Here is a 72,089-nt window from a genome sequence, read left to right as displayed (position 1 = left end):
AATATTAATCTCCCACTGATTTGTTTTTTTTTTTTTTTTTTCAGGGAGACTTTAGGAAACAAAAATAATAGAATAAAATGATTTTTTCAGGAAGAATTTAGAAACCAAATAAAATAAAATGATTTTTTCAGGGAGAATTTAGAAAACAAATAAAACAAAAAAAGGCTTTCTATGGCCCACTGAGTGAGAGATGACGCACACAGGAGTCAGGAGTGGCACACAAGCCCAGAGGCCAATATTTATCTCCCACTGATTGATGTAGTGATTTTTTCAGGTAGATTTTGGAACCCAAATCAAGCTAAAAAAATAATAGGCTTTCTATGGCCCACAATTGGAGAGAGAGAGAGAGATGGCACACCCAGGAGTCAAGACTGGCACACAAGCAGAAAGGGCAATATTAATCTCCCACTGATTTTATTTTTATTTTTTTTCAGGGAGACTTTAGGAAAAAAAAATAATAGAATAAAATGATTTTTTCAGGAGGAATTTAGAAACCAAATAAAATAAAATTATTTTTTCAGGGAGAATTTAGAAAACAAATAAAAGAAAAAATAGGCTTTCTATGGCCCACGGAGTGAGAGATGACGCACACAGGAGTCAGGAGTGGCACACAAGCCCAGAGGCCAATATTGTTCTCCCAATGATTGATGTAGTGATTTTTTCAGGTAGATTTTGGAACCCAAATCAAGCTAAAAAAATAATAGGCTTTCTATGGCCCACAATTGGAGAGAGAGAGAGAGATGGCACACCCAGGAGTCAAGACTGGCACACAAGCAGAAAGGGCAATATTAATCTCCCACTGATTTGATTTTTTTTTTTTTCCAGGGAGACTTTATAAAAAAAAAATAATAAAAAAAAAAAGATTTTTTCAGGAAGAATTTAGAAACCAAATAAAATAAAAATGATTTTTTCAGGGAGAATTTATAAAACAAATAAAACAAAAAATAGGCTTTCTATGGCCCACTGAGTGAGAGATGACGCACACAGGAGTCAGGAGTGGCACACAAGCCCAGAGGCCAATATTTATCTCCCACTGATTGATTTATTGATTTTTTCAGGTAGAATTTAGAACCCAAATCAACCAAAAACATAAATAGGCTTTCTATGGCCCACTATTTGTGAGAGAGATGGCACGCTCAGGACTGGCACACAAGCCCAGAGGCCAATATTAATCTCCCACTTTTTATTTTTTTGAGGGAAAATTTATAAACCCAATAAAAAAAATAATAAATAGGCTTTCTATGGCCCACTATCTGAGAGAGAGATGGCACGCTTAGGACTGGCACACAAGCCCAAAGGCCAATATTAATCTCCCTTTTTTTTTTTCAGGGAGAATTTATAAAACCAAAAAAAAAATAATAAATAGGCTTTCTATGGCCCACTATTTGTGAGAGAGATGGCACGCTCAGGACTGGCACACAAGCCCAGAGGCCAATATTAATCTCCCACTTTTTTTTTTTGTTCCAGGGAAAATTTATAAACCCAATAAAAAAATAATAAATAGGCTTTCTATGGCCCACTATCTGAGAGAGAGAGATGGCACGCTTAGGACTGGCACACAAGCCCAAAGGCCAATATTAATCTCCCACTGATTGATTTATTGATTTTTTCAGGTAGAATTTAGAACCCAAATAAAGCAAAAAAAAAAAAAAGGGCTTTCTATGGCCCACTGAGTGAGTGATGATGCACACAGGAGTCAGGAGTGGCACACAAGCCCTGAGGCCAATATTTTTCTCCCACTGATTGATGTAGTGATTTTTTCAGGTAGATTTTAGAACCCAAATCAAGCAAAAAAATAAATAGGCTTTCTATGACCCACTGACTGAGAGATGGCACACACAGGAGTCAAGAGTGGCACACAAGCCCTGAGGCCAATATTTTTCTCCCACTGATTGATGTAGTGATTTTTTCAGGTAGATTTTATAACCCAAATCAAGCAACAAAATAAATAGGCTTTCTATGGCCCACTGAGTGAGAGATGGCACACACAGGGATGGCACTCTAGCAGAAATGTCAATCTTAATCTCCCACAAAAAAAAACAAAAAAAAAAACAGGGAGTGTCCAACAATTACTATCTCCCTGCAGTAATCTCAGCCAGGTATGGCAGGCAGCAATAAGGAGTGGACTGATGCACAAATTAAATAAAAAGTGTGGACAAACAAAAAAGATAGCTGTGCAGAAAGTAAGGAACAAGAGGATTTGTGCTTTGAAAAAAGCAGTTGGTTTGCACAGCGGCGTACACACAGCAATGCAGCTATCAGGGAGCCTTCTAGGGCAGCCCAATGAGCTACAGCGCTGAGGGGAAAAAAAAAAAATGTAGCTTCCACTGTCCCTGCACACCGAAGGTGGTGTTGGGCAGTGGAAATCGCTACAGCACAAGCGGTTTGGTGGTTAATGGACCCTGCCTAACGCTATCCCTGCTTCTGACGAAGCGGCAGCAACCTCTCCCTAAGCTCAGATCAGCAGCAGTAACATGGCGGTCGGCGGGAACGCCCATTTATAGCCCCTGTGACGCCGCAGACAGCAAGCCAATCACTGCAATGCCCTTCTCTAAGATGGTGGGGACCAGGACCTATGTCATCACGCTGCCCACACTCTGCGTTTACCTTCATTGGCTGAGAAATGGCGCTTTTCGCGTCATTGAAACGCGACTTTGGCGCGAAAGTCGCGTACCGCATGGCCGACCACGCACAGGGGTCGGATCGGGTTTCATGAAACCCGACTTTGCCAAAAGTCGGCGACTTTTGAAAATGAACGACCCGTTTCGCTCAACCCTATCCACAAGTGAAGGGTCTCCATTTGACGGCATGGTTTTTGAGAGGTCATTGTTAAAAAGCAGAGGTTTTTCTCCAAACCTAATTGATACCCTTATGAAGAGTAGGAAAAACATAACAACTAAGATCTACTCTAGAACTTGGAGGAAGTTTCTGGCCTCTTCAAATTTTAATATTGAAGAGGGTATACCAATCAACCAGATTCTAGAATTCCTGCAGAGGGGGCTAGAGCTAAATCTATCCACAAGTACACTAAAAGTACAAGTATCAGCCCTGGGGGCTCTATTTTCTTGTAACATTGCGGGTAATTATTGGGTATCAAGGTTTATCAAAGCATCTAGTAGATCCAGACCTATACACAGGAATAGGTCAATGCCTTGGGATCTCAATCTAGTCCTTTCAGCCTTGACTAAGGAACCATTTTTCGGAGGCCCATGACAGCACCCTTAGTTCCCTCCCTATTCACGTGGGGGTTGCACTTCCTATAGTATATATAATGAGATAGATAGATCTCACGTGTGGTATATAGTTCAATATGATGGATTATTTTTGTACATAAACTGTATATAATGTATATTTGTGTGCTACTAACCGCGGTAGTCCTCTCAGGCTCTGAAATACAACTGATGCATAGGGAGAGGTGCCGCCCTTTTGTATCTGTACATTTCCTGTTCCTGAAGGGCGGATCCCCTCTCTCGTAGTGCTGTCATGGGCCTCCGAAAAATGCCGCTACCAGTAAGTAGCTTAATGCTTTTATCATATCTCCTACTGTGTAATGCTGCCTTCTAACTGTAATGTTATTGCTGGTATTTTGTAATAATGTTTGCCTTGCTTTTATTCACAGATTCCTTGCAACTGGAGAATCCCTTTCATCACTCCATTTCCAGCTTAGAATTGGGATTTCCACTATCTCTGCAAGTGTGTCAGTTTCAAAAATTGCGTGGGCGCAGTGGACAGGAAACATATCCGCATCGTGAAAGCGGCTGGTTCTGGCTCGGAATATTTCAACTATAAAAAATACTTCTGCGTTGTGCTGATGGCCATCGCCGATGCGGAGTACAAATTTATAGCAGTGGATATTGAGGCGTATGGCCGCTCAAATGATTCCCAAGCTTTCAAACTGTCTGCAATGGGGTGTCATCTGTATGGAAACACCTTCCAATTCCCCCCCCAAGACCACTGCCTCAAACCTCTGAGCCCCCAATGCCTTTTGTTTGTGTTGTGATGAAGCTTTCCAGCTGTCAAAACACCTGCTGAAACCCTACTCCAGTAGTGGATTAACCCAAACTAAAAGAATTTTTAACTACCGCCTCACACAAGCACGGAGAATGGTGGAGTGCGCTTTTGGGATTTTGACTGCCAAATGGCGAGTTTTATTGACAGCTTGAAGACTTGAAGACTGACACTGTTGACGAGGTGGTGAAAGCATGTGTTGTCCTGCCCAATTATGTGATATGCAAGGAACATACAGTTAGGTCCATATATATTTGGACAGAGACAACATTTTTCTAATTTTGGTTATTGCCCACACCTGTCCATGAAATAGCCTTGGAGTCAATTGTCCAATTACTTTTGATCCCTTTAAAAACAGGGTGGCACATGTTAAGGAGTTCAAACTCCTAAACACTTCATCCAATTTTAATGTGGATACCCTCAAATGAAAGCTGAAAGTCTGAACTTCAACTGCATCTGAATTGTTTTGTTTAAAATTCATTGTGGTAATGCCTATAACCAAAATTAGAAAAATTTTGTCTCTGTCCAAATATATATGGACCTAACTGTATTTCCATTGAAGACGACTCTGAAGAAACCACCTCGGCTGATTATAATAATATTACGCATAGAAGTTCTATGGCAGTTTCCCGAATGAGGGACCAATTCGCAGAATACTTTATCTCACCTGAAGGAAGAGTAGACTGGCAGGATGAGAGAGTTTGAACAATTTTTCTCGGACCTTGTTAACCTTATTTAACATTATTGTACCCAAGTTGTGTACCTGTTTGTGTTGCCCCCAAAGTATTTAACCTTTAACCTTATATTACCAAAGTTGTGTACCTGTTTGGGTTTTAACCAAAGTATTTTATCTTCTTTTACCCAAGTTATGTATCTGTTTGGTTTGTACCCAAAGTATTTTACCTTCTTTTACCTAAGTTATGTATTTAACCTCTAACCACATTCTTAAATGTATTACTATACCTTATAAATAAAATACAAATTTTGTTTAAACCCTATCCAGTTTTATGAAACAATTTTTTAAACCAAAATAACTTTTATAAGTTAGTATAATTTGCGGTGGAGATATTGCTGGAGGGGCTGTCAGATTGGGACACTTCGACAGTGGGAATGTTGGGAGAGGAATGAGGTGGTGAAGGATCAGTGGGTAGCGGTGAAGGGATGGAGAAAGAAAGTGGACGGGTGGACAGGAAACTGGGAGTTGGATTTGGGATTTGAAATGATGGAGGGGTGTTGTTGATGGATTGAGAGGCAGAAGAGGTGATGGGTGGAGAAGAGGGTTGGGATATTGACATGATGGGTGAAGGAGACTGGTGGTAGTGGGCAGGGAGAGGAGGCACGGAAGATGTTGTTGGGAACTGGTATGTGGCAGGATGTTGGTACGAGGCTGGGACGGGGCATGGGCAAGATGCTCGTACGGGGCATAACTGAACTGTGTATACTTACGTGCTTGATTCTGTGCCCGAACATCGAGGTCCTCCCAGATGTCTGCCAGCTGTTCGCAGACTTGCTCCCAGAGCCGAGGGGTCACAATGACATCAGCATGGCGGCGGTCACCCATGTTCCACAGCGGTTCCCTCTCTCAGATCAGATCAATGAGGAGGTCAATATTTAGCCCAACCCCAGGAGCACGCTGTGAAGCCTGTTGAAAAAAGAAGAAAAAAAAACCATTACATTCAAAACAACATTAAGTTCAAATTTAAAAAAAAATAAAAAAAATAAGTAGATGCTTACACGATGACGGCCGCCCGCACTCTCACGCCGACGACCCTGGGAGCCTCTCTGAGGACCTCTGGATCAAGCACCAGAATCAGAAGACTATAAGAAAAAAATGATGTGCTTGAGTATTGGCTTTTTATGTGTTGTATGCAGTGTTCTTTCAGTAAGGATCTTCTGTTTATATGTGTTGAGTGTAGTGTGAGGTTGTGGTTCCATGATGCATGCAAGACACTTACCAATTGCAATCCCACTCCAGGTCTCTCTCCACCCCTTCGGTCTTCTTCTGGAAGCACCTCTTCTGCTGCAGCTTCCTACAAAAATTAGAGATTGATAAATACATTAATTAATAAAATATATATACATATAAAAAAAAATAAAATATGACAGATAGATAGATATGGGACAGATAGATATAGGACAGATAGATAGATAGATACCCAAAACCGAAAAAACACCTTCACAGAAAGACCAGATAGTAAAAAGAGAATATAATCTTTATTGAAAAAACACATAAAAACATACAACTACTGGGACAGTAACCACTGGGGCAGGAAAGAAACACAGTGGGACCCACATATGGACCAACCTCACAAAAACAGTATAACAGTGACTGCAGTAGGCTGATTATAAATAATACATATATACGCCTCAATAGTATACAGATAAAAAGTGATAGCTCTATTACAAAGTGTAAATAAATATACATGGAGACAAGCACCTAAGAAATAGCATTATAAAGTACAAGACATAAATATAGAGCAGCCTAACAGTGCAAATAAACAGTACTGCAAAAATAACGGTATACAGTTAGGGCCAGAAATATTTGGACAGTGACACAAGTTTTGTTATTTTAGCTGTTTACAAAAACATGTTCAGAAATACAATTATATATATAATATGGGCTGAAAGTGCACACTCCCAGCTGCAATATGATAGTTTCCACATCCAAATCGGAGAAAGGGTTTAGGAATCATAGCTCTGTAATGCATAGCGTCCTCTTTTTCAAGGGACCAAAAGTAATTGGACAATGACTCTAAGCGCTGTAATTAACTCTGAAGGCGTCTCCCTCGTTAACCTGTAATCAATGAAGTAGTTAAAAGGTCAGGGGTGGATTCCAGGTGTGTGGTTTTGCATTTGGAAGCTGTTGCTGTGAGCAGACAACATGCGGTCAAAGGAACTCTCAATTGAGGTGAAGCAGAACATCCTGAGGCTGAAAAAAAAGAAAAAATCCATCAGAGAGATAGCAGACATGCTTGGAGTAGCAAAATCAACAGTTGGGTACATTCTGAGAAAAAAGGAATTGACTGGTGAGCTTGGGAACTCAAAAAGGCCTGGGCGTCCACGGATGACAACAGTAGTGGATGATCGCCGCATACTTAATTTGGTGAAGAAGAACCCGTTCACAACATCAACTGAAGTCCAGAACACTCTCAGTGAAGTAGGTGTATCTGTCTCTAAGTCAACAGTAAAGAGAAGACTCCATGACAGTAAATACAAAGGGTTCACATCTAGATGCAAACCATTCATCAATACCAAAAATAGACAGGCCAGAGTTAAATTTGCAGAAAAACACCTCAAGAAGCCAGCTCAGTTCTGGAAAAGTATTCTATGGACAGATGAGACAAAGATCAACCTGTACCAGAATGATGGGAAGAAAAAAGTTTGGAGAAGAAAGGGAACGGCACATGATCCAAGGCACACCACATCCTCTGTAAAACATGGTGGAGGCAACGTGATGGCATGGGCATGCATGGCTTTCAATGGCACTGGGTCACTTGTGTTTATTGATGACATAAGAGCAGACAAGAGTAGCCGGATGAATTCTGAAGTGTACCGGGATATACTTTCAGCCCAGATTCAGCCAAATGCTGCAAAGTTGATTGGACGGCGCTTCATAGTACAGATGGACAATGACCCCAAGCATACATCCAAAGCTACCCAGGAGTTCATGAGTGCCAAAAAGTGGAACATTCTGCAATGGCCAAGTCAATCTCCAGATCTATGATATAGAAGATGCTAAGCACAGCCTAAATAGGGGAGGTGCACAGTCATAGGTGCCCAAACCTGAACGTATACAATATAAAGTGACTAGCACACTCCAGGGTGTTGTGATGCAAAAAAGTGGGGATTTATTACATACAGTAAATCACAAACGTTTCGGTCGATACTGGACCTTCATCAGTGTGCTAGGTATAATTGTATACTTGTATGGCCCCAAAAACAATAGACTACTCGGATTTGCATCAATCAGACATGCTGGAAAAAAAGCAACAAGCCGGGAAGAAACAGAACCAGGCTGGTCAACTGACGGTGAGTCAGAATAATGGGTGGCGCTGAGGCTCAAAAGAGCTGTCAGTACGCCAGGACACTAGGGATAAATGCGGTATCCACCGCTAATAGAGTGTGACACACTCTATTAGCGGTGGATACCGCATTTATCCCTAGTGTCCTGGCGTACTGACAGCTCTTTTGAGCCTCAGCGCCACCCATTATTCTGACTCACCGTCAGTTGACCAGCCTGGTTCTGTTTCTTCCCGGCTTGTTGCTTTTTTTCCAGCATGTCTGATTGATGCAAATCCGAGTAGTCTATTGTTTTTGGGGCCATACAACTATACAATTATACCTAGCACACTGATGAAGGTCCAGTATCGACCGAAACGTTTGTGATTTACTGTATGTAATAAATCCCCACTTTTGTGACACACTCTATTAGCGGTGGATACCGCATTTATCCCTAGTGTCCTGGCGTACTGACAGCTCTTTTGAGCCTCAGCGCCACCCATTATTCTGACTCACCGTCAGTTGACCAGCCTGGTTCTGTTTCTTCCCGGCTTGTTGCTTTTTTTCCAGCATGTCTGATTGATGCAAATCCGAGTAGTCTATTGTTTTTGGGGCCATACAAGTATACAATTATACCTAGCACACTGATGAAGGTCCAGTATCGACCGAAACGTTTGTGATTTACTGTATGTAATAAATCCCCACTTTTTTGCATCACAACACCCTGGAGTGTGCTAGTCACTTTATATTGTATAATCTCCAGATCTAAACCCAATTGAGCATGCATTTCACTTGCTCAAATCCAGACTTAAGACGGAAAGACCCACAAACAAGCAAGACCTGAAGGCTGCGGCTGTAAAGGCCTGGCAAAGCATTAAGAAGGAGGAAACCCAGCGTTTGGTGATGTCCATGGGTTCCAGACTTAAGGCAGTGATTGCCTCCAAAGGATTTGCAACAAAATATTGAAAATAAAAATATTTTGTTTGGGTTATGTTTATTTGTCCAATTACTTTTGACCTCCTAAAATGTGGAGTGTTTGTTAAGAAATGTGTACAATTCCTACATTTTCTATCAGATATTTTTGTTCAACCCTTCAAATTAAACGTTACAATCTGCACTTGAATTCTGTTGTAGAGGTTTCATTTCAAATCCAATGTGGTGGCATGCAGAGCCCAACTCGCGAAAATTGTGTCACTGTCCAAATATTTCTGGCCCTAACTATAATTACCAGGAGGAGGAACCTGGGGACCCACCACACCCGACGCGCGTTTCGCAATGAAATGCTTCGTCCAGGGGTGGTTGGGTACTGGCCAGAATGGGGTTAAGTAGTGGTCATGACCAATCAGATACAGGGAACAAGGAACACAAAATAGCATCACCTGTGATGGAATCCTAGGAAGACCAGATATAGCTAGAAACGGTGGTGCAGAGGTGAAAGTGAAAGTAAAAACTGGCCGGAAATGACGTAACTTACCCATGCACACTGCGGCTAAACAACCGTTACCATGGCGAAGATGTCACAAATAGAAAATAATGAAGACAAGGAAAAACCAGAAAAAGAACATAATAGCATAGTCACAAGGGCGATGGAGGGTGAATAACAACTAGGCGCCGATGTGAAGCAAGTGGCCGAAAACAGGAGACAGGCACGTGCGCAGCAGTACCATGGTAACCAAGACGCCATAAAGCCCAATGGTACAAAGAGAGCATAAACGGCGCATGCGCGCAAGGGTAAGTGATATACTTAGTAATAGCGCCGTTGTTGGGAGTGTATACCCCGACATAAGACACCTATCCATTACTAGTCCTATGTGCACTTAATAATCCCTTTTGCAGATTTACTTGAGCGAGGAAAAAGAAAAAAGCCATTTTGAAAATGACGCCTGTGCAGTGGCAGCTATCAGTTTGTATACACCGTATTCCAAATTATTATGCAAATTACATTTTTCTCGGATTTTCCTAAATGGTCGGTGCAAATGACAGTCAGTCTAATAAAACTCGTCACCACCCGTTAGAGTATACATCTAATTTTACTGAAGAAACCTCCCAATAATAACAGTATAATCTCCAAAATGAATAAAAACTCAAAATACACTGTTCCAAATTATTAGGCACAGTAGAATTTCTAAATATTTGATATGTTTTAAAGAACTGAAAATGCTCATTTGTGGAATTTGCAGCATTAGGAGGTCACAGTCACTGAACAAAAAAGCTATTTAACTCCAAAACATCCTAACAGGCCAAGTTACATGTTGTTTGATATCACCTTCACAATTCTTGCATCCAATGAACTTGTTAGTATTTGGAGAGTTTCTGCTTGTATTTCTTTGCATGAAGTCAGAACACCCTCCCAGAGCTGCTGTTTTGATGTGAACTGCCTCCCACCCTCATAGATCTTTTGCTTGATGATACTCCAAAGGATCTCTATAGGGCTGAGGTCAGGGGAAGATGGTGGCCACACCATGAGTTTATCTCCTTTTATGCCCATAGCAGCCAATGACTGAATTTGGTTTCAAAGTTAGAAAACATAAATGTAGCGCAATGTATGACTAGCCCCTGTATATCAGTTTGTGATGCTTATAGCAAGCGATGAGTTTACCAGCAGTTAGCAAGTGTAGGTTTAACCAACATGTCTGAGGCTTTATACAAATCACAGGTGTTTACAAAGATGATAGCAAGAGAAGATACTGGATGGTGGTAACGAAACACATTAATGTTTGAACGCCAGACAGACGCAGTGGACTGTAACAGATACTAGTGGTGTGTCCAGGTGTTCCTTATAAACCCTTAGATGATTGTCAGTGAATATTACCGATCCACTTGAAAAACATGATGTGGAGCACAACAAAAGGTGGTGGCTATAGGGGAAGGTAGGGGAGCTTGGCCCAGGAGATGAAACAGGTGAGTAATAGTGATGAGCGAGTATACTCGGTATTTGAGATTTCCCGAGCATACTCGGATGGTCTCTGAGTATTTTGGTTTGCTTGGAGATTTCGTTTTTGTGACGCAGCTGCATGATTTGTGACTGCTATACAGCTTGAATACATGTGGGGATTCCCTAACAACCAGGAAACCCCCACATGTATTCAAGCTATCTAGCAGTCACAAATCACGCAGCTGCATCGACACAAACTAAATCTCCGAGCACGCCAAAATACTCGGAGACCACCTGAGCATCCTCGGGAACTCTCGAGTAACGAGTATATTCGCTCATCACTAGTGAGTAACACTCTGGAAGATGTCAAACATAATTTGGTTTTAATTATTAAAATATTATTTGTTCATAAAGGATAAGTCAAACCAACTAGTGGCTTCACCTAATTTATTATCTATAATTTTGTAGGATTCGATATACCTTTTTTAAAGTATAGTTTGGTGGAAAATGTCAGAGGCGGAGGAAGTAACTAGCTTCTCCTCCTATGTGGTCTTTGCAATAGAAAGCAATATAGTTGGCAGCGTGAAACAAAACTGCATGAATAAAAATAATTAGACCTTTTAAAAAACAAACAAAAAGGTATTCAATAGTACAAGAACATAAATGTAAGACGGGGGACCTTACCAAATAAATATAGTTCTTAATGTACATCCTGGGGCACATATCAAGAACAGCTTTTGTTAAGTTCTTTGGAAATACACTTTATTCCCTTTGTGTTGCAGAAGAACATATTAGCAATATACAGACACGCATGGTAACGAATAAAAAGCAAACTGGCAGGCTCAAGAAAACTGAAGTTTGAGAATGTGTATATTGGTGTTCCTTGCAAAATGAACACAACACTATAAGAGCGCATAGATGAAAGGTATGCAGTATTTCTTCTATAATTTACACCACATGGGGTTTTGTACCTACCCAGAGCTACACAAGAAGCAACAAGAAAGGATATTTATAAGTCTGAACTGCAGAGGTAATTAGAGTGATCCCAAGTATTTAGAAAGAGACTTTATGTTCCAAAATAGATTTTCTGAGCCTGTCATACATTTACTGTATAAAATCAAATCAGTCTCTCGGTGATCATTGCTTATTATGAAAGGGGTTAGCAAGGATTTTAAAAAATGTGTTTAACTAATAAATTACTCACTACTCACCAATTCAATCCTCTGCCACTCCGGTGCTCCGCACTGATCCGTCAGTGATAATGTCATATCCATCATTCATGTGATCACTGCAGTCAACCATTCGGCTCAGTTGTCACTTGCTGTACTTGCACTAAGTATGGAAATGATGTCAATGCTGCAGGACTGGCGAGGATTAATTAAATGAATAGTGGTTATTATTTTATACTGTTTACTCGTTTTTAAAAAATCCTACACAAAATGTTAACAGGGCGACCACTGAAGAATAGACTTCTGAGTGGCTGCATTGCTAATGCTATTTAGGGGCACACATCAGAGGAACAGAGCCAACTTGGGAGGTAAGTCTTCAATTTTTTTAACTTATGCTGCACAGAGGTGCAGTTAATAAGGAGTTTTCCAGTAGTGGACAACCTCTTTAGGAAATGTGACTTAGGCTACTTTCACACTAGTGTCGGTACGGGCCCATCGCAGTGCGTCGGGCCGACGTACCGACGCATGCTGTGAAGTAAAAGCACAACGGGGGCAGCGGATGCAGTTTTTCAACGCATCCGCTACCCCATTGTAAGGTCCGGGGAGGAGGGGGCGGAGTTCCGGCCGCACATGCGTGGTTGGAAATGGCGGACACGACGCACAAAAAAAGTTACATGTAGCTTTTTTTGTGCCGACGGTCCGCCAAAATACGATGCATCCGTCGCACGTCGGATGCGACATGTGGCAATCCGTCGCAATGCGTAGCTAATGAAAGTCTATGGAGAAAAAACGCATCCTGCGGGCAACTTTGCAGGATGCGTTTTTTCTCCAAAATGACGCATTGCGGCGGAGGCCAAACGACGCTAGTGTGAAAGTAGCCTAAACCTGCAAGTCCAACCATAGCTAGAGTGATAGAAAAATAAAGAAGTAATGAATCTTAGAGTACAGCAAAATAAATCCTTTTTTTATTCTATGAAATGTACTATTATTGTACAATAGTAGTAGAATATAAAAAAAAACTCTATACATATTTGGTATTGCCACTATTGCACCAACCGATAAATTAAAAAGATGACATTTGTGCTGCATGATGGATATCATCAATTTGAAACACAAAAAGACAAATTGCTGTTTTTTCTATTTCCTTTAAAAAAAAAAAAAGTAATACAAGTAAATTAATAACTATACGTTAAAATAGGGTCAACGAGATATAATTGTTATTCCACAAAATAAAGACCCCAAAATCCAAATTAGGCCTGGTGATTGAAATGGGGTAAGCTATCTGGTTATAGAACTTAGGAATTTTTAAAGTGACATCGTTTAAAGATTTTTTAATCTTTATGTTCAAACTGCTCTCCGGCCTCCCAATTTCCTTCTTGCTTGGGGGTGTGCGGTTATGATTGCTAGTTCTGGCCAGTAACATGTCTAAGATACTGGCCTGAACTGTGCGTTCTCCTTTTCTGCTAGATTAGGTAGCCTTGCCTCTGCATCACAAGACATGCATGAGGCCACTGAGGCTAGCCGGATTCTGGCCAGCTTCAGAACAGCACTTGCCTGCTGTATACAAAAGCTCTTGCAAGGGCGTGCTCCTTGCCTAGGAGACTATTAAAAATTAGACACGAGCGAGAACTAAAATGCTCGAGTTCTCATTGCTCAAACCGAGCAATTCCTTGAATGCTCGTTTCAAGTAACAATTATAATGGGAGTCAATGGGAAAGTCAAGCTTTTTTCCAGCAGACCCTACAAAGAGGTCTGGAGGGCAGTAAAACTATTCAAATGGATGGGAAAAGTGCTGAATGGAAAGAGAACAGTATGGGGAAGCATCTCTGACTCCCAGATCGCTGCTGAGAACAATGGTGTCACACTGTTACTCCACTTTAAGGAGTGACAATAAAGCATTCCAAACCAACGAGAAATTACATTTTACAGGAAAAAAATGTTCAGAAACATTCTTTCCTGTATAATAACTTGTATATAAGGAAAATTTTGTATATTGTATATATATATATATATAATTCAAGCAAACAGAAAAAAATGTTTTTGTATTTGAAAAAGCCGGCACGCATAGCCTGTCTGTGTCTGACGCTGGCCGGCCTGCACCAGCGTCAGAAAAGCCTGCTCACCAATGCCTGGGATCCTCTTCACCGCCGACGCTGGACAGGACCCGATCCACCTCAGCTCTTCATCCTCCCGACCTCCCCCCCAATCTCAGGGACCTGGGTGAGTCCCAAGATGATTTTCTTTAATGTATATACAGCAGTATTGCCTATATAATGTGTATAGACTGCTATATATACATTATATAGGTGGTACTGCTGTATATAATCACTATACCACTATAATGTACCGTATGTATAGCAGTCTATATCTTATATAGGTGACACTGCTACTGATGCGTATATACCTTTTATAGGTGACACTGCGGTGTGTGTGTATGTATATGTATGTATGTATATATATATACACACATATGTACATGTATACACAGCAGTATAAGATATAGACTGCTATACATACATTATATAGGTGGTATAGTGATTATATACAGCAGTATCACCTATATAATGTGTATATAGCAGTCTATACACATTATATAGGCAATACTGCTACTGATGTGTATATAGGTGATACTTCTGCGTATATATGTCGTTATGTAGGTGATACTGGTGTGTGTGTGTGTGTATATATACACACACGTACATATATACACAGCAGTAATACCTATATATAACGTATATACACATCAGTAGCAGAATTGCCTATATAATGAATATAGACTGCTGTATATATGATATATAGGTGATACTATCATTATATACAGCAGTAGCAGTATCGCCTATATAACGTGTATCCAACATTTGCAGTATCACCTGTATAATGTACAGACTAATGTATATACGTTATATAGGTGACACTGCTGTGTATAGTCGCACTATCTATCTGTATTTAATCTATATATAATTGCCCAATGGGTACTTACGTCTTTCTGTCCTCAACTTCCGTAACGGAAATCCCGCGTCGCTGATTGGTCTTGCCAGCTGCCTGTCATGGCTGCCATGACCAATCAGCGACGGGCACAGTCCAATTAGTCCCTCCCCTGCAGTCACAGTGCCCGCCGCCCGCTCCATACTTCCCGCAGTCAGTGTCCCCGGCACCCTGTGTGACCAAGTTTTTACTATTGATTCTCTGATTATGCCTATGCAGCATCAATAGTAAAAAGATGTAATGTTAAAAATAATAATTAAAAAAACCTGCTATACTCACCTTCCGTTATTAGACGATGTGCTCCAGCCGGCCGCTATCTTCCGTTCCCAGAGATGCATTGCGAACTTACCCAGAAGGCTTGGCGGTCTCACGAGACCGCTAAGTCATCTGGGTAATTTCGCAATGCATCCTGGGAATGGAAGATGGCGGCCGCATCACACAGCTTCGCTGGATCCCAGGGGTGAGTATATAACCATTTTTTATTTTAATTATTTTTTTTAACAAGGATATGGTGCACACACTGCTAAATACTGTGTGGGCAGTGTTATATACCTACGTGACTGGCCAATATACTACATGACTGGCCAATATACTACGTGACTGGGCAATATACTACGTGGCTGGGCAATATACTACGTGGCTGGGCAATAAACTACGTGGCTGGGCAATATACTACGTGGCTGGGCAATAAACTACGTCGCTGGGCAATATACTACGTAACTGGGCAATATACTACGTGGCTGGGCAATATACTACGTGGCTGGGCAATATACTACGTGACAGGGCAATATACTACGTGGCTGGGCAATATACTACGTGGCTGGGCAATAAACTACGTGGCTGGGCAATATACTACGTGGCTGGGCAATAAACTACGTCGCTGGGCAATATACTACGTAACTGGGCAATATACTACGTGGCTGGGCAATATACTACGTGGCTGGGCAATATACTACGTGACTGGGCAATATACTACGTGGCTGGGCAATATACTACGTGGCTGGGCAATAAACTACGTGGCTGGGCAATATACTACGTGGCTGGGCAATAAACTACGTCGCTGGGCAATATACTACGTAACTGGGCAATATACTACGTGGCTGGGCAATATACTACGTGGCTGGGCAATATACTACGTGACAGGGCAATATACTACGTGGACATGCATATTCTAGAATACCAAATGCGTTAGAATCGGGCCACCATCTAGTATATATATATATATATATTATATATATATATTAATCTGTTTCATCTATATAATGTGTGTACAGCAGTCACAGTATCACATACAATATATAGGTGATACTACAACTATACACATCAGTCGCAGTATCGACTATGTATTGTATATACAGTAGTTTCAATGTGATATATGTTCAGCAGTCGCAGTGTCTCCTATGTGATGTATGCATCATAACATAGTATAATGCTGTCTTAATTACCGTATATTGTAGAGATGTTTATATAGTATGGCGCCATGTATATATTGTGGAATTCACACTATATATACACTGCTGCCACATCTCTACACTATATAATATATGCACCGCTCTATTTTCCTTAACACGGTATATAATATGCCGCTGTGTATGTAATATATTGTAGTATACCATATATACTCGTATATAAGCCGAGTTTTTCAGCATATTTTTTTTGTGCTGAAAACACCCCCTTGGCTTATACACAAATCATTCGCCCAGAAAGACGGAGGGGGAGCAGCGGGTCACAGAGGCAGGAGCCGGGGGCTGTGGCTAAAGCCTGTGCCGCTGCTAAAGAGAAATGAATATTCACTGCACTGGGAGTGAATATTCATTTCTCTTACAGCGTTGACAGCCACAGCCGCCGGCCTCCAGCACACATCCTACTTACCTTCCCTGCGCACCCTCGCTGTATCTCGTTCCGGCGCTAGCAGTTCTTCAGGATGACCGATCACGTGTCTTCCGCTCATTAAGGTAATGAGTATTCACCCCTCTCCACTCCCATAGGTGTGGGTAAATATTCATTACCTTAATGAGCGAGGGACATGTGATCGCCCGGCCACAGGAGCTGCTGGCACCGGAACGAGATGCTGCGAGGCCATGCAAGGAAGGTAAGTAGGATGTGGTTTTTTATTTTTTTTTAGGAACCATGCATACATGAACAGGGATAAGGAGCCATGCATACAAGGACGGGGATAAGGAGCCATGCAGACAAAGACGGGGATAAGGTGCCATGCAGACAACGATGGGGATGAGGAGCCATGCATACAGGGACAGGGGAGCCATGCATACAAGGACGGGGATGTGGGGACAATGCATACCCGGTTTATACTCGACTCAATACGTTTTCACAGTTTTTTGTGGCAAAATTAGGTGCCTCGTCATATACTTGGGTCGACTTATACTCAAGTATATACGGTATATTGTGGAGCTGTGTATACTTGTAATGTCCTGCATAAATGGTGTAATTCTCAGTATCTATTCTTATGTATGTGTGTATCTGTCTATCTATCACTCCGATTAATTGTGAGAAAAGTAGCGGACTCTTTATTGGCCCATGTGGCAACGTTTCAGATCCATAACTGAACATTCCTCTGATATGGAAGTGAAATGTTGCCACATTGACTAATAAAGAGTATAAAAAAAATCGGTTCCATTTTCTTCCACAAAAGTGGTACAATCTTCTTCTCACTTGCTGTCCGTGTGCAGTCATGTTTTTTTCTTTCTCAGCAGTCTGATACACGGCGAGTCAGACCATTGAGGAGATGGAGAAATTAATTTGTCCATCTCCTCCACACCTGTGCTGTGAGAGCATTGGAGCACGGACACTCTCATCACGCTCACAGCAGAGCAAGAGCCGAGTATCATTGGCATATCACATCCGATACCATATTCTAGTGTGATTCCACCCTAATGAGTACCTGTATTAAGCCCACGTTCACACGGTCAGTATTTGTTCAGTATTTTACATCAGTATTTGTAAGCCAAATCCAGGAGTGGAACAAATAGAGGAAAAGTATAATAGAAACATATGTACCACTTCTGTATTTATCACCCACTCCTGGTTTTGGCTACAAATGGACAAAAGGCAGGGAGCCAGCACACCGAGGAAATACAGGAAGCACGGATCTCCGTCCTGACGTGACGTGAAGAATATCCAAAAAACGAAAAGATGATCCAGCTTCCAATTAAAATATAAAAGTTTAATCCAACATATTAAAATAAGGAGACAACTCCTGGGACGGCATCATACACATAGTAAGGCGAGCGACGCGTTTCGACCAAGCGGTATTTATCACAGCTGTGATAAAGACCGCTTGGTCGAAACGCGTCGCTCGCCTTACTATGTGTATGATGCCGTCCCAGGAGTTGTCTCCTTATTTTAATATGTTGGATTAAACTTTTATATTTTAATTGGAAGCTGGATCATCTTTTCGTTTTTTGGCTACAAATACTGAGGTCAAATACTGACCAAATATTGACCGTGTGAATGTGGCCTTATTCTGTATCTATACATTGCACAGTACCACTCCTCATTATATTAATGAGTGGGGCTGTGTGTGTGTCACTATACAGTGGGGCTGTGTGTGTGTGTGTGTGTGTGTGTGCGCCTGTCATTATACAGTGGGACTGTGTGTGTCAAAATATATATATATTATATTTATATATATATATATACAGTATATATATATATGTATATATATACACACATACATATATATATATATCTCTATCTATCGCATGCTTGCGGTCACCAGACCACCTGTTCCCGGCGCCGGCACCAGAGAATCCTCATAGCGCACAGTGCGCACGATATGAGGATTCACACATAGTGACTGTAGACATGTAGCTTAAGATCCGACAACCTCTTTAAGGATGGGCCGCTACTCATGGGCCACTGCTTGTGCTTGCCCCCCAGGCTAAAATTTGCCAGCCAGCCCCTGGATATGCAATATAATAATGATAACATCCTGAACAAGTTTTTTGAGGGTTATATATCAACAAAATGTACTCCAAACCACAGAATAGTCTTTGGATGAGCAATATAATATAAATTAATTTTTTAACAATTTTTTGGACGGTTAGATACCACCAACATCTACCCAAGAACATATACTCCTCTATGGATATACAATATAATACTAACAAAAAATTTCAACCATTTTTTGGAGAGTTCGATACCAACAAAATGCACCCAAGAAAACTTTATACCCTATGAATGAGCAATATAATGCTGTAGTGAAGCGGAAGCACACTTATGCAGTGAGGAGGCAGTGACCCACAAAGTTCAAACACAAAACTCCTTTAATGTGTTTCTTCACAGCATTAAATCTCCCAATTCTCAAAATTGCATATAATCTCAGTGCAGAGTATTACTGTCCATTTCGCCACACTACATACTACACAGCATCCTTTCGTTTAGTCCAGAGTCAGATGCAACGTATGAACAATCGGTCCGATTCTCTTGCCCGAGAATGGCAGCAAAGTTCTCCTTATGGTGATCCATATGTAATCCGTTTGCAATGCGATGATGAGATTTCCTCGCATCTAAGTATCTGTGTGACATCCGTATGGCATGCGTATGCCGGGATTTTCTTGCACACTTGCAAGATGAACATATTATGGATCCACGGCCTGAAATGAATTCTAAACTGATCAGGAACCCTATTTATTGGCCCCACAACAATGCCACTCATCCTAGCTTTGCATTACAGTCTTTGCTGGTGTTTTGCTATTGCTGCTTTTTTTTTGTAACATGTGATATCGGCTTATCTTCCACAATACTGAGCATATTCTTTAACACTGGGTTTTGTCCCAGCGATTTGGGGAGCCTTACCCAGGGATTGTGGATCCTAGAAGGCAGGAGATATGGGTACATCCGCTTATGAGGCGATGGGTGACTAAGGGGCATTTCCACCATCTGTATGCTTCACTATTCAGCCATCCTGACAAGTTCTACCAGTATGGTCAGATGAGTGTGGCCACATTTGACATTCTTCTGAAGACTGTGCACCCTGGGATCACCTACAAGGACACCATGATGCGTAAGTCTATTTCCGCTGAAGAGCGCCTTTTACTTACTTTACAGTATGTAAAAAAACCTCTATGTTGCGTATATGTTTTTTATGTGGTTATTTGCTAAATACACTGTTCCCTTCCTTTTGTGTTAATGATTTGGTCCCTTTTTTAAAAAATTATGCTTGTCAAACATTTTGCCTTTCACATTCCCTGCTGTTTGGAATTTAAATATGTTCCCCAGGCATTGCATACTGATGTCACTTGTTGAGCCTGGGCTTAGTTTGCACTGTCCCATAATTTTAGGGTGTCCTAAACTCATACGATGATGCATAGATATGTCCTATTCTAATTTAATTTTTTTGTTTGTTTCTTCTAGATTCCTATCCCCTGGCTCTCCTATGTGGCACTGCATCTTGAGTTCTTAATAGGCAAATCCACCATCTCAGGCATTGTCCATTCTACATGTTCTGAAATTTGGTCCGGACTGCATCAATCAGTAATGCCCGAGCCGAAAAAACAAGACAGGCTGCGAACAGCCCGTGGCTTTGAGGAGACGTGCCAGTTTCCAAACTGCATTGCATCCCTGGATGGGAAGCACATCCGTGTACGTAAGCCGTCGAACTCAGGCTCCCAATATTATAATTACAAACAATATTTTTCTGTAGTGCTGCTGGTCCTGGTCGACAGCGCATACAAGTTTATAATTGTTGATATTGGGGCCTATGGAAGAACTGGAGACTCCAGAGTCTTCATTTCTTCCCTAATTGGTCGGCGGCTGCTGCGCAATAATCAGTTGGACCTCCCACCCCCACGTCAGCTACCAGGGTCTACTCTTGAAGCAGTGCCTTATGTGATGGTTGCAGATGAGGCCTTTCCGTTAAACCACAATGTCATGAGGCCCTATCCATGCAGAACCCTGGACCACCAGCACAGAATATATAATTTCCGCCTATCCCGCGCACAACGCTTCTCTGTGTCAAATGGCGGGTTCTGCAGTCAGTCATTCAACTAAGTGAAGAAAATGTGAATGTTGTAAAAGCGTATGTAGTACTTCACAACGTCTCCAGAATTCATGACTGTACTGCAAATGATGGTGATGATGTTGTGCATGGAAATAATGTCATGGCTACTACACATATACAGTACAGACCAAAAGTTTGGACACAGCTTCTCATTCAACCTCTTTCTGACATATGACGTACTATCCCGTCGAGGTGGTATAGGCCCGTATGACCACCGATGGGATAGTACGTCATCACTGATCAGCCACGCTCACGGGGGAGTGCAGCCGAACAGGGCCTGGTGTCAGCTGACTATCGCAGCTGACATCCGGCACTATGTGCCAGGATTGGTCACGGACTGCTCCTGGAATATTAACCCCCGGAACACTGCGATCAAACATGATCGCAGCGTTCCGGCGGCATAAGGAAGCATCGCGCAGAGAGGGGGCTCCTTGCGTGCTTCCCTGAGACCCTCGGAGCAACGCGATGTGATCGCGTTGCTCCGAGGGTCTCCTACCTCCTCCTCCCTGCAGGCCCCAGATCCAAAATGGCCACGGGGGGCTTTCCGGGTCCTGCCTCAGAGCAGGCGCCAGCAAGCCTCCTGCAGTGCCTGTCAGATCGCCGATCTGACACAATGCACTGCAAAGTGTCAGATAAGCGATCTGACACTATAAAGTCATGCCCCCCCCCCCTGGGGCAATGTAAGCAAGTAAAAAAAAAATATTTACACGTGTAAAAATAAAAAACCTAAATAAAGAAAAAAAATATTGCTCCAATAAACACATTTCTTTGATTAAAAAAAAAAAAAAATAAAAGTACACATACTTAATATCGCCGCGCCCGTAACGACCCGACCTATAAAACTGTCCCACTAGTTAACCCCTTCAGTGATCACCATAAAAAAAAAAAAGCGAGGCAAAAAGCAATGCTTTATTATCAAACCGCCAAAGAAAAAGTAGAATAACACGCGATCAAAAAGAGAGATATAAACATGGTAACGTTTAAAACGTCATCTTGTCCCGCAAAAAACGAGCTGCCATACAGCATCATCAGCAAAAAAATAAAAAAGTTATAGTCCTCAGAATAAAGCGATGCAAAAATAATTATTTTTTTATATAAAATAGATTTTATCGTATAAAAGCACCAAAACATAAAAAAATTATGTAAATGAGGCATCGCTGTAATCGTACTGACCCGAAGAATAAAACTGCATTATCAATTTTATCAAACGTGGAACGGTATAAATGCCCCCCCAAAAGAAATTCACGAATTGCTGGATTTTGTTCATTCTTCCTCACAAAAATCGGAATAAAAAGCGATCCAAAAATGTCATGTTCCCGAAAATGGTACCAATACATATGTGAACTCGTCCCGCAAAAAACAAAACCTCACATGACTCTATGGACCAAAATATGGAAAAATTATAGCTCTCAAAATGTGGAGACGCAAAAACAATTTTTTGCAATAAAAAGCGTCTTTTAGTGTGTGAGAGCTGCCAATCATAAAAATCCGCTAAAAAACTGCTATAAAAGGAAAATAAACCCCCCTTCATTACCCCCTTATATAGGGAAATATAATAAAATTTAAAAAATGTATTTATTTCTATTTTGCTATTAGATAAACATATACCATACGGGAACACATAAAAGAAGGGGTGCCACAGAGACCAAAACCCATGTGGACGTCTCAAAGATACACCACACGGACACTCCCAAACATGATATGAAACATATGAAAAAATGGAGTAAAAAAGTCCAAGAGTAATACAAAAATCAATTTATTACGAAAATAATAATATACAACAGGTAAATAGACTAGGATCAGGTAGTAACAGGACACACATATCCTGATCAAAGATGTTGAATATAAAACATGGGTAAGGTTCCCAAGTGCCACAAAGAGAGAGACCGAAAAGTCCAGAATACACTGGTAACCAGATGACCAAGTAAGTCTGCGCGCTATACCATTCCAAAGACTGGGTCCCAAACTAAATTAGTTGCTTACCCATGATCTCAGTGTGTCAGGATCAGTGTCCACGCCGCCACCGACACGCGTTTCGCTTCTTTCTCAAGGTGCGGTCACATCTAGATATGTTCCTTGGGGTGTCTAGTTTCCAATATGTGGTCACTTGTAAGGGGTTTCTATTGTTTAGGTACATCAGGGGGTCTGGAAACCCAATGGGATGCCTGCAGACCATTTCATCTAAGTCTGCATTCCAAACGGCGCTCCTTCTCTTCCAAGCTCTGCCATGCGCCCAAACAGTAGTTTTCTGCCACATATGGGGTATCAGCGTACTCAGGACAAATTGGAAAACAACTTTTGGGGTCAAATTTCTCCTGTTACCCTTGGGAAAATAAAAAATTGGGGTCGAGAAGATCATTTTTGTGAAAAAATATGATTTTTTATTTTTACAGCTCTACATTATCAACTTCTGTGAAGCACTTGGTGGGTCAAAGTACTCACCACACATCTAGATACGTTCCGTAGGGAGTCTCCTTTACAAAATGGTGTCACTTGTGAGGGGTTTCAATGTTTAGGCACATCAGGGGCTCTCCAAATGCGACATGGCTTTCTATCTCAATTCCAGTCAATTTTGCATCGAAAAGTCAAATGGCGCTCCTTCCCTTCTTAGCTCTGCCATGCGCCCAAACAGTGGTTTACCCCCACATATGGGGTATCGGCATACTCAGAACAAATTGTACAACAACTTTTGGTGTCTAATTTCTCCTGTTATCCTTGGTAAAATAAAACAAATTGGAGCTAAAGTAAATTTTTTGTGAAAAATGTTAAATGTTCATTTTCTTTTAAACATTCCAAAAATTCATGTGAAACATCTGAAAGGTTAATAAACTTCTTGAATGTGGTTTTGAGCACTTTGAGGGGTGCAGTTTTTAGAATGGTGTCACACTTGGGTATTTTCTATCATATAGACCCCTCAAAGTGACTTCAAATGTGATGTAGTCCCTAAAAAAATGGTGTTGCAAAAATGAGAAATTGCTGGTCAACTTTTAACCCTTATAACTCCCTAACAAAAAAAAATATTGGTTCCAAAATTGTGCTGATGTAAAGTAGACATGTGGGAAATGTTACTTATTAAGTATTTTGTGTGACATAACTGTGATTTAAGGGCATAAAAATTCAAAGTTGGAAAATTGTGAAATTTTCAAAATTTTCACCATATTTCTGTTTTTTTCACAAATAATATCAAAGAAATTTTACTACTATCATGAAGTACAATATGTCCTGAGAAAACAGTGTCAAAATCACTGGGATCTGTTGAAGCATTCCAGAGTTATAACCTCATAAAGGGACAGTGGTCAGAATTTCCCGGTCATTAACGTGCAAACCACCCTTGGGGGTAAAGGGGTTAAAGATTTTTCTGTATTTGTGAGAAATATAATCCAGCTAAATGTTTTTAACACTTTTAGGGAGTGTTGTATGTCATAGAAATGTACCCAAGACCACATAATATTCTATAGCTGTGAAATTTAACCAAGTAAAATTTGTTAATGCCTTTTTTCCGAGTGTTATATATGACAAAAATATAACCCAGACCACAGAATATTGTATGAGTAAGAAATGTAACCCAGCAAAATGTTTAAAATTAATCCTTTTTTGAAGTGTTATATATCCAAGAAATGTAAGCCAGGCCACATAATAGAGTATGGGTAAGAAATGTAACCAAGCCAAATTTTTAAAGGTTATTTGTACTGTTATAAACCACCAAAATGTGACAGAAAGCACATAATAATCTATGGATGAGTAATCTAGTCCAGAAATATTTTCTAAGATTTGTGACGAAACAAGCTAAATTTTCAAACACGTTTTTCCAGGCTCTCTCATCAGCATAGCTCCCCTGCTACCTGCACTCCACACTATAATATGGTTTGATGTCACATTTTACCAAGGAATAAAATTGCACATCAAGAAGGATCTGGATGAGTGCTCCAATTCTTTCAATTTCTTATGATTTACTATGATGTTACCTATGTGAGTGCACCACCCTACACAGATCCTAAAGAGGCATATTGAGGTATGAACCAGTAAACATTGCTTGATTTTAGCAACTGGTGCCTAATTCTCTTTTTACAAAAGTGCTTTTCTGCTATGACACCCGGCGGCATTAAAAACCCGCTCAGACAAGACGCTAGCGGCAGGGCAGCACAACACCACCAAGGCATAAATGGACAGTTCATGCCAGGTGTACAGCTTTGAGTCCCAATAGTTGAAAGTTGCAGAGGAATCAGAGCATACGCTGGTTTGGTCAGCTAGGTATTGCTTGACCATCTTTAAAAACTTTTCCCTCCTTGTCAAAAATACTCGGTCATCAGGCTTTGGGCGCTGGGTTGATGTCATGAAATTGGCACACGCCTTTGTCAGTGTACCCCTGCCTCTCCTTTGTATCTCTCTGGCCTCTCCTCTGTGGTTGAGCAAGAAAGTGTGCCCCCTGCCACTAGCGTTGTCTGATGGGAATTTTTTTCAACACATTTTCCACAATGGCCTTCTTGTGTAGCATTATTTTAGAAGACCACTCCACCTGAGGAAGAAGAGATGTAAAGTTCTCCTTGTAGTGTGGGTCTAGCAGAGTGAACAGCCAGTACTCCTTTTTGGCCAAGATGAATGTAACACGAGAGTCGCAGGAAAGGCAGTGGTACAGAAAGTCAGCCATATGCACGAAGCTCCATACAGCCAACACTTCCATGTCTCCAACATGATGCAACTCTCCATCTCCTGCTCTTCCTCCTTCTCTTCCTCATTTTATTGTCAGCCCATCCACCTAGGAGAGATGGGATGATGGTTGTGTGGCTAGTAGCCTCTGTTGCGCTAGCCATCAGCCCTTGTTCCTCCTCTTCCTCAGAGTCCACCTCCATATTGATACCCAATCCGCTCTGAGCAGGTGAGTTGAGGCTGGTCTCGCAAGAATCTCTCTGTATTTTGTCTTCTTCCATCCCTACCTGGTCCACATGCAAAGCTTCATGTTTAATTGTGAACAGTGACTGTTTAAGTAGGTACAGAAGCAGGATTGATGGGCTGACTATGGCGTGGAGTCCTCAAAGACTAGGAGAACCGCACAAATGCCAGACGTCCATGCCAACCTTTCAGTTGTTATGTGCGGAGGCTGACAGAATACCGACAGGCATTTTGGGGCAGGTACTCAACCACTGGCCTCTGCTGCTCACAAAGCCTTGCCACCATGTGCAGTGTGGAGTTCCAGCATGTAGTGACGTTGCACACCAGTCTGTGAATTGGCACTTGTTAGCGCTGCTGCAGCATTGTGAAAGTGGCGACAGCTGTAGCCGTCTTGCAGAAATGGGTGCTGATGTGGTGTACATTGACCAGAAGCTCTGCAAATCTGGGTAGGTTATCAGAAACCACTGAACTACTATGATGAGCACATGTGCCAAATAAGATAGGTGTGAGCCTGCCAAGCTTCACAGCTGCCACCAGGTTATGTCCATTATCACACACAACCATGTTTGGTTGGAGGTTCAGCTGCAAAAGCTTCTGATTTGTCTGGTCTGTTATTCCTTTAAATACCTCTGCTGCATTGTGCGGTTTGTCTTCTAGACAAATTAGCTTCAGCAGAGCCTGTTGCTGCTTTACTGAGACAATGTTGCAGAACTTCCAGCTTCGGGCTAATGTGGACAATGTGAATGAACAGTATAAGGAAAAAGTGTAGCACTCACCAGCATGAAGATAAATCCAAAAGTCCTTTATTTACATACATGCCATGGATAAAGGATAGATGTGCAGGACATGTGAGACATGCGGGGGGAAGGAGGGGACGACGGCCGTTTCACGATTACTTGCTTCTACTGGTCCAGGTGAAATAATCAAACAAAGGTCATGTTAGGGGTCGAGTTCCCGCCTCTGCACAGGGGGAATCTCGAGCCATCTCCACTGCGGTCTCCCATTCTTCTCCAGCCGCAGTGGAGCCTGCTCAGCGGAGACGTCAGTCCCAGCATCTGGCTCTGCCTTATACGGTGCAGATGAATACTGCTGTCTTTCCAGGTTCAGCTATTGTAACCAGTACTGGTCAGCGGTGAGCAGACATCTCTGGGACTAAGTCCTGCTTTTCCCCTTCTGAGCATGCCCAGGGTAAGACTTCTCATTGGAGGTTCAGGGTCACATGCTCAGGTACTGCAGCAGCTCCCATTGGTCCTCTACAAAGGTCCTGAAGTTGCTCAGGTACTGCAGCAGCTCCCATTGGTCTTCTAGGAAGGTCCTGAAGTTGCTGCAGCTATAGAAGTTTTGCATGGCCGCACGGCCATGCACTAGTGTTAACTAACTTATGTGTTCTGCGCCAGTGTGGTAATGTGTATGTGGTTTCAGGGTTAGGCTGAAATAAGCCCCTAGAATACCGTCACCTCCAGTGAGAAGTTTTGTGTGAGTGGATTCAGGGCACGGCTGAAATAAGCCCCAAGAATACCGGCACCTCCGGTGAGGAGTTTTGCGTGTGCTATTCTGACTGCATGACCACTGTTCGCTCTATTTGGTAGCTGTGTTCCTCTGTGAGGTTAGCAGGGCACAGCTTTCTCTTGTCTTTAGTGACTCTGTGAAGTTACAGAGTTCACTTATACCGCCATATAGTACTGTTAGTTACTAGCAGAGGGTTTTACTCCTGCACGGTGGACCCCGGGTTGCAAACGCACTAATTACTCCACAAATATATATTTGGTGCGTTCCGCCAAACCCTAACAGGTCATTTCCTTTAAAGGAGTCAAGACCTTAGAAATTAACACGTGCTGTGCAGGGTTACTCTTAAAATTACATAAATACAACATTTCATGGTTGTAAACATATGCAGAGTATAATTATTAACAGAATATATAACATTAGAATAAATATATTTAAACATGTCATTATATCATATTCATAGTAAAACTGAGAGATTAATTCTGTCATTCAAACCAAGTTGACTTTGTGCATTAGCTCTTAAAATCCAGGGTGCTTCTTGTCTCAAGAAAATTTTATTACCTCCTTGTGGTAGATGCTCTACTTTATCAATGCCTGCAAACCTTAAAGTTTCAGGATTCGCATTATGTTTTTCCTGAATATGTTTTATAAGCCATAGCGATCCCTTGCCTGTAGCTACGGAGCGATAATGCTTACCAATATGGACAACGTGCTCTGAGATAGCACATCGGAGATGTGTGGCGGATGAGGAGTAGCAGAAGGGGGTGCTGGAACTGCATTAGGAGCTAGAGGAGACCCTGATCGAAGTAGGGGCTGCAATCCTTGGTGTCAGGAGCACATGTGCCATGCCATGGTTTGACTTGGCCCCAGCCTCCACAATGTTCACTCAGTGTGCCTTCAGTGAAATGTAGCTTCCCTGGCCACAAATAGTTATCCAAGTGTCGGTCGTTAAGTGGACAATCCCAGTAAGTGCGTTGGTAAAGGCACGGGTGATGTTACTGGACACATACTGGTACAAGGCGGGGATGCCACACAGGGAGAAGAAGTGGCGGCTGGGGACCAAGTACCGAGGGATGGCTGATTTGGCGGAAATCCACCATGTTAACAAGCCGAAACGGCAACATTTCCATGGCAAGCAGCCTGGAAATGTGTCTATTAAGCCTTTGGGCCTCTGGATGGTAGGCAGCAAACTTTCTCTTTCGTTCCAACGCCAGGGGTAGGGACAGCTGAACACTGTGCTGGGATGAGGATTTGGAATTGCCTGATGATAGTATGTCAAAATGTGCTAGGGTAGGTGTTGGGCAGGAGGCATCTACGCCAGTGCTTTGGACAGGGGATTGGGAAGCACCTAGCACAGGGGAAGAGGAAGTGGTGACACCCGATGGCGTTCGGCCCATCGAGTCGAGTGCTTAGATGACATGTGCATGATCATGCTTTTGGCGCTTAGGTTCTTAGTTTTCAGGCTCCTGTTGATCTTGGCATGGCTTTGCTTGCAAATGGCCATTTTGTTTGTCTTAGAACGCTCTTTAAAACAGGCCTCAACTCTTTGCATGCCTTCTCTCTCTGGTCACCCTTCTGCCTCTTCCTTTGTGTTTTAGTGGGCTGATGTCTCCCCCTCAGTGCTGCTGGCTATGCTCTGCACGCCAGCTTTCCAGGTTGGATCAGTAACTTTGTCATGTACCACCTCATCTTCCACCTCCACACTCTGGTCCTCTTGACTTGACAACAACAAGACTTAGCTTCATCTGTGTCTCATCTTCCTCCTTAGCCAACATTTTCCATTCCCCACCACTATCTTCTTGCTATTATCTGCTTTCCAACTGACCACCTGTTCACACTGTTCTGGCTTCAGAAGTGGTGCACTGTACCTCCCTACAAAGTGGGACAGGAACCTATGTGTTGTGGATGGGAGTGTTTCTTGTGCTCCAGCAACACATGTAGTTGCACCTGCACCATTCCCTTGACATCTGCAGGCACCATCATCAGCAGTTCTATTTTCGGATCCCTTATCGCACACTGTACGCATTTTGTAATTGCTATGTCTCTTGAAACTAAGTTTATTTTTAATTTAAAAAATGGTCAACTGCAGCAGTCAGAGTGTTTCTGGGAGTTTAAGACCACCGTAATGTAACAGAAAGAATGCAAAAGTGTATGGGTGACAATCAAATTCAATCCAGAAAAATGTTTCACCGCTTATTTGGAGTGTTATATGCCACAGAAATGTACCACAGACCACATAATTCTGTATGGCTGAGAAATTTAAGCCTGCAAAAATTCTTATAGCTTTTTTTCAGTTTTATAGATCATAGGAAATGTCCCTCAGACCACGCGATAGTGTATGGATAAGAACTGTAATCCCTCCAATTTTTTAATGCTTTTATGTAGTGTCAGATATCACAGAAATTTACCCCAGACCATGAAATAATGTATGGGTGAGAAATGTAAACTAGCTATGTTTTATTGCTTTTTTGGACTGTTAGATAACACAGAAACGTACCAAAGAAAATGTGAAACTGAATAGCTGAGAAATTTAAGACTGCGACATTTTTTAACTCTTTTTTTTTCAGTTTTATAGATCAAAGGGAATGTATTCCAGAATATGGAATAATGTATGGATGACAAATTTAAGCCTGCAAAATTTTTATATACTTTTTTACAGTGTTATATATATAAAAAAAAATAATCCAGAACACAGAACAGTGTATGGGTAAATAATTTAACCCAGGAAAAATTTTTAATGATCTTTTTGAGTGTTATATAACACAAAAATGTAACATATATCACTTAATAATCAATTAATCAAAATTTATTACATTTTTTCATCCCCGAAGAAAAGCTTCAGCTATATATTTGCCAAAGGACTGCACAGCCCTAATCCCTGTCTTCAGACTGGATTTTGTCACTCTCCCTGCTCCTCTCTCTCCCTCTCTAGTCTCAATGCAAATTGTATGTGGTATATACAGCAAAGCAGTAGAAAAGAAGGGCTGTTAGTATGAAGGCTCATTTTCAGCACCAGTATCTACACTACAGGCCTCTGTTTTGTTATACTGTGCACACACAGGCCTAGACAAGCACGCTCTCCCTTCAATACGAAGTGTTCTTTTATAAGGCCTGATGATGTCACACGGCCAGCAAATCACAGTAATGCCACACCCAAAATGGCTACGGCATTCCCGTGATGTTCAGTCACTGCATGCTTAATGGCTGTATAACAGGTGCCAAAAATGTGGGGAGGAGATTCAAGTTTTACATAGAGGACCGCCCATTATTTGCAGAGTAATGAGTAAATCCGAGCACTGCAATACTCGAGTGATAACCAAATAACACTGAGCACATTCGCTCATCCCTATTAAAAATCCCTACGTTCTTGAGAACAGGGAAAATTGTTAATAACAGATAAATTGCAAAGTTGCTAGGTTTTACAAGCACTTAACAATTATTTTCCCAATTAATAAGATGAGACAACTCCTTCATCTGTATACACCTGAATACTTCACCTGAAAATATTGTGACATTCACAACAACTGTTATATATTGATTTTAGGTGGCCATGTTCTAGGAGCACAGGTATAACTTTATGCTATTGGAGTCCAAATTACAAATCTATATCAGAGTCCTCCACCTACTGTCTAAAAATTGTAATGTTGATGACTTATGTGGTCGAGTGACCCTTGTGTTTCCCTTAGGCACCAGGCCACCTTTGGAAGCGCTACCTCTGTACACTTATAGCTACCCTAATGACTAGACCTAACACAGTGTAGTAATGTATATGTTCATTCAGAGTTTTTAGTGCAATAAGTTACTGGGGTTGTTCTGTCAAAACTGATTGTAGTCACTTTGCTTGACTACAGACTTATGAACCCCTCAGCGCATGCACTGTATATGAATTACACATACCCCTGGTTAGTGGGTGCGGCCTCACTCTCCAAACACTTATCTGCATCACTAGATGGGGCAAGTGTATGGAGCGAGGCCATGCCCACTGGCCGGGAGTATGTATAACTCATACCCTCCGGTCCTGGGTTTGAAACCGGCAAATCCCTACAGTGCACAGTGTGTGCACTGGGGGGATTCATAAGTCTGCAATCACACAGAGTGACTGCAGGCTTATCAGTTTTGACCGAACAACCTCTTTTTGGGGGTCAAGCACCTTATGAAGAAAATATCCAGTGTCACAACGCAGTCCTGTTAAAACATTGTCCTTTTTATTGCAGTATTATATAAAAGAGCATCTGAGCAAAAGATGCTAGCCATGCCACTAAGGTATTTCGGTAGTAGTCCTTGGCCATAGCAGGTTAGTGGATATTGTTCTGGCACCCTCAACTTTGTGCTTAATTAAAGCGATTTGACAGACAGCTAAAGTCTTTCCTATGGATGCACTGAGGCAGATGCAGGGGATGCTTTACAACTTTTATGAATAGGATAGTGTAAAGCTATAAGAATAAATGAAAGTACTCGGTACAAGGCATACAACATATCTAAATACATAGCATTATGTAAGGTACAGGACATTCACAGTGTAATTGCACAACATGGCGGTAGTATATACATCTGTAATATCAAAAGACTACTTTGATATAAAACATATAAAACAGAGTAGCTACATAATACAATATGGTGAGCTCTAACAAGGAGAAAACAACTCACCGACTGTGCTATGTGGAGGTAAACAACCAGATGGGCTGAAAATCAGGGAGAGATCATCAGCATGTCAATATCCGTGAGGTCAAAATGGCTGCTGGAGAAGAAGGGGGCAAGGCTAATGCAGAGACTGATGGGAAACTACGGAAGCCTTGATGAGCCTTAAAGATTAAATTGCACAGTAAGTAAACTGTAATGAGAACATTATCAATAGATGGCGCTGTTGGATAAGTTATCACAATACACCACAGTTCAATACAAAGCATAGCAAAACTGATTCTATGCATTTGTATAAAGGCATGACAGATATGACCAAGGATTAGATGTGAACTGCCTAAACCGCATGGGTTAGCAATCTGTGCTTAGATACAACAGAGACCTGATAAAATAAAGAACAATGATAATTAGAGCAGATGCAAATTGATTTGCAGGACCTGTCTCGGTCCATGGGACCCATCAGTATTCTGTAGCAGCTGGATGGGAGCCTTGAAAAATGCCCTCCTATATCCTGGCATGTGTGGCTCTTTTTTAGATTAGCCGGCCTGGCAGCGGATGTCATCAGGTAGGATGTTGTTTTCAGGGCTACAGTCCAGGGGCCATAGATTACTGACACATCGAATGAACCTATGCATCAATTCGCACCAACTCTAACTATAATGTGATCAGAACCTTATTATTCAAGTCAAATGTCACCTTATAATAGACAGGCAAAGTAAATTACATAAGGAGATCTGTATAAATAAATTCAGCACAAGCCTATAATATACTGTATACGGTGTGCCCTCTACGGAGCCATGTGCAGAGATATTACCTGAACATAGTGTATCAGTACTGTAGTTCTGCACATTCACCACATCCGGCTCTCCAGAGGTTTAGTAATTAGGTCTCAGGAGTTGTGTTACTTTGGACTTTTCATTCTCTTAATATTCCTCCTTTTCTTCACAGTACATCGGCCTTCTATATTTCTTTCTTTTTTTATAAAAATATAATTTTATGTGGTATTTTATTATTTGCAATATCTACAGAGAGACAGTTATATAAGTAATGGGAAATGAATAAATAATGCATAACAAATATGAAATGTAACATGTATTACACAAGCAACTAAAAGAACATAGATGATTAAAACATTAGGTGGACCCTGTACAGTTGAACCCTATATCGGTAATATGGAGACTCCACAAGAGCGAATCTGGATTTAGGCAGACGCAGCACCATTATTTTGTTATGATCTCAGTGGTCATGTAATTAGCACGACCATAGAAGTGACACAGGGAAGATGAAAATGCCCCCCTTTCTCCTATGAGGATTTGGCAATCTACAGCAAGGCGCCTAACAAATGCTACTACGCGTAAAAATCCTTATGGATCGCTGCTATATATCAGAGGCGTATCTAGGTTTTCTGGCACCCGGGGCAAGAATTCATTTTGGCGCCCCACCCCCCCCACCCCCAGGACATATGCGATTTGCACACTCAGTCATGTACCGACGAGCTCCTCTCCCTAATGCTCCCAATGTTCAGTGAAAAACAGAAGCAGGAAGAGGAGCTCGATGTCACCAGACCATAAGTGTGAAAGTCGCATGTGAGTGAAGTGTCCATCTGACGAATACTGGAACCTGCAGAGCTGAATCCTGACATCGCAGCTACTGAATTCTCACAACAAATGCACTGCACACTTTTAGGATTCTCCCTTGCCGGTGGACAGTCATGTCAGCACAAGTATGTGATTTGTATACTTCTGATCACATTCCAACTAGATGTGCCCAGCCTCGCTCAGTTCATTTTCATAGAGTGGGGCCACACATGTCTAGTCAGCACGTGACCGCATGTATGTAAATCCCCAACATGAGAGAATCCTGACAGCGTGCAGTGCGCACTGTGAGAAGTCAGAAGTCTGTAGTCACAAAGAATGACTGCAGACTCATCACAAACCTGGACATTCCCTTTAATGCTCCTAACATAAATAAAAACATGAGAATTAGTATCACAAATAACATTTACATCCAGGAACCTTATAGATGACGTCGTCTCTGGAGCCGTTCTCCTTCCTTTCTTCATCTTGTCCAGACCCCATGATGAGTTTTCTCATCCACAGCCGTCTCTGCAGACTTCCATCTTCTCCGCTCTTTTGCAGAAAGTCTCCACAAGACGCCCTTAAAGATACAAGTGTCATTATAATGCTCCTGTATAAAACATTGCCCCTCACTATATTGTCTGCACAAAATATGACCCCCACACTGTCCCTCTTATGGTACATGCTCTTCACACTGACCTCTCCTTTCCATACCGGCCCCCTCTTCACACTGACCTCTCCTTTCCATACCGGCCCTCTTCACACTGTCCTCTCATACTGTGTCCCCCTATAGGGCCCAGTATTTATACTGTACTCTCTCATCACACTCCCCCTCCTTGGTATACTGTCCCCTCCTGGCTGTGCCCTTACACTGTCCCCCCATGCTATGCGCCCACTGCTCAGTTTCTATTCTGTGCCCACTCATTTTTCTCCCCCCATACTATCTCATCACACTATTCCCCTTCCTTCTCATTCCACAACCTCCCATTCCTTCCCCTCTCATTCCACCACCCCCATCATTTCCTCCTTTGCCTATTCCACCATACCCATCATTTTCTCTTCCCCCACCATCCCCATCATTTTCTCTTCCCCCACCATCCCCATCTTGGCCCTTTCCACCACCATCATCATTGTCCTTTCCGCCGCCATCACCACATCACCATACTTGCCCATTCGACCACCTCCATCATTTTCCCCCCCTCCAATATCATCAGTGTGCTTTCCACCACCACCATCCTTGTCCATTCTACCACCTCCATCATTTCTTCCCCCCCTCATTATTGCCCTTTCCACCACCTCCATGATTTCCTTCTCCCCCACCACCATCTTTGCCCATTCCAATTTCCCCCTCCATCATTGCCTCTCCCCATCATTGCCCATTCCACCACCTCCATCATTTCCTCCCCCTAACCCCATCATTGCCCATTCCACCTCCATCATTGCCGATTCCACCACATCCATCATCTCCTCCTCCCCCTCCATCCCAATTATTGCCCTCTCCCCATCATTACCCTCACCTCTCCTCCCCATACGCACACACAAAACCATTTACATCTCTGCTACGCATGCACGCACACACAAAACTCACAGAGCACCTCTCACCTATATACACACACACACAACACACACACAGCACCTCTCACTTATATACACACACGCACAACACACACACAGCACCTCTCACTTATATACACACACGCACAACACACACACAGCACCTCTCACTTATATACACACACGCACAACACACACACGCACAACACACACACAGCACCTCTCACCTCTATATACACACACGCACAACACACACACAGCACCTCTCACCTCTATATACACACACGCACAACACACACACAGCACCTCTCACTTATATACACACACGCACAACACACATACGCACAACACACACACAGCACCTCTCACCTCTATATACACACACACAATTTACTACCGACCATTGCCCCTGCTCCCTCCCTATCCTGGCTGCAGGCTCCATATAGCCGACCAACCCCCCAACCCAACCAGCCCCCTTAAATATCAAATGTTATCAGATTCTAATCTAGGTTCGGACGGTAGGTGTCTTCAGCTCCATTACCCAGCCGGTCCCCGCGGTCTGGAGCTGGAGCACACTTACCACCGTCCAACACCGCAAAGCAGCAGCCTATGCTTCCCCTGCCCTGCTGTGTCTGTGTGAAGAGAGAGTGACGTCACCGCTGCTGGCGCTTCACTGATGCGGAAGTGCCAGCAGCGGTCAGCGGCACCTCAGCGGTCGCAGAAGGGATCACAGTTCACAACAGCCAGGCAAGTCAAGGGTACTAGCGACAGCGGCGGCACAGCCGCGGCGTCGCTGTACACCTTGGGATTTGACTACGGCACCCAGCACTTTCTCTGAGCCGGCTGTCAATTTGACAGCCGGCTCAGAGAACGGGATTATCTCAGACTGTGGGGGCAGCAGAATGCCGCCGACGGGGAGCCTCCTTGGACCACCACATCATCAGGCGGCCCGCTGGCGCCCCCCTGTCGGCTGCGCCCGGGGCACATGCCCCGGCTGCCCCCCCCTGGATACGCCACTGCTATATATTAATGTACTGCTAGTTGGGCAGGACTAGTCCAGAGGGGCAAAGCTTTCCCCAGACTAGAACTGCTTTAAGTCCTCTAATCACACCTTCATTGGTTTGATTGACATCCTCCATACAAATGTCGACACGGAAGTACTGAAGGAAGGAGAATGTCAATCACATCCAAGGAGGTGTTATTAGAGGATCCAAGGTGGGACTAGTCAGGGGAATGCGATGCCCCACCGGACTAGTCCTGCCTAAGTAGCATATGCTGTTCAGCAGTTGAAGGCTGCCGTCACACTAGCAGTATTTGGTCAGTATTTTACATCAGTATTTGTAAGCCAAAACCAGGAGTGGGTGATAAATACAGAAGTGGTGCATATGTTTCTATTATACTTTTCCTCTAATTGTTCCACTCCTGGTTTTGGCTTACAAATACTGATGTAAAATACTGACCAAATACTGCTAGTGTAACGGCAGCCTAACAGTACATTTTTTAAAATACAGAAGCGTGTGAGCGTAAAATAAAATGCTGTATTAGAACACCGAAACCTCCATTTACAGCACTATAATGTCGTATGGTGGTATGCAATATCTTTTTACACTTGACAACAATTTGTTTTTTCTCTTTGAATTCTTTGCATTTGTGTCATGTTTAGGCTGTATGAGGACTTGCTTTACTTTAGGTGTCATTTTATAATACATATACAGTACCAGTCAAAAGTTTGAACACCCCTGACTAAATGCTGATTGTTTTTCTTACTCTGCTTAAAGACGACTTAAAGCGTACAGTTCCTATCACAAATCTGGGACTCATTTTTTCGTAAGAGTGCAGCCCCAGACTGGTGGTTTTACTAAAGTTCATGTCAAAAGTGCTCAGAAGTAACCATAATGCCTCGAGAAAGGGCCAAACTTCCTAGAAACAGTTGGGTTCGAATTTCCAGGTTGCAAGATTCTGACATGCAGAGATCGATACCAGAACCCACCGTAGCCCTCTTTGCTGTGCAAGTGTGAGATCTCGCTCCTTGCACTAACCCAGTGCTGTCGCGTACTTTACTAAGCTGTCACTAAAATGGTAAAATCACTAGAGCAGTCGCTGCTAGTGCACGGAGCAAGATCTCAGGGCAATCCTGAAATCTTAATGGAACGTGACTTGTTTGCCCATACAAGGTAGAATCTGTGGTGGCATCATGAGAATTCCACGTAATGCATCAGAGGAGGACTTCCCTCCGCTTAGCCCCTGCCTTTGCATCGCATGGTCAACATTAACAGCGACATGCTAAGGGTTAAACAGGTTTCTCCGATCTACATTACAGCATTGGTCTGCTCCTGATCATGTGTCCACCATATTAGCATGACGAAACTGCTTGGCCAAAGACAACATCTGCTAGGATTTTGAATGGGTTTTCTCTGGGTTCTCCGGTTTCCAACACTTCAAAAACATACTGATAGGGAAACTAGATTGTGATCCCCAATGGGGACAGTGATTCTAATGTACGTACAGCGCTGTAGAATTAATGGCGCTATATAAGTGAGTAAAGAAAAAAATTGTGAACTGCATTTTGCTCGTGACGAGCACGTTCAGCATTAGTGGACAAGCGATTTAATTAATGAATAGTAATATATCGTTACTGGTGGAGAAGAAAAAAAAAATCCTCCTCCAAGATGGCGCCGCTGGCGCCTGTGCAGCAGCAGCTATCGGATCTCTATACACATCGAACTTCTACTGTGCAGGCGCGGCAGGCGCCATTTTTTTACTTGCTCAATAACAGGAAGAATAGTTATTACTAGGACACTAAACATGCGATTATGCAGCAGCGCAGGGGCCTCGGCCGTCACCTGCCTGCAGGTTTTTTTTTTCTTCAGTATGTACAGGTATTCATTATGTAAACTAGGGGCAGGTCAGTGAGGGTCAGTGACCTGTCAGAAGCCATACTGATGAATAACTAATCAGAGCATCACATGAAGACCCCCACAGGCCGCCCTGGAGCACGGGCATCTCATTAACTCAAAACTGAAAATAAATATTAAAGAACAACCATAAGACGGATTTCATCAACCAAGGTATCATTGTAATCAGTATAATGGCGCTGACCTGACACTGTCTGTAGGTTACTGAGCACAATCCTGCTGACAGGTTCCCTTTGATGAACGCCCCTCATAGTCCATTGTTGTCATTGCGATCCATGGGCCACTTCATGTAAATGGTCCAAGATCCTTCTCTCTCCCACAGAATTGTTTTCCCTCTTCAATAAATGACATTGCCTCCTGCCATGGGAAAGCAGCGTGATTCCTGCAAGCAATAGGGTGCTGGGAACTGAAGCTGACAAATGAAAAGTTACTAGTCACAGTTGGCGAGAAACTACTGTCCGCAAATACTTTTAATGAACATCATATGACACTATCAGTTTACTAATACACCGCCACTGTTTTGTGTGGAGATACTATATGGCGGTATTTTTGTGTTTTACGGCACAGCTCGTGGTACAGTAGACAGGTGTTAAGTCTATACATCACAGCCCTTGTGTAACATGTGCTTGGAGAACACAAGCACATATGTGTTTGGAGTCACATACGCGATCCCCAGTAATAGGAAGCCTCACAGGGCTCAGGGCTCTGTAGGGCACAGTGCAGCTTTCATCCTGGTGAATGTAATCTGACAAAAATCTATGTAATTTCCCATATTTGAAACAGCACATGATGCATACAGAGCGCTTCTACGGGACTCTGATAAAAATAGCATGTGATTAGTATGAAAAATTAAACATGGGATCTAATCTGCTTGCAAAGCAATTGCCAAATGATAAATTATCCTTTGTATATGAAAGAAGAGAAGCGGGTTTCTTACCAGTGAGGAAGAAATGGAGCTGTACAGATGCAAGTACATACATGAGCAAGCAAGGCTAGGGAACGAAACGCGAAGAATTTCTATTACATCGATGATGTAAGCAAACAGTGCATAGTACATATTGATCAAGAGTTCACATCCCAGAAAACAGGGAAAAATGTCCTACAATATCTAATCGTTTATAGCATGCGATACATTAGTCTTTAGGATGCACATCTCAGCTGCTGCAGAACCTCTTTGCAGAAGAAAGGGACTTTCCTGTCCACAATTTAATAAAATGGTCTCAGTCTGCATAATCTGTACTTAAAGGGGAATCCATCATGTCTGATAATAATACTATTAACCTGCAGATATAGAGTTAATCAGGATGTTAATACCATTATAAAGGTGCCTAGCTGCTGTACTGAAAGTGTGGTGCTCGGGGAAAAATGAACTTTATTTCTCCCAGTCCCAGGAACCATCAGCTTTTAGTCATGCAGCGTGCCCAGAGCAGTTACTGTCACCGCTCACAGCACTGGGATCAGCGGCTGTAAGCATGCCACTGACTGGCAGCTCACCCTGTACTGAGGCACTGCAGGGCAAGCTGCCAGTCAGAGCTGGGGTGTGCTTACAGCTGATGCTTTCAGTGCTGTGAGCGGTGACTGTAATGGATCCGGGCATGCTGCTTTAGTGAAAGCCGGAAGCTCCCAGGAGTAATAAGGCTACTTTCACACAATAAGTATTTGGTGAGTTTTTGATGTTGCAGATTTTCTGTACCATTTTTGCACATATTATGTAAATTAGTTCACTTGGGTTTTTTAATTGCCTTTTTTTAAACTGCGTTTTTATCATGTTTTCGACGCGGCGGTTTTTGTATCTTGTTGGTGTGTCATGTTTTAAATAAAGCGGCTTTGATTTTTATAATTCCCAGCACTTGGCTCTGACAAAACTTTATTGATATAGTTATGTGCGGATCATATGTGTTTTTAATGCATTTCCATCGAGGAAAGGCACTAACAACGCATGTGCAATTTGTACCTGTGGATCTTCCACATCTAATGTAAGTCTATGGTGAAAATCTGCACATAGAACTCAGCGTACCCGCTAGAGAAACTGACATGCTGCAGATTTGACACACGCAACGGAGGTCAGTTTACACAGACTAAAGAATAAGGCTATGTGGACACATTGCGGATTTGCCTGCGGATCCGTTGCGGATTGGGCGCTGCGGATTCGCGGCAGTTTTCCATCAGGTTTACAATACCATGTAAACCTAGGGAAAACCAAATCCGCTGTGCCCATGGTGCGGAAAATACCACGCGGAAACGCTGCTGTGTATTTTACGCAGCATGTCAAGTCTTTGCGCGGATTCCGTAGAGTTTTACACCTGCTCCTCAATAGGAATCCACAGGTGTAAAACCGAAGGTAAATCTGCACAAAAAACACAGGAAATCTGCGGTAAATCCGCAGGTAAAACGCACTCCGTTTTACCTGCGGATTTTTCAAAAACAATGCTGAAAAATCTCACACGAATCCGCAACGTGGGCACAAAGCACAGTGGGTGTGATATTTCTATAAATCCCATCCACTTTTCTGGAACTACAAGATTCTGTGTTATTGATGCACTGACAGTACGCAACATCAAAAACTCATTGTAAGAACACAGCCTAAAGTTAATTCTCTACCAGGTGTAACACTTACAGTATTGCAGCTGGGCACCTTAAGAACACCATTGACCTGCAGATTAACCTTTTATTACATGTTATCAGACCCCATAGTTTCTCTTTAACCCAGTGTCGGACTGGGCTGCCAAGGGCCCACCAGTAACATTGACTTGGGGGGGCCCATTTTTCACCTCATACAATTATTACACTTCCCTCCTTCACAAATTTACCTGTATCTCCATATAGTAATAAACTGGGTAGTTTGGTTAATCAATGATAAAATGCTGCTTTTTTTCTGTACAGAGTGAATCAAGTGAATTATGCCAAGCACTGCCCATATAGTGGGGTTGGGGGCCCATATCTACACAAGGGCCCACCGGGGAATTCCCCTGTTACCCTATTGGCCAGTCCAAGCCTGTATGAAACAGTCATTGTTTGTGGAACTACTCCGGAATTACATTTTATAGCAATAATGACATTGTATAAAAGTTTTAAGAGGTCAAGGTGGATAATTAGAGTTCATTTCATTTATATGGTAATGAATTGCTTGTGTGGCCTGGTCCCTTTATAACAACTGCTGCTCCTGTTGATGATGTCACGGAATGTTGTGGTTTCTGGCTCCGCCCCCTTGCATTATGACATCACACACATTGTGTAAGGAGCCGCAGAGCCAACATTCCATTTGACAGTTGCAGACTGTGGAGAGGGAGGTAAGTCGTCTCTGTCATCTCTTGTTGTGTCCTTCATTCTCTTCTATCATCTATTTCTCATTTAATTTTTATTCATTAAGTAGTCTGTATACTATATAATACAAGCACGTCCAAAACAAAGAGAGAACCCCTCAGATTAGGTGATGTCCAAGTTTTACAGCATTTCTTCCAATAGTAAAGGGAGATGTGACAGGATTTATCTTCAAGTACAGAAATGACAATGACTTCCCGATTATCCATCACATTTTATTGGTTGCTGACATTCTTGCTCAACAGGTCCATAGATTAGTTAAAATTGAGAGAATCCCCGCAGCCATAACTGGAACATGACGACTTCTTGACTTTTAGGCCATGAATTGTTATAGAATCATGCAAATCTGGGAGATTATAGTTATATCCTGTAAAACGAACACATGTAACCTGGAGATAATTATTGGGAAATTCTTGTACAACACCGATGTATATACATATTAGCACCATAGGTACTGAAACTATTCAAATATTCCCCCATATTGGTAGGATTCATATTGTTTGATGCCTAGTATATTGGGCAATGCACTTCAGTGGAAGCCAGCAGTAACAGCCCACACTTGTAAGGTCACGGAATGTGGTGGTTGTTGGCTCGGCCCACATTAGCTGTTGCTTGTTATGTCTTAGAGCAGGGGTGGGAACTTCAGGCCCCAGGGCCATTTACGGCCCTCGATGGCCTTTTATCAGGCTCCAAGCTGATTCTCAGGGACCGCGTTCTTGGGCAAGGAGCTATATTTTGATTGCCACAAGCTCATTATTTTCCTCTTGCTCTGTTAGCACACACGCAGTGTTCACCACTGAACACTGAAGGGCATGCAATGAAAGATTACGTCCTGATACCAATGCCATAGTCAGGATGTGCTTTGTGGGCGGACTTTGTACGTCCCCCAAGGATGGTATAAATATCCATATGGCCCTTCGCAGAAAAAAGATTCCCCACCCCTATCTTAGAGTGTTGGGATTGTTGATTCTGCCCCCATTAGATGCGTCATATGATGTCAAGGATTGTGGTGGTTATTGGCTCCACCCACATTAGCTCTTATTTGTCATTTCACCAAATGTTTTGGTTGTTGGTTTTGTCCCCATTAGCTTCTACTTTAGCTTCTACTTCTGAAGTCACCAAATAGGGATGGTGGCCCATCAGAAGAGAATGGTTCTTGACTACCTGTTAGCAATTGAAAGGGGCACCTTTGCTGTTATAGGTGAGGAATGCTGCTCCTAGATTGAAGATGCACATGATTCAATAGAGAAATATGGATAAAGTAAAGGAGCTGCAATAAAAAAAGCTAGAGATATATCCAAGGAGGGATGGAATCCCTTTTTCTGGATGGGGTTTATCAGAGTTAGGTTAAACAATATATTGTCAACTTTGCTAAAGTCCATAATGGTAGTGATAGGATTGATTGTATTGAGCTTGATTGCCTGGAAATTACTAATGTGATGTGATTCTCATTGCAGGAAATTACCGTATATACTCGAGTATAAGCCGACCCGAGTATAAGCCGTCCCCCCTAATTTTGCCACAAAAAACTGGGAAAACTTATTGACTCGAGTGTAAGCCTAGGGTAGAAAATGCAGCATTTACCGGTGAATTTCAAAAATAAAAATAGATGCTCCATACCGTTCATTATTGCCCCATAGATGCTCCATATACAACTGTGCTATATAGAATGCTCTGCACCGTTGATTATGGCCCCATAGATGCTCCTTATAATGCTGTGCCATATATGCTCTGCACCTTTGATTATGGCCCCATAGGTGCTCCTTATAATGCTGTGCCCCATATATGCTCTGCACCTTTATGGCCCCATAGGTGCTCCTTATAATGCTGTGCCCCATTTATGCTCTGCACCTTTATGGCCCCATAGGTGCTCCTTATAATGCTGTGCCCCATATATGCTCTGCACCTTTATGGCCCCATAGGTGCTCCTTATAATGCTGTGCCATATATGCTCTGCACCTTTGATTATGGCCCCATAGGTGCTCCATATAATGCTGTGCCATATATGCTCTGCACCTTTGATTATGGCCCCATAGGTGCTCCTTATAATGCTGTGCCCCATATATGCTCTGCACCTTTGATTATGGCCCCATAGATGCTCCTTATAATGCTGTGCCCCATATATGCTCTGCACCTTTATGGCCCCATAGGTGCTCCTTATAAAGCTGTGCCATATATGCTCTGCACCTTTGATTATGGCCCCATAGGTGCTCCTTATAATGCTGTGCCCCATATATGCTCTGCACCTTTATGGCCCCATAGGTGCTCCTTATAATGCTGTGCCCCATTTATGCTCTGCACCTTTATGGCCCCATAGGTGCTCCTTATAATGCTGTGCCCCATATATGCTCTGCACCTTTATGGCCCCATAGGTGCTCCTTATAATGCTGTGCCATATATGCTCTGCACCTTTGATTATGGCCCCATAGGTGCTCCATATAATGCTGTGCCATATATGCTCTGCACCTTTGATTATGGCCCCATAGGTGCTCCTTATAATGCTGTGCCCCATATATGCTCTGCACCTTTATGGCCCCATAGGTGCTCCTTATAAAGCTGTGCCATATATGCTCTGCACCTTTATGGCCCCATAGGTGCTCCTTATAATGTTGTGCCATATATGCTCTGCACCTTTGATTATGGCCCCATAGGTGCTCCTTATAATGCTGTGCCCCATATATGCTCTGCACCTTTGATTATGGCCCCATAGATGCTCCTTATAATGCTGTGCCCCATATATGCTCTGCACCTTTATGGCCCCATAGGTGCTCCTTATAATGCTGTGCCCCATTTATGCTCTGCACCTTTATGGCCCCATAGGTGCTCCTTATAATGCTGTGCCCCATATATGCTCTGCACCTTTATGGCCCCATAGGTGCTCCTTATAATGCTGTGCCCCTTATATGCTCTGCACCTTTATGGCCCCATAGATGCCCCTTATAATGCTGTGCCCCATATATGCTCTGCACCTTTATGGCCCCATAGGTGCTCCTTATAATGCTGTGCCCCATATATGCTCTGCACCTTTATGGCCCCATAGGTGCTCCTTATAATGCTGTGCCCCATATATGCTCTGCACCTTTATGGCCCCATAGGTGCTCCTTATAATGCTGTGCCCCATATATGCTCTGCACCTTTATGGCCCCATAGGTGCTCCTTATAATGCTGTGCCCCATATATGCTCTGCACCTTTATGGCCCCATAGATGCTCCTTATAATGCTGTGCCCCTTATATGCTCTGCATCTTTATGGCCCCATAGGTGCTCCTTAGAATGCTGCTGGTGCTGCCATAAAAAAAAAAAAAATCACATACTCACCTCTCTTCTCAGGACGCCGGCGCTTTCAATAATTACCTGCTCCTCTGCGGCTCCGTCTCCAGCACTGACGCTCAGCAGAGGGCGCGCACTGACTACGTCACAGCGCCCTCTAACCTGAGCGTCATTGCTAGAGGACGCTGCAGACGGAGCCGGAGCGAGGAGCAGGTAATTATAGCGCTGCGCTCCCCTTACCTGCTGCGGCGCGGTCCCTGCAGTCCCTGGCTTCTCCGGCGCTGCAGCTTCTTCCTGTAATTGAGCGGTCACATGGCACCGATTATTTACAGCAATGAATATGCGGCTCCTCCCCTATTCATTTCTGTAATGAGCGGTGCCATGTGACCGCTCAGTGCAGGAAGAATCTGCAGCGCCGGAGAAGCCAGGGACTGCAGGGACCGCGCTGGGAGCAGGTAAGTATGATTACACAGCCCCCGCTCCCCCTCCCCTGCTGACACCCGGGTATATGACTCGAGTATAAGCCGAGAGGGGGACTTTCAGCCCAAAAAAATGGGCTGAAAATCTCAGCTTATACTCGAGTATATACGGTAATAATACATTGGAGCTACTGGCAGACACAGACAGAAGAGGATCTATATGCAAGAACAATATATGAGCCCTTTGCAGCCCACTAACTCATCATTAAGCACAATATCATCTGCTTTGGATGTGGAAATGGGTCCCCTTACCTCATGGCCCGTGTTCAGTTGCACAAGTTGCAACAATAACATGTACACCCCTGTCCACCCCTGAATGTAACCATAGGAAGGATGACTACAGCTACAGAGGTGACCGTCTGATAGCCTAGCTCAACTACCCACCTCTCCTGAAGACCCTTTCAGCTTTTTGAGACTTGGGTGGAGGACATCATCTCTGAAAATAGGGTCCCACAGCTGCACCTCAACAGTTTGAGCAGCACTCTTAGTTGAGTAAATACCGTAAGAGCAAAGGGAGAGTATGATTTCATACTCTGGGGATTATTCCTGGACTGCTACTTGTGGTGGGATGCAGGTCTGGACAGCTGTCGTCATCCTATTAGATAGATAAGAATTAATATGTGTGTTTATGCTTTAAAGGGAATCGGTCGCAGCTGAGATGTATATGACCTATTAATATGGGCATACAGGTAATAGAAATGTTAAGCTAGTCCTAACTGTGTGCCTCATGTTAATGGTCCTGTTGTTGAAAAATATTATGGAAGCCTGGAAGAAATCTACAGACAGTATATAGCATTTCTCCACAACACAATCTTTTTTTTGGTTGTCTTCACTTTTGTTATTGGCACTGCAATTTTTCACATTATGTAATTGACCAAAGGATTTAAACTAAATGACTCTTATGAAAAATAGATTTAGTTAGCAAAATATTTAGTGGGAATGCGTTATGAAGCTTTTATGTTTTGGGCATTGACCACTCTCTGGTTATTGTTAAGCATTGTGTTTGTGAGATAATTAAAAGGCACTTAGTGCAGAAATTCAGCATAACCTATATTTCTATTTCCCATATTTCATATTTGGTGCCGAAATTCAAAAAAGGCCATATTCGTAAGAGCTCTACATCTCAAACACATTCCTCAACAATAACCAGAAAATTGCCAATCCTTTTAATCATAGTTTAACGTTAAGCAAGAATTTACTTTAAAGTTTGTCACCCCTTATATCATAAAATAATCAACAGAAACTGTTTTTCTAATAGACTGACATGTCCAGAAAAGATCCCTTATTAGCAGTCACCTCATTATCATAACAGACAGGATTACAATGAGAGATAACAGAATTCACCATTCACAGTATGTAGTGTCACAGCTCACCTCTTCCCCCTTCCTCCAAAATGACATCTGCATGCCACTAAAACATAAGAACATACCGTATATACTCGAGTATAAGCCGACCCGAGTATAAGCCGACCCCCATAATTTTGCCACAAAAAACTGGGAAAACCTATTGACTCGAGTATAAGTCTAGGGTGGAAATGCAGCATTTACCGGTGAATTTCAAAAATAAAAATAGATCATTATTTCCCCAAAGCTGTGCCATATAGTGCTCTGCACCGTTCATTATTTCCCCATAGCTCTGCCATATAGTGCTCTGCACCGTTCATATTGCCCAATATCTGTGCCCTGTATGCTCTGCACCGTTCATACTGCCCCATATAGTGCTCTGCACCGTTCATACTGCCCCATATAGTGCTCTGCACCGTTCATACTGCCCCCATATCTGTGCCCCATATAGTGCTCTGCACCGTTCATACTGCCCCATATAGTGCTCTGCACCGTTCATACTGCCCCCATATCTGTGCCCCATATAGTGCTCTGCACCGTTCATACTGCCCCCATATCTGTGCCCCATATAGTGCTCTGCACCGTTCATACTGCCCCATATAGTGCTCTGCACCGTTCATACTACCCCCATATCTGTGCCCCATATATGCTCTGCACCGTTCATACTGCACCCATAGATGCTCTGCACCGTTCATACTGCCCCCATATCTGTGCCCCATACAGTGCTCTGCACCGTTCATACTGCCCCATATATGCTCTGCACCGTTCATACTGCCCCCATAGATGCTCTGCACCGTTCATACTGCCCCCATAGATGCTCTGCACCGTTCATACTGCCCCCATAGATGCTCTGCACCGTTCATACTGCCCCCATAGATGCTCCACATAAATCTGTGCCGCTGCTGCAATAAAAAAAAAAGCCATACTCACCTCTCTTGATTGCAGCTCCCGGCGTCTCGTTCCGGCGTCCGGTCCCGGCGTCTCTGCACTGACTGAACAGGCAGAGGGCGCCGCGCACACTATATGCGTCATCGCGCCCTCTGACCTGCACAGTCAGAGCGGAGCGGAGCGACGCCGGGAAGATGGAGCGGCGCCCGGCGGCTGGAACGGGGACAGGTAAATATGACATACTTACCTGGTCCCGACGTCCGGCTCCCTCTGCCTGTCCCACGGTCTTCTGTGCTGCAGCTTATTTCTCTATCAGCGGTCACCGTTACCGCTGATTAGAGAAATGAATAGGCGGCTCCACCCCTATGGGAGGTGGAGCCGCCTATTCATTTTTCTAATGAGCGGTCCCACGTGACCGCTGAAGAGGGGAAGAAGCTGCAGCACAGAAGGCCGTGGGACGGCAGGGGGAGCGCCAGGATCGCTGGGACTAGGTAAGTATACCTCAGCACCCTCTCCCCCTCACCCGCCGACCCTGCCACCCACCTTGACTCGAGTATAAGCCGAGAGGGGCACTTTCAGCCCAAAAATTTGGGCTGAAAATCTCGGCTTATACTCGAGTATATACGGTAAATAGAAAACTCTCCCAAGGAAATAGAGTTCCCTATAATGTCTTATGTTACAGTATATATATATATATATATATATATGCATATATATATATATATATGCCCTACGTCCTTATCTCCAAACAGACAAGAGAGCAGCTTTCATAAATGTACAGGAAACAGAATTCAATAATCTGCAATCAGAAATACAGATTATAAAAAAGATTATCATAATCTGATTTCAATTTAGTTTTAAAAATGTATGTAGCACATTCCCTTAAAGAAAAATAATGAAAAATATACCTAAAAAGAGTATTGGATATTTTAAGAAACGTTTAATAGGTTAGAGTAGAGTAGAGTAGGGCCCTGCCAAAAGAGTCTACCTTGTCGTGGTGGCAGGCTTAAAAAAATCTGTTGGTCAAACAAAAGCTGATGGTTATGTATGTGATATTGTTCCATAGGAACTGTTACAGTGTAATTGGTTTGAACGGCGGGGCAGAAGAGTTTTTCCAAGGGTGGGCGGTGGGACTGTGGAAATTTCGACGGGTGGAGGCGCAACTGGGGTGGAGCCTGGAGCCTCAAAGGAACCTGAAAATTTTGCCAGTATGGGGCCCTGGAATTCCTTTTGGCAGTTCTGATCAAAAACATAGCTAACTTACATATGTTATAATGAAACTATCAAAATGGTGAGATATTGTGAAAGAAATTAAAATTCCATTGTCTTATCCTTGATCTTAATATCTCTTGGTACATGTATCAGAGATAGAATAATTGTTATTGCTTTGCAATAGTTCCTTCTCCCATTTTTCTTAATTTTCCAGTTTCCCCATATTTTTCCTTCATGTTGTTTAACTCCATTTTGTATAATAATTAGAACATTTTCAATAAAACAATTTAAACAAGAAATAGAATATCTGCTTAGTAAAAAAAATGCTTTTATGCTCCTTCGTGAACATCATGTGCTAAAGAAGAGCCACGTCCAGCTGTACCAAGATGAAGGATGATAATGTACTTTATTTGGTCACTTCACAAACATTCTTGATGATGCCCTTCAGGAGGTGACCAGTTGGCATTGCTGAGATTTTTCTTTTCTCATGCCGAATTAGAATGAGAAAAAAAAAATACAGATCTGCTCTGCCCCATGGTATAACTATAAAGAGGTGGTGAAGAACCTCATTGCTTCCCCTCTCTCTCCTATGTGATGCTCTCTTATCCCATGCCCTTGTATTATGTGTATTAATGGTTTACTGTAATGTTTGCAATGTGTCTGTGTTTGCCCTGTTTTGATGTGCTGCCAGGTATGTTAGCTTAAAGAAAGGAACTGTTTAACTTTTGGGGCTGGACTTGCAGCCTCAAGGAAGCTGGAAGCTCCTGCTTGAGTTCAGAGATCCTGGACATGTTTTGCATAGCAACAGCCGGAGCATGGCCAGACCCCAGGAGGGAATAGAATCTGTTGCCCTGAACTTAAGGACAGTAACAAGGGCCCAGGAGTACTTAAGGGCCCCGCCAAAGGGACTAAAAGCATCCAGATTCCAGCGTAAGGACTACTGCCTCTTTCAGTCGCCGTGGCTGTTGTGGATATGGCCGTGGACAAAGCTAGGGAGAGGTGTTGTGAATTCTGTGGCCAAGCTCCCTCCTGTGGTCGAGAGTGGTACTTCGGCTGGTTCTGTCTATGAGCTTCCTTTGGTGGATGAGAGTGGTACTGCGGCTTCTGAGTTTCCTTTCTCAGGTGATGAGGTTAAGTCGTTAGGTGCTGCTCTATTTAACTCCACCTGGTGCTTTGATCCTTGCCTCCAGTCAATGTTCTAGTATTGGTCTTGCTTCCTCCTGGATTGTTCCTGTGGCCTGTCTATCCTGCATAAGCTAAGTTTTGCTTGTGTTATTTTTTGCTTGCTATTTTTTCTGTCCAGCTTGCTTTATTGGTTTTTCTTGCTTGCTGGAAGCTCTGAGACGCAGAGGGAGCACCTCCGTACCGTTAGTCGGTGCGGAGGGTCTTTTTGCCCCTCTGCGTGGTTGTTTGTAGGTTTTTGTGTTGACCGCAAAGCTATCTTTCCTATCCTCGGTCTATTCAGTAAGTCGGGCCTCACTTTGCTAAATCTGTTTCATCTCTGTGTTTGTATTTTCATCTTACTCACAGTCATTATATGTGGGGGGCTGCCTTTTCCTTTGGGGAATTTCTCTGAGGCAAGGTAGGCTTATTTTTCTATCTTCAGGGCTAGTTAGTTTCTCAGGCTGTGCCGAGTTGCATAGGGAGCGTTAGGCGCAATCCACGGCTACCTCTAGTGTGGTGTGTTAGGATTAGGGATTGCGGTCAGCAGAGTTTCCACGTCTCAGAGCTCGTCCTTTGTTTTTGGTAATTGTCAGGTCACTTTGTGTGCTCTGAACTTCAATGTCCATTGTGGTTCTGAATTACCTGTTCATAACAGTACTGGAGGCCAGGATCAAAGCACCAGGTGGAGTTAAATAGAGCAGCACCTAACGACTTAACCTCATCACCTGAGGAAGGAAACTCAGAAGCCGCAGTACCACTCTCATCCACCAAAGGAAGCTCATAGACAGAACCAGCCGAAGTACCACTCTCGACCACAGGAGGGAGCTTGGCCACAGAATTCACAACAGTAAGCGCACTATGCGGTTCGCTAGGTCTGCCACCATTGGTACGGTACAGTCGAAATTTCTTTTGTCTGTTACTTTGATCTGCTCTTTGTCTTCCTATTCTGTCATGGCATTTGTGGATTCAGGCGCTGCCCTGAATTTGATGGACTTGGAGTTTGCTAGGCCCTGTGGGTTTGTCTTGGAGCCCTTGCAGTGTCCTATTCCATTGAGAGGAATTGATGCTACGCCTTTGGCCAAGAATAAGCCTCAGTATTGGACCCAGCTGACCATGTGCATGGCTCCTGCGCACCAGGAGGATATTCGCTTTCTGGTGTTGCATAATCTGCATGATGTGGTCGTGTTGGGGTTGCCATGGCTACAAGTCCATAACCCAGTATTAGATTGGAAATCTATGTCTGTGTCCAGCTGGGTTTGTCAGGGGGTACATGGTGATGTTCCATCTCTGTCTATCTCATCATCCACCCCTTCTGAGGTCCCAGAGTTCTTGTCTGATTACCGGGATGTATTCGATGAGCCCAAGTCCAATGCCCTACCTCCGCATAGGGATTGTGATTGTGCAATCGATTTGATTCCTGGTAGTAAGTTTCCTAAGGGTCGACTGTTTAATTTATCTGTACCTGAGCACGCCGCTATGCGGAGTTACGTGAAGGAGTCTTTGGAGAAGGGTCATATTTGCCCGTCATCGTCGCCATTGGGAGCAGGGTTCTTTTTTGTGGCCAAGAAGGATGGTTCGCTGAAACCTTGTATTGATTACCGCCTGCTAAATAAAATTACGGTCAAATTTCAGTACCCCTTGCCGCTGCTGTCTGATTTGTTTGCTCGGATTAAGGGGGCTAGTTGGTTCACCAAGATAGATCTTCGTGGTGCGTATAATCTTGTGCGTATTAAACAGGGCGATGAATGGAAAACAGCATTTAATACGCCCGAAGGCCATTTTGAGTACCTGGTTATGCCATTCGGACTTTCTAATGCTCCATCAGTGTTTCAGTCCTTTATGCATGACATCTTCCGAGAGTACCTGGATAAATTCCTGATTGTATACTTGGATGATATTTTGGTCTTCTCGGATGATTGGGAGTCTCATGTGAAGCAGGTCAGAATGGTGTTCCAGGTCCTGCGTGCTAATCCTTTGTTTGTGAAGGGGTCAAAGTGTCTCTTTGGTGTTCAGAAGATTTCATTTTTGGGGTTCATTTTTTCTCCTTCTACTATCGAGATGGACCCTGTTAAAGTTCAGGCCATTTATGATTGGACTCAGCCAACATCTCTGAAGAGTCTGCAGAAGTTCCTGGGCTTTGCTAATTTTTATCGTCGCTTCATCGCTAATTTTTCTAGCATTGCTAAACCGTTGACTGATTTAACCAAGAAGGGTGCTGATGTGGTCAATTGGTCTTCTGCTGCTGTGGAAGCTTTTCAGGAGTTGAAGCGTCGTTTTTCTTCTGCCCCTGTGTTGTGCCAACCAGATGTTTCGCTTCCGTTCCAGGTCGAGGTTGATGCTTCCGAAATTGGAGCAGGGACTGTTTTGTCGCAGAGAAGTTCTGATTGCTCGGTGATGAAACCATGCGCCTTCTTTTCCAGGAAATTTTCGCCTGCTGAGCGAAATTATGATGTTGGCAATCGAGAGTTGCTAGCCATGAAGTGGGCATTCGAGGAGTGGCGTCATTGGCTTGAAGGAGCTAAGCATCGCGTGGTGGTCTTGACTGATCACAAAAACTTGACTTATCTCGAGTCTGCCAAACGGTTGAATCCTAGACAGGCTCGTTGGTCGCTGTTTTTATCCCGTTTTGACTTTGTGGTTTCGTACCTTCCGGGCTCTAAAAATGTGAAGACGGATGCCCTGTCTAGGAGTTTTGTGCCCGATTCTCCGGGTTTGTCTGAGCCAGCGGGTATTCTCAAAGAGGGGGTAATTTTGTCTGCCATCTCCCCTGATTTGCAGCGGGTGCTGCAAAAATTTCAGGCTAATAGACCTGACCGTTGCCCAGCGGAGAAATTGTTCGTCCCTGATAGGTGGACGAATAAAGTTATCTCTGAGGTTCATTGTTCGGTGTTGGCTGGTCATCCTGGAATCTTTGGTACTAGAGATTTGGTGGCTAGATCCTTTTGGTGGCCGTCTCTGTCGCGGGATGTGCGTTCTTTTGTGCAGTCCTGTGGGATTTGTGCTCGGGCTAAGCCCTGCTGTTCTCGTGCCAGTGGGTTGCTTTTGCCCTTGCCGGTCCCGAAGAGGCCCTGGATGCATATTTCTATGGATTTTATTTCGGATCTCCCCGTCTCTCAAAGAATGTCGGTCATTTGGGTGGTTTGTGATCGCTTCTCTAAGATGGTCCATTTGGTGCCCTTGTCTAAATTGCCTTCCTCCTCTGATTTGGTTTTTCCAGCATGTGGTTCGTTTACATGGCATTCCAGAGAACATCGTTTCTGACAGAGGTTCCCAGTTTGTTTCGAGGTTTTGGCGAGCCTTTTGTGCTAGGATGGGCATTGATTTGTCTTTTTCCTCGGCTTTCCATCCTCAGACAAATGGCCAGACTGAACGAACCAATCAGACCTTGGAAACATATCTGAGATGTTTTGTTTCTGCTGATCAGGATGATTGGGTGTCCTTTTTGCCTTTAGCTGAGTTCGCCCTTAATAATCGGGCCAGCTCGGCTACTTTGGTTTCGCCATTTTTCTGCAATTCTGGGTTCCACCCTCGTTTCTCTTCAGGGCAGGTTGAGTCTTCGGACTGTCCTGGTGTGGATACTGTGGTGGATAGGTTGCAGCAGATTTGGACTCATGTAGTGGACAATCTGACTTTGTCCCAGGAGAAGGCTCAACGTTTCGCTAACCGCAGGCGCTGTGTGGGTCCCCGACTTCGTGTTGGGGATTTGGTTTGGTTGTCATCTCGTTATATTCCTATGAAGGTTTCCTATCCTAAAGTTAAGCCTTGTTTCATTGGTCCATATAGGATTTCTGAGGTCCTTAATCCTGTGTCTTTTCGTTTGAATCTTCCAGCTTCTTTTTCCATCCATAACGTGTTCCATAGGTCATTGTTGCGGAGATACGTGGCACCTGTGGTTCCATCTATTGATCCTCTTGCTCCGGTTTTGGTTGAAGGGGAATTGGAGTATATAGTGGAGAAGATTTTGGATTCTTGTGTTTCGAGACGGAAACTCCAGTATCTGGTTAAGTGGAAAGGTTATGGTCAGGAAGATAATTCCTGGGTCTTTGCCTCTGATGTCCATGCTGCCGATCTGGTTCGGGCCTTTCATGTGGCTCATCCTGGTCGGCCTGGGGGCTCTGGTGAGGGGGGGTACTGTTGTGAATTCTGTGGCCAAGCTCCCTCCTGTGGTCGAGAGTGGTACTTCGGCTGGTTCTGTCTATGAGCTTCCTTTGGTGGATGAGAGTGGTACTGCGGCTTCTGAGTTTCCTTCCTCAGGTGATGAGGTTAAGTCGTTAGGTGCTGCTCTATTTAACTCCACCTGGTGCTTTGATCCTGGCCTCCAGTCAATGTTCTAGTATTGGTCTTGCTTCCTCCTGGATTGTTCCTGTGGCCTGTCTATTCTGCATAAGCTAAGTTTTGCTTGTGTTATTTTTTGCTTGCTATTTTTTCTGTCCAGCTTGCTTTATTGGTTTTTCTTGCTTGCTGGAAGCTCTGAGACGCAGAGGGAGCACCTCCGTACTGTTAGTCGGTGCGGAGGGTCTTTTTGCCCCTCTGCGTGGTTGTTTGTAGGTTTTTGTGTTGACCGCAAAGCTATCTTTCCTATCCTCGGTCTATTCAGTAAGTCGGGCCTCACTTTGCTAAATCTGTTTCATCTCTGTGTTTGTATTTTCATCTTACTCACAGTCATTATATGTGGGGGGCTGCCTTTTCCTTTGGGGAATTTCTCTGAGGCAAGGTAGGCTTATTTTTCTATCTTCAGGGCTAGTTAGTTTCTCAGGCTGTGCCGAGTTGCATAGGGAGCGTTAGGCGCAATCCACGGCTACCTCTAGTGTGGTGTGTTAGGATTAGGGATTGCGGTCAGCAGAGTTTCCACGTCTCAGAGCTCGTCCTTTGTTTTTGGTAATTGTCAGGTCACTTTGTGTGCTCTGAACTTCAATGTCCATTGTGGTTCTGAATTACCTGTTCATAACAGAGAGGGCAGAAGGAAGCCAGTGTTCATACTTTATTCATTTCCTTTTATTAAATTGTTTCCCTGTTGGAGTGCAGCTGAGTCTGGAATGCGTTTGTGCTGCCTATCTCTGTACAAGGTACGGGGTGTATACTGACTGTGGCTTAGTTGTCTCGGCTGAGACTACCACCCCAGGCCACCTTGTTGCATAACATCGGGCCTAGTGCTATCTGATAAAACATCGGCTAGTTCTCGGCCATATTATATGGTTGCGTGAGCAAACTCTTACTGTCATAAACTAATTGTCTTTTTATAGTAACATAGTTAGTAAGGCCGAAAAAAGACATTTGTCCATCCAGTTCAGCCTATATTCCATCATAATAAATCCCCAGATCTACGTCCTTCTACAGAACCTAATAATTGTATATAGTAACATAGTTAGTAATTTTTAATTTTAACTTTTAACTTTTAATTTGTAACAGCTGTGATCATGTTATTATCCAAAACAGGTCCCCCCTCTATTACTGACAGCTGTAGAGGGTCACTTACACGCCTGCAGTAAACACATTTCCCTTGTGTAATATGATTGTGGGAGAGCTCGAGTGCAGCGCTCACCACAATCATCTGTGTCTCAAGAACCTATGGAACGAATGGAAATTTACGCATATTCAGCCCTATCTCCCTTATATAAGCTTTCAGGACAGCCGCAAACTAGCCATTAGGCCCCTGACCATGGCACCAAATTCTAAAGCCTCCACACAAGTTCTTCTCTACAAAATCCCATGTGATCTCTAGGCAACAGGCTTCCTGCACTTTCCCCGATATAAGCTGCCAACAGTCCAGAAATAACAGGACAGTCCAGAAAAATGGGGCACTTTTTTGCCCAGCTTGTAAAAAAAAAATGAAGGCTGCAGTCCCTGAATTTTACTCATCCCATCCTACCCCAGGTATATGGGGAGAGATATCTATTCCTGGGGGAAGGAGAGTTTATTGTGGAGTGGAAGAATAACTTCTGGTCACCTGCAAAAAAACAAACAAAAAGAGATAGACAGGATGACTGAGACATAATTGTCACCTCAAGCCTCTGCCTATCCGGTCAAAGAACAATCTATGACTTGTATAAATGGTCAGATAGCTAGGAGAATCACCCAACATGTTCCGTGGACACCTGAAAAAGTGAAGGGATTTCTCTCATCGATCACCAAACCACAGAGCAATCCATATGCGTTTGCAAATGAGCTGTATAACATTAGTCAGTTACAACCCCACATGGAGAGACTTGTTGCAGAAAATTGAAACAATAGCTGGACAGATTGATGCTTCTGCCATCTGCACAAGACTTATTCTGCCATCTAACCCAAATCAGCAAGAAAACTCCTCTCAAAAAGCATTGGAGTATCCAAAGCAAAATGGGAGAGGTTTTTACTCCCCAGTCCTGGGTAAGGGTGACAAATATTCATCAAAAGGTGAAGTAAACAGGATTACATTGAGAGATTTAGGCCGGCAGTTGAGGAGACAGTAACGAGCCTGAAGGACCAAGGAATGGGAAAAATGTTGATTGCCATCTTGGTGCCTGGATTGAGTTAGGAGACTCATTCATTTTTGATCATGCTGATTGGCATGAGAAGTCAGTCCCAGCACTGAGTTTGGCTAGTTCATTTCAAAGGAATGTTCAAGAAGTGGAGGAAAAGAAATTCCAGAAGGTAATAATTAAAATGCCTATAAACAAACAATGGGAAAGATCAGGCAAAAAAGGGTGTTCCCTGGAAGGGTGGACCTCGTTAAGGTGAAGTGCTACAATTGTGATGAACTGGACCACTTCTAGAAGCAAGTGTAAGGCCCCAAAGAAAAAACTACAGGAAAGGAGCAATTGACATGAAGAGCTTCCAGTTCTACCACTCATCTCTGAAACTAGGGGTGCGATGCCTTTGTTCACTTTACCCTCTCTGGCATGCTCTTTACCACAATAGAGTGTCTGGTGGACACCGTAGCAGCCTACAGGGTCCTGCAGAAATCTGAAGTCTCTACTCTGAAGGCCACAGGATTAATTGAAGTTCTAGGCCTAGATGGTAAACCCATTATACAAGAAAACAGAAACCCCAATAATGATAGAACTCATCATCACTTCACTCTCTTTCATCCTATGACGCTAGTCACTACTCATGGAGGCAGAGTGGTCAAGAGGTTCAAGGTCAAAAGCCAGGAAGGTATGTCAAAGACTGAGGGATAAGACAAACACATAGTCAGGGGCAAAGTCTAGGGTCTGGTAATTAAAGTCAGAATACATAGTAACATAGTAACATAGTAAGGCCGAAAAAAGACATTTGTCCATCCAGTTCAGCCTATATTCCATCATAATAAATCCCCAGATCTACGTCCTTCTACAGAACCTAATAATTGTATGATACAATATTGTTCTGCTCCAGGAAGACATCCAGGCCTCTCTTGAACCCCTCGACTGAGTTTGCCATCACCACCTCCTCAGGCAAGCAATTCCAGATTCTCACCGCCCTAACAGTAAAGAATCCTCTTCTATGTTGGTGGAAAAACCTTCTCTCCTCCAGACGCAAAGAATGCCCCCATGTGCCCGTCACCTTCCTTGGTATAAACAGATCCTCAGCGAGATATTTGTATTGTCCCCTTATATACTTATACATGGTTATTAGATCGCCCCTCAGTCGTCTTTTTTCTAGACTAAATAATCCTAATTTCGCTAATCTATCTGGGTATTGTAGTTCTCCCATCCCCTTTATTAATTTTGTTGCCCTCCTTTGTACTCTCTCTAGTTCCATTATATCCTTCCTGAGCACCGGTGCCCAAAACTGGACACAGTACTCCATGTGCGGTCTAACTAGGGATTTGTACAGGGGCAGTATAATGCTCTCATCATGTGTATCCAGACCTCTTTTAATGCACCCCATGATCCTGTTTGCCTTGGCAGCTGCTGCCTGGCACTGGCTGCTCCAGGTAAGTTTATCATTAACTAGGATCCCCAAGTCCTTCTCCCTGTCAGATTTACCCAGTGGTTTCCCATTCAGTGTGTAATGGTGATATTGATTCCTTCTTCCCAAAGGGAAAGGGATTATACAAGTGGGTAGTCGAAGGCAAATCCTAGGTCTGGCAATGATAGATCAGAATAACAAAATTCCAAGCTCAGCATCAACACACCACTGAGCTTGAAGCTACAATTGTCAATGATCTGACATTGTCAGTCAGCTAAATAGCCTGGCAATTATCTAGGATGGAAAACACCTGTAGGAATCTAAAACTCAGAACTAACAGCCCGATACACCCCTGCTATCCATAGGGCGGCTGAGTGTCACCCACAGCCAGGGCCGGGACAAGGTACTTTATTTTGGTGCCATAGGCAAATTAAGCTAACCGCACCCCCATCATCAGCCCGAAGGAACCCTCAGCTCTCAAGTAAAGGAATGAGTTCGAAACTAAGGTAAAAGGATTCCTTAAGTACCCCCTCTTTTTCACTAAAAACATACTGACAAAAGTAAAAAAAAGTGATGAACTTTAGGGGTGAAGCTCAATAGAGAGTGCGTTTTCAAAGTTAAATATGAAACCCAGTGCCAACTGGGTTGCCAAGGGCCCACCAGTAACATTGACTTGGGGGGGCCCATTTTTCACCTCATACAATTATTACACTTCCCTCGTTCACAAATTTACCTGTATCTCTATATAGTAATAAACTGGGTAGTTTGGTTAATGAATGATAAAATGCTGCTTTTTTTCTGTACAGAGTGAATCAAGTGAATTATGCCAAGCACTGCCCATACAGTGGGGTTGGGGGCCCAGATCTACACAAGGGCCCACCGGGGGATTCCCCTGTTACCCTATTGGCCAGTCCGAGCCTGCTTTAACCCCTTAAGAACCAGGGGTATTTGAGTTTTTGAATTTATGTTTTTTGCTCCCCTTCTTTCCAGAGCCATAACTTTTTTTTTGTTTCGTCAATATGGCCACGTGAGGGCTTGTTTTTTGCGGGACGAGTTGCACTTTTGAACGGCACCATTGGTTTTAACATATTGTGTACTGGAAAACAGGAAAAAAATTCCAAGTCTGGTCAAATTGCAAAAAAAGTGCAATTTCACGGCTGTTTTTTTTTATCATGTTCACGAAATGCTAAAACTGACCTGCCATTATGATTTTCCCGGTCATTACGAGTTTACAGAAACCAAACATGTCTAGGTTCTTTTTTTATTTAAGTGGTGAAAAAAAATTCCAAAATTTGTTAAAATAAAAGAGAAAAAAATGGCGACATTTTGCGAGACCTGTAGCGTCTCCTACTTGGATTGTCTCAGCTGTTCAGTGTTGGCCACACCCCACTGCTATATATGCTTGCCTCTGGCAATTTTGGATTGCCATTGTTAGTTCTTACTGCCTGGTTTTGGAGTTGGAGGTGTTGTTCTTGGTTGGAGCTGGTGTTTGGAGATTGTTCAGGAGATTGTTGCTTGGAGTTTTGTCTGTGTGCACATCTTCATCCTTGCCTATTTGCTTATTTGATATCTCCTACTTTTAACTACCGTGTCACTCTCTGTTGTTTGGTGAGTGTATTTTGCAAGGTTGGTATTTTTATTTATCTTTGTCCATATTCCCTTGTATGTCAGGTTAGTGTGTTCCTATATACTTCAGCTTACCACTAGTCAGGATAGATATTGGAGCATAGCAAGGCACGAGAACCCGGCATCTCCACCTTCAGGAGTAATCCGAGGGACAGGAATAGACCATGGTGCCCTTGGTTCTAGTGCCCTGGAAAGCATCCAAAGTCCCAACTTCTGCGTGACACGAAGCACTTGTATGAAACAATTCTTGAGCATATTTACCAAGACCTTTGCATTTGTTCCTTTCCTTTCTTATTCCTTTTACAAATGTATGAATAAATTATCTGTGTGTCACTGTTTTCCTAGACTAGGAATCCATTGCCAACATGTGGCTATGTGTGGCTCATAGGCCCATGATGTGTATCTATGAAGAGAAGGCTTCCAGATGGTGACTTTTGTCAGTCGCCCCATAGAGAAGAGCAGATCTGAATGTAGGATGGCCGTAGGATGGAGAGATCAATTAAAGGTATTGTTTGGTCTTAAGCAATAAGTCTGCAGTCACTCTCTGTGACTGTAGACGTGTGACTCCTCACATCTTGCGCAGAATTCTAAGGAGCCGGGAGCGGTTGGTCATGTAACCTCAAGTGTGTCATATAAATACTTTTGGCCACATTCCGACTAGACTGTTTCCGGCGGCACTCAGTACACTTGCATTGAGCGATGCCACGCCTATCTAGTTGGAATGTGGCCAGGAGTATGCATATCGCATACTTGTGGTCAAATGACTGACATCAGAGAATTCTCAGAGCGCGCAAGATGTGAAGAGTCACATAAATCTGCAGTCTCATAGTGACTGCAGACTAGTAGCTTAAGACCATTAACCCCTTAAGCCCAAAGGGTGGTTTGCACGTTAATGACGGGCCAATATTTTCAACTCTGACCACTGTCCCTTTATGAGGTTATAACTCTTGAACGCTGCAGCAGATTTTGATGATTCTGATATTGTTTTCTCGTGACATATTGTACTTCATGATAGTGGTAACATTTCTTTGATATTACCTGCGTTTATTTGTGAAAAAAACGGAAATTTGGCGAAAAATTTGAAAATTTCACAATTTTCCAAATTTGAATTTTTATGCCCTTAAATCACAGAGATATGTCACACAAAATAGTTAATAAGTAACATTTCCCACATGTCTACTTTACATCAGCACAATCTTGGAACCAACATTTTTTTTTGTTAGGGAGTTATAAAGGTTAAAAGTTGACCAGCAATTTCTCATTTTCACAACACCATTTTTTTTTAGGGACCAAATCTCATTTAAAGTCATTTTGAGGGGTCTATATGATGGAAAATAACCAAGTGTGACACCATTCTAAAAACTGGACCCCTCAATGTGCTCAAAACCACATTCAAGAAGTTTATTAACCCTTCAGGTGTTTCACAGGAATTTTTGGAATGTTTAAATAAAAATGAACATTTAACTTTTTTTCACACAAAATTTACTTCAGCTCCAATTTGATTTATTTTACCAAGGGTAACAGGAGAAAATGGACCCCAAAAGTTGTTGTACAATTTGTACTGAGTACGCTGATACCCCATATGTGGGGATTAACAACTGTTTGGGCGCATGGCAGAGCTCAGAAGGGAAGGAGCGCTATTTGAATTTTCAATGCAAAATTGACAGGAATTGAGATGTGACGCCATGTTGCGTTTGGAGAGCCACTGAGGTGCCTAAACATTGAAACCCCCCACAAGTTACAAGTTGGAAAGTAGACCACCTAAGGAACTTATCTAGATGTGTGGTGAGCACTTTGACCCACCAAGTGCGTCACAGAAGTTTATAATGCAGAGCCATAAAAATAAAAAATCATATTTTTTCACAAAAATGATCTTTTTGCCCCCAATTTTTAATTTTCCCATGGGTAAGAGAAGAAATTAGACCCCAAAATTTGTTGTGCAATTTGTCCTGAGTATGCTGATACCCCATATGTGGGGGTAAACCACTGTTTGGCGCATGGCAGAGCTCAGAAGAAAAGGAGAGCCGTTTGACTTTTCAATGCAAAATTGACTGGAATTGAGATGTTGCGTTTGGAGAGCCACTGATGTGCCTAAACATTGAAACCCCCCACAAATGACACCATTTTGGCAGAGCTTGGAAGGGAAGGAAAACGATTTGGAATGCAGACTTAGATGGAATGGTCTGCAGGCGTCACATTGTGTTTGCAGTGCTCCTAATGTACCTATACAGTAGAAACCCCCCACAAATGACCCCATATTGGAAACTAGACCCCCAAGTAACTTATCTAGATGTGTTGTGAGAACTTTGAACTCCCAAGTGTTTCACTACAGTTTATAACACAGAGCGATGAAAATAAAAAATCATTTTTTTTCCACAAAAATTATTTTTTAGTCCCCAGTTTTGTATTTTCCCAAGGGTAATAGGAGAAATTGGACCCCAAAAGTTATTGTCCAATTTGTCCTGAGTACGCTAATACCCCATATGTGGGGGGGAGCCACCGTTTGGATGCATGGCAGAGCTCGGAAGGGAAGGAGTGCCATTTGGAATGTAGACTTAGATGGATTGGTCTGCAGGCGTCACGTTGCATTTGCAGAGCCCCTGATGTAACTAAACAGTAGAAACCCCCCACAAGTGACCCCATATTGGAAGCTAGACCCCCAAGGAACTTATATAGATGTGTTGTGAGAACTTTGAACCCCCAAGTGTTTCACTACAGTTTATAACACAGAGCCGTGAAAATAGAAAAATCATTTTTTTCTCACAAAATGTTTTTTAGCCCCCCAAATTTTTATTTTCCCAAGGGTAACAAGAGAAATTGGACCCCAAAAGTTGTCCAATTTGTCCGGAGTACGCTGATACCCAATATGTTGGGATAAACCCCTGTTTGGAGCTCGGAAGGGAAGGAGCACTGTTTTACTTTTTCAACACAGAATTGGCTGGAATTGAGATCGGATGCCATGTCGCGTTTGGAGAGCCCTGATGTGCCTAAACAGTGGAAACCCTCAATTCTAACTGAAACCCTAACCCTAGCCCTAACCTTAGCCCTAACCCTAGCCCTAACCCTACCCCTAACCCTAGCCCTAACCATAGCCCTAATCCTAAAGGTACCGTCACATTTAGTGACTTTAGAGTGATAATGATAGCGATCCGTGACGTTGCAGCGTCCTGGATAGCGATATCGTTGTGTTTGACACGCAGCAGCGATCAGGATCCTGCTGTGACATCGCTGGTCGTTGCTGAAAGTCCAGAACTTTATTTCGTCGCTGGATCACCCGCTGACATCGCTGAATCGGGGTGTGTGACGCCGATCCAGCGATGTCTTCACTGGTAACCAGGGTAAACATCGGGTTACTAAGAACAGGGCCGCGCTTAGTAACCCGATGGTTACCCTGGTTACCATTGTAAAAGTAAAATAAAAAACACTACATACTTACATTCCTGTCACATCCCTCAGCGTCAGCTTCCCTGCACTGTGTCAGCACCGGCCGGCCGTAAAGCAGAGCACAGCGGTGACGTCACCGCTCTGCTTTCTGGCCAGCGCTTACACAGTGCAGGGAAGCTGACGCCGGGGGACGCGACAGGAATGTAAGTATGTAGTGTTTTTTTTTTTACTTTTACAATGGTAACCAGGGTAAACATCGGGTTACTAAGCGCGGCCAGTTACCCGGGGACTTCGGCATCGTTGGTCGCTGGAGAGCTGTCTGTGTGACAGCTCTCCAGCGACCAAACAGCGATGCTGCAGCGATCGGCATCGTTGTCTATATCGCTGCAGCGTCGCTAAATGTGATGTTACCTTAACCCTAGCCCTAATCCTCACCCTACACCTAACCCTAGCCCTAACCCTAGCCCTAACCCTAGCACTAACCCTAATGGGAAAATGGAAATAAATGCTTTTTTTTAATTTTATTATTTTTCCCTAACTAAGGGGGTGATGGGGGAGGTTTGATTTACTATTTTTAGCGGATTTTTATGATTGACAGCCGTCACAGACTAAAAGACGCTTTTCATTGCAAAAAATAGTTTTTGCATCTCCACATTTTGAGAGCTATAATTTTTCCAGATTTTGGTCCACATAGTCATTTGAGGTCTTGTTTTTTGCGGGACGAGTTGACATTTTCATTGGTAACATTTTCGGGCACGTGACATTTTTCGATCGCTTTTTATTCCGATTTTTGTGAGGCAGAATGACCAAAAACCAGCTATTCATGAATTTCTTTTTGGGGGGGCATTTATATTGTTCCACGCTTGGTAAAATTGATAAAGCAGTTTTATTCTTCGGGTCAGTACGATTACAGCGATACCTCATTTATATCTTTCTTTATGTTTTGGTGCTTTTATACGATAAACTATTTTATAGGAAAAATAATTATTTTTGCATCACTTTAGTCTGAGGACTATAAGTTTTCTATTTTTTCGCTGATGATGCTGTATGGTGGCCTGTTTTTTGCGGGACAAGATGACGTTTTCAGCGGTACACTGGTTATTTATATCTGTCTTTTTGATCGCGTGTTATTCCACTTTTTGTTCGGTGGTATGATAATAAAGCATTGTTTTTTGCCTCATTTTTTTTTTTAACGCGTTCACTGAAGGGGTTAACTAGCGGGACAGTTTTATAGGTGGGGTCGTTACGAACACGGCGATACTAAATATGAGTACTTTTATTGTTTTTTTTATTATTTAGATAAAGAAATATATTTATGGGAACAATATTTTTTTTCTTTATTTAGGAATTTATTTATTTATTTTTTTACACATGTGAATATATATTTTTTTACTTTATAACATTGCCCTGGGGAGGCATCATGTTACAGGGTCAGATCGCTAATCTGACACTTTGCAGAGCACTGTGTCAGATCAGCGATCTGACATGCAGGGCTGCAGGCTTACCAGAACCTACTCTGAGCAGGCGCTGGTACAAGACAAGCGGTGGATGCCGTGTCAGAGATCACTGCAGCTCCAGGAATCTTCCTATTTGCTTATAGCAGGTTTGCCTACAACAACCACGCTGAACTAATTTTGATATATGATCGTGCAGCGATTACAATTCCCGTCACCGGCTTTCATTTAATAATCTCCTGCAACTGATGAAGGTCACAATTGACTGAAACGTTTTCCTTTATTTACTACAATAAATTGTTCGTGCTGCATCTTATCTAAAGTTGAGTGCTAGGTCTCTTACTATTTATCTCTCTGAATCTGGCTCGTAAAGATGCATTCTCAAGTTTTTAAGTTATCACCTATCCACTGAATAGAGGATAACTCATGGGACCCCCTCTGATCAAAAGAACTAAGTTTCTAAAGAGCACCATGTGTATAGAGTGGTAGTCAATCATATGCACTAGCATCTTTTTCATACTAATGGGGGTGCCAAAGACCAGGCAATCCTGTTAAGAATGAGTGAAGTGGCAATGAACATGATTAACTCCATTCACACTGGGCTCCCAGATCTTGATATCGAATTGAGTCCCAGTGGTCACACCCAGAGCGATCGGTAAGTTAGCCCCAAAACATGGGGTAAGGAATATCTTCCGAACTTGAGAATAGCCACTAATTGGATAGTAACTTCTTAAATACTACTGTCAGGTATAATAGCAGGGGAAATCGCACAGATTTGTCAGTACAATTCTGCAATTGACTGATGAGTGATGGATGACGCCGTGGCTATTTCCTGGGCCAATTATTGGGGAAGTCACAGTGGTATATACACCTCTGATTACAACAAATGCAATATATATATATATATATATATATTATATATATATATACTAGATTGTGGCCCGATTCTAACGCATCGGGTATTCTAGAATATGCATGTCCCCGTAGTGTATGGACAATGATGATTCCAAAATTCTTGGCAGACTGTGCCCGTCGCTGATTGGTCGAGGCAACCTTTATGACATCATCGTCGCCATGGCAACAATTGTCTACGTCCTTTATGACATCATCGTCGCTGTGCCCATTGCTGATTGGTCGAGGCCTGGCGGCCTTGACCAATCAGCATCGTCGCTGTGCCCGTTACTGATTGGTCGAGGCCTGGCGGCCTCGACCAATCAGAGACGTGGGATGTCTACGTCCTTTATGACATCATCGTCGCTGTGCCCGTTGCTGATTGGTCGAGGCCTGGCGGCCTCGACCAATCAGAGACGCGGGATTTCTACGTCGATGCTGTGCCGGTCTCTGATTGGTCAAAATCATATCAACACAAAGCGGATTTAGATTCAATTTACCGCACGAAGAGATCCATACAATATTAAAAAAACCTTTTTATTGAAATTACAGTATAAAAACATACAACAGACAGGATTAGATACATGCCAAACAAAGTGTCCTACGAGGGGAGAGACAGCAACCACATCCACCACTATATATAACACACTGTAACCAATATATGTATGGGTACCTATAACTCTAACCACTATAGAGGTTACTGAAACATAACAAAGAGAAAGGGATGGGTGAACATATGTAAATGCCTAAAATAAGGTGCAGGAAGGAAAAATCCAAGGAGGAGCTACAAATACTCCCATACACCAGCGAAATGCCCTTGTCCAGATACCAAGCACTATGTAACATCCCCAAATATCCTAACTACATAGAAAGCAGCAAACCAACTATACAGTGGAATAGGTATATTACCTCGTGGAGCGGTGTGTCTCGATTCCCCAAGCGCCCCGACGCGCGTTTCGCCCAAGCTTCTGCCTGGCGGCCTCGACCAATCAGAGACGCGGGATTTCCAGGACAGACAGACAGAAAGACAGACAGACAGACAGAAAGACAGACGGAAAAACCCTTAGACAATTATATATATTGATATATATATATATATAAAATTGACAAAACAAAGAATATAGACGGCACCAGGCTCAAAATGCACCCAATCTTTGACGCAAAGCAGCACAATGTCTGCGCAGGATTCGTGTAGCAAGCACAGATAAAGCAGACTACGGCGGTGCTCCACATAGAAAAATCAAGTCCATTCCATATAGTAAAAAAGAAGAATATGTGGCACTCACCCAGAAAAGCTGCTGAATTAAAGTCCTTTATTCATGATGCGATAAAACGGAACACTTTTGGAGAGGCGGCTGGGATCGGGAGATGGTGCTAGGAGGAGGAGAGGTGGACGACGATCGTTTCGCGCAGATGCGCTTCAACGGGTCCAGGGCCCGTTGAAGCGCATCTGCGCGAAACGATCGTCGTCCACCTCTCCTCCTCCTAGCACCATCTCCCGATCCCAGCCGCCTCTCCAAAAGTGTTCCGTTTTATCGCATCATGAATAAAGGACTTTAATTCAGCAGCTTTTCTGGGTGAGTGCCACATATTCTTCTTTTTTACTATATATATATATATGTACCCCAATCTGATCACTGCTAATTCCACAATAGCAAGAGGAATTACTAGCTGCCAACATCAATGATTTATACAGGCCGATTGGACACTCGTTAGAGGTAGTGTATGGCTTCGGGGGTGCGTTTTACAGAGCAAGAGGCATGGAGCTATTCAATTTTATATATTTAATTTGAAAAGGTTCTGCTAAAAGTTAGAATTTCTTATCCACAGTTCAGGACAATTACCTCTCTCAGTTGGTAGATGGACCAAACAGGGGAGGTAATCTGCTGGATCTGGTTCTGTCAAATAGAGCAGATACAATTTCAGATCTACAGGTCAAGGAGCATTTGGGAAGCAGTGACCATAACATGGTTAGTTTCAATGTAATTTTCACTCGAACATTCAAAAGAGGAATTGCCAAAACCTGTTATTTTAAGAAAGCTGATTTCAACAAATTAAGGGCATATCTTAATCGTATAGACTGGGCATCATGGTAACTAAGGATACCAAACATAAATGGGGCATTTTTAAGGAAATACTACTAGAAAACTGCACAAAACTTATACCTTTGGTAATAAAATGATAAGTAATAAAAATAAACCATTATGGATGAAAAAGACAGCACAAAGTATAATAAAACAAAAACAAAAGGCATTCAAAATCTTGAAAGCCAAGAATACTGAAATATAATTTCAGGAGTATAAAGATCTAAATAAGAATTGTAAAAAGTAAATCAAGCTAGCAAAGTTATCTACAGAGAAACAAATCACCAACGACATTAACATAAATCGCCAAATTTTTTATAAATATATCAATGCCAAAAAGGAAAAAATAGATGGTGTTGGTGCCTTAAAAAATGACAATAACAAGATAATCACAGAGAACCAAAAAAAGGCTGAGATATTAAACAGGCACTTTTCATCCGTGTTCATCAATGAACTGTCTGTTATAGGAATCATTCAACAAGACAAAAAACAAAATAAATTCACAACCTGATATAACTAGTTTAACACAAAAACAAGTGCATCTATGTCTGAGCAATTTAAACTTTGACAAATACCCCGGCCAAGATGGCATTCATCCATGGATACTGAGGGAATTGAGTTCATTGATTGACAGACCAGTGTATCTCATATTCTTAGACTCCCTTATAACAGGGGTGGTGCCACAGAATTGGAGGAGTCCTCACGTGGTATCAATATTTAAGAAATGTAAGAAGGTGGAGCCATGCAGCTGCCGTCCGGTCAGCCTAATATCAGTAGTGTGTAAATTTTTTTGAGGGCATTATTGTAGACAATAATATAATAACTGACAACCAGCATGGATTCATGAAGGAAAAGTCATGTTCTAACATGTTGGGTTTCTATGAGGAGGTAAGTACAAATCTGGATGTAGGTAATGTGCTGATGTGATATACAGTGGGTACGGAAAGTATACAGACCCATTTAAATTGTTCACTCTTTGTTTCATTGCAGGCATTTGGTAAATTCAAAAAAGTTCATTTCTTTCTCATTAATGTTACTCTGTACTCCATCTTGACTGAAGAAAACAGAAATGTAGAAATGTTTGCATATTTATTAAAAAAGAAAAACTGAAATATCACATGGTCAGAAGCATTCAGTCCCTTTGCTCAGACACTCATATTTAAGTCATATGCTGTCCATTTCCTTGTGGTCCTCCATGAGATGGTTCTACTCCTTCATAGGAGTCCAGCTGTGTTTAATTAAACTGATCAGACTTGATTTGGAAAGGCACACACCTCACAGTGCATATCAGACCAAATGAGAATCATGAGGTCAAAGGACCTGGCCAAGGAGGTCAGAGACAGAATTGTGGCAAGGCACAGATCTGGCCATAGTTACAACAGAATTTCTGCAGTTGTCAAGAGCACAGTGGCCTCCATAATCCTTAAATGGAAGAAGTTTGGGACCTCCAGAAGTATTCCTAGATGTGGCCGTCCAGCCAAACTGAGCAATCGTGGGAGAAGAGCCTTGGTGAGAGAGGTAAAGAAGAACCCCAAGATCACTGTGGCTGAGCTCCAGAGATGCAGTAGGGAGATGGGAGAAAGTTCCACAAAGTCAACTATCACTGCAGCCCTGCACCAGTTGGGCCTTTATGGCAGAGTGCCCTGACAGAAGCCTCTCCTCAGTGCAACACATATGAAAGCCCACATGGAGTTTGCTAAAAAACACATGAAGGACTCCCAGACTTTGAGAAATAAGATTCTCTGGTCTGATGAGATGAAGATTGACCTTTTTGGTAATAATTCTAAGTGGTATGTGTGGAGAAAACCAGGCACTGCTCATCACCTGCCCAATACATTCCCAACACAGAAACATGGTGTGGCAGCATCATGCCATGGGGTTGTTTTTCAGCTGCAGGGACAGGATCACTGGTTGCCATTGAAGGAAATATGAATGTGGCCAAGTACAGAGATATCCTGCATGAAAACCTCTTCCAGAGTGCTCTGGATCTCAGACTTGGCCGAAGGTTCACCTTCCAACAAGACAATGACCCTAAGCGCACAGCTAAAATAACAAAAGAGTGGCTTCAGAACAACTCTGTGACTATTCTTAAATGGCCCATCCAGAGCCCTGACCTAAACCCAATTGAGCATCTCTGCAGAGACCTGAAAATGGCTGTCCACCAACGTTCACCATCCAACCTGACGGAACCAGAGAGGATCTGCAAGGAAGAATGGCAGAGTATCCCCAAATCCAGGTGTGAAAAACGTGTTGCATCATTCCCAAGAAGACTCATGTACAGCACCATGTAATTAATGGTGCTATATAAATAAATAATAATAATAAAAATACTCATGGCTGTACTAGCTCAAAAGGGTGCTACTACTCAATACTGAGCAAAGGGTCTGAATACTTATGACCATGTGATATTTCAGTTTTTCTTTTTTTATTACATTTACAAAAATTTCTACATTTGTTTTTTTCAGTTAAGATTGGGTGCAGAGTGTACATTAATGAGAAAAAAATAAACTTTTTTGAACTTACCAAATGGCTGCAATGAAACAAGGAGTGAAAAATGTAAAGGGGTCTGTATACTTTCCGTACCCACTGTATCTGGACTTTGCTAAGGCATTTGATACTCTTTCACATAACAGCCTTATACGGAAGTTACAGAAGCAAGAACAGGGGGAAACTATATGCAGATGGGTAAGGAATTGGCTAAATGATAGCAAACATAGAGTTGTCATAAATGGCACATTCTCTAAAGGCCCCTTCACATTAAGCGACGCTGCAGCGATACCGACAACGATCCGGATCGCTGCAGCGTCGCTGTTTGGTCGCTGGAGAGCTGTCACACAGACCGCTCTCCAGCGACCAACGATGCAGGTAACCAGGGTAAACATTGGGTAACTAAGCGCAGGGCCGCGCTTAGTAACCCGATGTTTACCCTGGTTACCTTCCTAAAAGTAAAAAAAACAAACAGTACATACTTACCTAACGCTGTCTGTCCTCCAGCGCTGTGCTCTGCACTCCTCCTGTACTGTCTGTGTGAGCACAGCGGCCGGAAAGCAGAGCGGTGATGTCACCGCTCTGCTTTCCGGCTGACCGACGCTCACAGCCAGTACAGGAGGAGTGCAGAGCACAGCGCCGGGGACAGACAGCGGTAGGTAAGTATGTAGTGTTTGTTTTTTTTACTTTTAGGATGGTAACCAGGGTAAACATCGGGTTACTAAGCGCGGCCCTGCGCTTAGTTACCCGATGTTTACCCTGGTTACCAGTGAAGACATCGCTGGATCGGTGTCACACACGCCGATCCAGCAATGTCCACGGGAGATCCAGCGACGAAATAAAGTTCTGGACTTTCTTCAGCGACCAACGATCTCCCAGCAGGGGCCTGATCGTTGGTCGCTGTCACACAGAACGATTTTATTAACGATATCGTTGCTACGTCACAAAAAGCAACGATATCGTTAACAATATCGTTATGTGTGAAGGTACCTTAAATGGGATATAGTCAGCAGTGGGGTACCCAGGTATGGGCTTGGGATGAAATTCAGCCCTGGCATTTGAAATCACACAGGCCCATGTTGTCCCCATCCCCAAAAAAGAGATGGGATATATTGCTAATATTACCCTGGATGGAGGAAAGGAAGATTTACGACAAGATCAATATTTCTAATGATACCCGTGGCATGCTGGGGTAAGTGACGGAGTCAGCAAATTTGTTCTCCACCATAACTCTTAACAGTGTGGGTGTCTTGAGAACACCAATTCTGTTAATAATGTAGCAGAAAAGGCAGCCCACGACCAGACAGGCCCATCTGGCATTTGCCAGAAATGCCAGATGGACAGTCCGGTCCTGGGGGTAACGCATGGATCTGTGAAAGGACCAATTCTTTTTAACCTCTTTATTAATGACCTTGTGGATGGGGTTGAGAGTAAAGTGTCAGTCTTTGCTGACGGCACTGAACTACACCATGTTCCAAATTATTATGCAAATTACATTTTTCTCAGATTTTCCGAAATAGTCGGTGCAAATGACAGTCAGTGTAATAAAAGTCATCACCCGTTAGAGTATACATCAAATTTTATTGAAGAAACCTCCCAATGATAACAATATAATCTCCAAAATGAATACAAAACTCAAAATGCACTGTTTCAAATTATTAGGTACAGTAGAATTTCTAAACATTTGATATGTTTTAACCCCTTCCCGACATGAGCCGTACTAGTACGGCTCTGCGGGAACTGAGTTCCCGCAAACCCCAGTAATAGTATGGCGGCACGATCGCATGGTCTCAGAGTGAGCACCGTGGCAATCGTGTGCGGGTGTCAGCTGTATGTGACAGCTGACACCCCGCAGCAATGCCCATGATCGGCGCTAGTGCCGATCGTGGACATTTAACCCCTCTAATGCCGCTGTCAGTAGCGACATAGAGGGGCATCGCACAGGGACGGGGGCTCCCTGTGCTCTCCCACTGGAACAACACGATGCAATCGCATTGTTCCGGTGTTCTGGAAGGAGTCCCCGGATCCAAAATGGCCATGGGGCTCCTTCCGGGTCCTTTGCTGAGGTGGCTTGCCGGCGCCTGCTGAGAGCAGGCGCCGGAAAGCCTCCTGCACTACCTGTCTGATCGCTGATCTGACACAGTGCAATGCAAAGTTTCAGATCAGCGATCTGATGTAACATAATGATGTCCCACCCTGGGACAATGTTATAAAGTAAAAAAAAAAAAAATAGAATGTATAAAAAAAAAATCCCCAAATAAAGAAAATAAATATATAAATAAATATTTTACAATAAATCCATTTATTTATGTAAATAAAAAAAAAAATAAAAGTACATATATTTTGTATTGTCGCGTCCGTAACGACCAGCTCTATAAAACTATCCCACTAGTTAACCCCTTCAGTGAACACCGCAAATAAAATAAATAAAAACGAGGCAAAAAACAATGCTTTATCATCATACTGCTGAACAAAAAGTG

The sequence above is a fragment of the Ranitomeya imitator genome, chromosome 5 (assembly GCF_032444005.1).
Source record: "Ranitomeya imitator isolate aRanImi1 chromosome 5, aRanImi1.pri, whole genome shotgun sequence".
NCBI classification, from domain to species: Eukaryota; Metazoa; Chordata; class Amphibia; order Anura; family Dendrobatidae; genus Ranitomeya; species Ranitomeya imitator.
This window is presented reverse-complemented; position numbering follows the sequence as displayed.